Genomic DNA, 72,089 nt, shown 5'->3' with positions numbered 1-72,089 from the left:
CAGATTCTTTTTCTTATGCCTTCTGATCTCTCTCTCTCTCTCTCTCTATGTCCACTACCCCCCCCCACCCCACCCCCCCTCCACACTCCTGATTGTAAATAATGTAAATAATTCAATGTGATTATCTTGTGTGATGACTGTATTATGATGATAGTATATATGATAGTATATATCTGTATCATGAATCAATTTAAGTGGACCCCGACTTAAACAAGTTGAAAAACTTATTCGGGTGTTACCATTTAGTGGTCAATTGTACGGAATATGTACTTCACTGTGCAACCTACTAATAAAAGTCTCAATCAATCAATCAATGCTGGCACGGCCACTCTACCAACCGAGCTATACCGCCCCATATTGACCTTTTTAAGGCTCCAATTACTATATAATCTCTAATATTCCACTTCAAAATTTTATTGGGTGAAATATTGCATATTTCGTGTTTTTTCCATAAAAAAAAACAGGGTTTTCTTTGACAAAAAGAGCATACAACTGAAATCTTTAATAATGTTATATTGACAGCTAGACCTAATGTTGATCTAGAGCAGGGGTCACCAACCTTTTTGAAACCAAGAGCTACTTTTTTGGTACTGATTAATGCGAAGGGCTACCAGTTTGATACACACTTAAATAAATTGCCAGAAATAGCCAATTTTCTCAATTTACCTTGACGGATGCATATATCCACATTTATCCATAATTAAGAGTTACTTCTTTCTATATTTCTATAGTCATATTTTAAATAGCTAATGTTCCATCTTGTACTCTTTTCATTGTTTTGATCGTCTCATGACAAAGTGCTTGCACTGTGGACAGCCTTGAAGTAGGAGGCAGAGAAGAGGAGTCCTCCCTGCTTCCCTTCTCGGGCCGACTTGAGATAACGGACACAATGGGCATCTGTGCGGCCGTGAGGGCGGGGGGGGTGTGAGATATTGAAGAGGAGAGTGCATTCCGGGATGTTGTCAGATCAACTTGGGCTACGCATTCGTATGTGTTGTTCGAGGCTGGTCTCTATTCTCAAATATTTGACAATAAATTACAAAATACCTATCCTGTGCTTGGTGGTACATTTGAGTTCAGTTTATATGTCATCTAAGGAACTTGGGACTGACCAGCGTTTTACATCCCACTTGGAGGAACATCTGGTCAAACGCAACAATTTGGGGGCTTCGTCCGAGATGACACGCTGACAATTGGACCTTCTCTTGCTATCTTCTGGACAGACTCACATGGCCAAAACATAATTCAAGGTAAGCAGAACCTTTCTTTTTAGATAAAATCTGCATTATGAGTCTGTCCTGAGGTCTGTAAGTCAAACACAGAATTGTACCCCAGACACAGAGTGGTGGTTTTGATAGATTGATTACATTTTGATTGATTGATTACATTTTGATAGATTGGTTGCATTTTGCCATAGCCACCATTGCATAAAAGTTGTAAATACCACTCACGTCATTGTGTCAAGATTACCGTGACGGGCTGCTTCACTGACGAGTAAGCAAATAATCGGGTGTGGCTCACCCTGGATAGTTGGTCGCCGCCTAAAAGAGTAACGGGTTAGAGTTAGAGGCTCTAGCTGCGTATTGTACGATAAATTGCACGGGTTACAGTTAGAGGCTCTAGCTGCGTATTGTACGATAAATTGCACAGGTTAGAGTTAGAGGCTCTAGCTGCGTATTGTATGATAAAAGTACGGGGTTAAAGGCCGCCGTATGGTTTGAGGGTTAAAGGCCCTCAGGGGTTTGAGGCCCCTGAGAAAAAAAATGGACACAATGGCCAAGGAGTGTGACAGACAAGAATGTGATGGCGGCTGGGGAAAATGTGATTAATCATTACTGTGTAATGATCAATTGAATGGACGGTTGTCGACAATGGAACTAGCAGGTAGAGGGGAAAAAAAAGAAAAGGAGAACGTTCCTTGAAAGGGTTAAGAGGGAGTTTATAATACTTGAAAAGTCGTGAACTCAAACGTCTGGTAAAATAAAATTAAAAAAAAAAAAAAAAAAGCAACTGGAAGTTTTATAGTAAAGTAAAACGCAGAGAGTGTGCTGCTGAGTGTGAGTGTGTGTGTGCGGGAGTGCTTACGCGTGCTCGTGTGTGTGTGTGCGGGAGTGCTTATGCGTGCTCGTGTGTGTGTGTGCTGCTGAGTGTGTGTGTGTGTGTGCGCTGGTGAAAATGGAACACTCAGGGAGAGAATTTAAGAGTTTGGCGTATGATCAAAGTAAACGGGGATTACGTGGAAAAACGAAATGCAGCAAAAGAACCGATGATTAATGACAGAATTGACTGATTGGTTTTTTTGTCTGCCGCGCATGCGCAAGACAATTCAAACGACCCGCCCAGGCTTTGACTAGGCCACCGCCCCCTACTCCAGTGACAAGAGAAGGAGGTATTTGTGACAATATAAAATATAAGCATATTTAGTGGAGTTTCAGTTATTTGTGATATTGCTAAGGGGTCCCTTACCCTAACAACACCCCCCAGTGGACCACAGAGGCTAAAGAGACTATCATTGACCTCAAACATGACTTGTCCTCCGCTACTTGGCTATTAGTTGACCTTTTTCTTAGATGTTTCTGAAAGTGATAGTATGACTAATACAGTCCTTTTTTCAGAAACAAAAGGGGGTGAGTGAGGGTGGATACAGATTCCTTGGAACAAAATCGACAATAAATCCGACTCTGACACATTCCATAGTTTTAACGTTTTTCCCGTGGGTAAGAAGTTATAACTAATTTTAATTTGAAAATAACGATTTTACACATCAATAATAGTTTAGTAAATCAAATTTAGAATATGGAGGAGGTGAGGGTGAACCATGTATAGTCTTTGATTTCACTGATATGATCAATACGGTACAAGGGAAAACGTACGTACTGACTTGTGTTGACAATCACAGTGGTTGGCCGGAAGCAACAACAACCTCAAAAGAGGATGCAATATCAGTAATTAAATGACTTGTGAATGACCTAGTACCCCGACATGGTTTCCCCAAAAAGATTAGGTCAGACAACGGCAACCATTAAATTAAAAAAAATACTCACTTAGCCTTGGTCGAAAAGGCTTTCGGACTAGAACACAGGTTTGGGGTACCATCCTGAGTCCCAAGGTAAGGTTGAAAGGATGGACCAGAACATTAAAAACTAATTGGCTAAAATCTGTGCACAGACCAAATTTAATTGGATTGACATGTTGCAATTAGCGTTAATGATCATTCGAAGGTCCGTGAATAAAACTGTTTTACCGCCCTTTGAGTTTTTCACCCTATGAGCTGCATACAGGTCAGCCATTCACAGGACCAGCAGCCCCCCATGGAAGGAGGACTCAGCGTAAAACCAAAATGGTATTTTACACAAAAAATGCAGAATTTGTGTGCCAGTTCTTCTGTACAGGTACGAGGATGACAGCCCGCCACTCCAGATTCCCTTCCGCCCGCTGAGAGGGTCAAGATCTAGGTCATCAAACGCAAGTGGACGGAGCCCGGGTGGACTGGTCCCTTCAAGGTCGTGGAACGGACGTCCCACGCCCTTCGATTGGCTGGTTAAAGGGACACCTGGTACCACCTCTCCCTCTACACTCCTGCTGAAGAACCTGACAGATTACCAGCGGATGTCATTGCTGACATCGCCACTACATCTGCCCCACTCGACCCCCTAGCAGCGCCTTTTGAGCCTGAGGCATCTGAAGAAGAACGGGAGCAGAAAACGACTAATTTTTAGTGTGTGTGTTAACGAGGTAACACACATAAGGGGTGATTGTGCTAGTAACCTCTCCCCCTCTAGGTCATAGAAGAGCGAGGCTTTAATTACACACACATAATCCTACAGCCCAGAAGACGACGCTGAGAGAGAGATTTTCTACCTATATTACTCTTTTCAACTTCTATATTGTATATCCTTATTTGAGACCAGCCTTTATACTCGAAGTTATCCAATTTCTCTTGCTTGTTTTCAGCATAACTACATGTGTCGTTACATTAAGTGAAAAGTTTGATGTTTATCCCCGTTTTGTTACCTAAATTACTCTGATTTTGATAGACGAAAGGTAGGATGTTACACCCGACTAGTATTCCCTGACAGACTGCTGCTTGGGCTTGTTCTACTGTCTTTGTGTCTCAGTTCTTCCTTCCTGACGACAGTGACTGACAAGTGTCTAAGAACATACAGCGGACTTTAAATAGACTGGGTCAAAGGGGATAGCAAGACTTATTTTTTGACCTGTGCAGTGTGATTAATTACGGGGGACACAATAGCTATTACCATGGTAATAACCTCTATATTTGTTACGACTCAACCCTGAACCATTGGTGTCGGATGCAGACAACATACTATGGTAAGTGGTGCCCATCGTCCCTTTTATGTTGTTTTGGGGGTTGACCTGACTGATACAGACTCTAAAGGAATTATTAAAATTAATGTCCTTGAGAGGGCGTTAACTACCTCTACACCCTCTGTAGCACCTAAAGTACCACCCCACCTTGGTGGTGTTTCAAAGGCTCTCACATCTGTGCGTGCTAATGACATCACCACCGAAGGCCTGGTAACTTTGACCTTAGGAGCGGGTACAAGTAAACCTGTGGCTCAGGTGGATGCCAAAACCTGGGTGACTGTGTTGCTTGTTCCGCTGGACGTCCCCTTTCCCCACACTTATCCCGCCCCCTTTAAGTTGACTGACATAAATGGCTTGGTTCAGAAGGCCTTAGAAGGCCTCCAAGCCCTGTCTAAGGAACGTATTGAAGTTTCCGGTGTCTCTGACCCATTTAAAGATTGGCTCTAGACCACCTTTGGCAGGTGGACTGACATAATTAAGTCTGCCCTAGTCTCCTTTAAAGTTTTCTTGGCCATTATAGCCTCATGCGGTTGCTTTATCGCCCATGCACCCGCATCTTTGTTAGAGCTGTCAAAGGTCAACCCCACCCTGTTTCTAGGTTTGCTATGTCTCTGAAGGGGGTCTAGCAAAGTGGTGACTTTAAGACTTTCGAGATTTGCTAGTTTCCTTCCCTGACAATGACGACATTGACATAAACTCCCTCCATTTATCTCCCATGTAGCTATGCTTTTATTTTATTGCTAGCTTGCTCAAAAATTTAAAAAAAAAACAGCACCTACTTTAATGTGGGGCGTGCTTTAGAAGTGTTGTACTAGAGGTAAAGATCTTTTTAGAAGATCTTGAAGGGGGAATTGACGGATGCATACATCCACATTTATCCATAATTAAGAGTTACTTCTTTCTATATTTCTATAGTCATATTTTAAATAGCTAATGTTCCATCTTGTACTCTTTTCATTGTTTTGATCGTCTCATGACAAAGTGCTTGCACTGTGGACGGCCTTGAAGTAGGAGGCAGAGAAGAGGAGTCCTCCCTGCTTCCCTTCTCGGGCCGACTTGAGATAACGGACACAATGGGCATCTGTGCGGCCGTGAGGGCGGGGGGGGGGGGGGGGGGTTTGAAGAGGAGAGCGCATTCCGGGATGTTGTCAGATCAACTTGGGCTACGCATTCGTATGTGTTGTTCGAGGCTGGTCTCTATTCTCAAATATTTGACAATAAATTACAAAATACCTATCCTGTGCTTGGTGGTACATTTGAGTTCAGTTTATATGTCATCTAAGGAACTTGGGACTGACCAGCGTTTTACATCCCACTTGGAGGAACATCTGGTCAAACGCAACAACCTTTAACTCTATGTTATTATTAATAATTAATTATATTTACACTTAATTGAACGGTTTAAAAGAGGAGAAAACACGAAAAAAATGACAATTAAATTTTGAAACATAGTTTATCTTCAATTTCGACTCTTAAAATTCAAAATTCAACCGAAAAAAAGAAGAGAAAAACTAGCTAATTCGAATCCTTTTGAAAAAAATTAAAAAATAATTTATGGAACATCATTAATAATTTTTCCTGATTAAGATTAATTTTAGAATTTTGATGACATGTTTTAAATAGGTTAAAATCTAATCTGCACTTTGTTAGAATATATAACAAATTGGACCAAGCTATATTTCTAACAAAGACAAATCATTATTTCTTCTAGATTTTCCAGAACAAATTTTTTTAAAGAAATTCAAAAGACTTTGCAATAAGATTTAAATTTGATTCTACAGATTTTCTAGATTTGCCAGAATAATTTTTTTGAATTTTAATCATAATAAGTTTGAAGAAATATTTCACAAATATTCTTCGTCGAAAAAACAGAAGCTAAAATGAAGAATTAAATTAACATTTATTTATTATTCTTTACAATAAAAAAAATAAATTTACTTGAACATTGATTTAAATTGTCAGGAAAGAAGAGGAAGGAATTCAAAAGGTAAAAAGGTATATGTGTTTAAAAATCCTAAAATCATTTTTAAGGTTGTATTTTTTCTCTAAAATTGTCTTTCTGAAAGTTATAAGAAGCAAAGTAAAAAAAATAATGAATTTATTTAAACAAGTGAAGACCAAGTCTTTAAAATATTTTCTTGGATTTTCAAATTCTATTTGAGTTTTGTCTCTCTTAGAATTAAAAAATGTCGGGCAAAGCGAGACCAGATTGCTAGTAAATAAATACAATTTAAAAAATAGAGGCAGCTCACTGGTAAGTGCTGCTATTTGAGCTATTTTTAGAACAGGCCAGCGGGCTACTCATCTGGTCCTTACGGGCTACCTGGTGCCCGTGGGCACCGCGTTGGTGACCCCTAATCTAGAGATTCAAAACTTGAATAACCAAATAGAAATAATGATACTGAATAATGACACATTTTTAATATTCTTTTGACCAAAATCCTTTGGGGTCCCCGGGATCAAGCCTGAGTGGAGGCCTAAATGTATATTTTTTATACATATATTGTATTGGTTTTTAAAATATATCAAAATGGTCCCCGCTTGCTTTGATTTTTCAGTGTGCGGCCCTCAGTGGAAAAAGTTTGGACACCCCTGAACTAGGATAACACGGTCAAAAAAAAACAAAAAACCTAAAAGAGCAATGGTTATTAATATTTGTGTTAATGGTCAACCACTCGGCAAACATTACTGTACAAGGTCTCTGGTGTTTTGTTGTAATTCCATGCACTGGAGAGGCTCTGTTGTGTGGGTTTGTAGAGAAGTAGGGCAGACGTCAGGTTGGAGTGTGATGGAAATAGGTCGCACATTACCGCAAAACACAACACAGGAATTATTTATTTTTTTCCCCTGAAAGCTGACATTTAATTACTGTAAAGTCCCACATCGCTTTTATTTAAAAAACTGCATGGCAAGTCCCTGCAGGCTCCGCCTGAATTTGCGGCATCTTGGGATGTGTTGAGGCTTCGATTTTTGTCAATAACATTGAATCTTGTGAAGTGAAGTGCATTGTATTTACCGTATTTTTCGGACTATAAGTCGCAGTTTTTTTTCATAGTTTGGCCCGGGGGGTGCGACTTATACTCAGGAGCGACTTATGTGTGAAATTATTAACACATTACCGTAAAATATGAAGTTAGAAAAATATTGAAAATGTGATTATTTTGTTAAAAAACTTATTATTTTTTTAATAAGAATCAATATTTAAAAAGACATGCAATCATAAGGAGCTTCACCGACCTGTAACCTTTTTTGAAAAAGTTTCATTATACACTATATTGCCAAAAGTATTTGGCCACCCATCCAAATGATGAGAACCAGGTGCCCTAATCCAGTGGTTCTTAACCTGGGTTCGATCGAACCCTAGGGGTTCGGTGAGTCGGCCTCAGGGGTTCGGCGGAGGTCAAAACACACCCGACTCATCGTGTAAATACAAACTTCTCCCTATCGGCGTGTTACGGATATGGCTACATTTAACGGATTTGCAGGTGTGTAATTTGTTGTGAGTTTATGCACTGTGTTGGTTTTGTTGTTTGAACAAGGTGATGTTCATGCACGGTTCATTTTGTGCACCAGTAAAAAAAACATGGTAACACTTTAGTATGGGGAACATATTCACCATTAATTAGTTTCTTATGAACATGCAAATTAGTAACATATTGGCTCTTAACTAGTCATTATTAAGTACTTATTAATGCCTTATTCGGCATGGCCTTATTATAACCCTAACCCTCTAACCCTGACCCGAACCCTAACCAAATAAGTCTAAATTAAGTCTTTGTTATTTAGAATATGTTCCCCATACTAAAGTGTTACCAAAAACATATAACTTTGTCTTGAATTTGAAAAAAAACAACATTTTATTTGTCACTAAAGAAGGGTTCGGTGAATGCGCATATGAAACTGGTGGGGTTCGATACCTCCAACAAGGTTAAGAACCGTTGCCCTAATCACTTGGTGTATAAAACCAAGCACTTAGGCATGGAGACTGTTTCTACAGACATTTGTGAAGGAATGGGCCACTCTTAGTGATTTCCAGCTTGGAACTGTCATAGTGTGCAACAAGTCCAGTCGTGAAATTTCCTCACTTCCAAATATTCCAAAGTCAACTTTATCATAAGAGAGTGAAGAGTTTGGGAACAACAGCAAGTCAGCCACCAAGTGCTAGGCCCTGTAAACTGACAGAGAGGGGTCAACGGATGCTGAAGCGCATAGTGCAAAGACTTTCTGCACAGTCAGTTGCTACAGAGCTCCAAACTTCATGTGACCTTCCAATTAGCCCACGTACAGTACGCAGAAAGCTTCATGGAATGGGTGTCCATGGCCGAGCAGCTGGATCTAAGCCATGCATCACCAAGTCCAATGCAGAGCGTGGGATGCAGTGGTGTAAAGCACGTCGCCACTGGACTCTAGAGCAGTGGAGACGCCTTCTCTGGACTGATTAATCACGCTTTTCCATCTGGCAATCTGACGGACGATTCTGGGTTTGGAGGTTGCCGGGAGAACGCTACATTTCGGACTGCATTGTGCCGAGTGTCAAATTTCGTGGAGGAGGAATTATGGTGTGGGGTTGTTTTTCAGGAGTTGGGCTTTTTTGGACAATTCCATGGGATGGCACTTCAAGTTCATATGTGAGTAAAGGCAGGTGGCCAAATACTTTTGGCAATATAGTGTATTTATATTACCAAATAATACATTGCGAGAATCGGTTTGCATGGAGAATCACGTTGACTCGAGAATCAATTCCTGAATCGAATCGGGACCCTGGGAATGGGAATCGAAGCGGATCGTTAGCCGCCCAAAGATCCACACATTGATGGTCAAATGGTGCCGTGTCCGAGGTGTTGGTTGACCACACCTTCTTTGTATGAACAGGTAACAGAACAGTTGCCTGACAGAGCTGTCTGATGGCCATCTATTATTGGAGCTTGCCATGTATGTCAGGTATTTGTATGACCTACATGTGGCGTGTGCAGTGCTGCCACATTACATTTGCCAAGCGGTTTGTTGCTAGGCAGGGTTCTTTGACTTTAAGCATAAGTGCCCCATTTACACCCACTAGACTGTTTGAGCTATAAACTAGGTGCTTATTTTGCCGTGTCTACGGTCAGAACACTAACAGGGGAAAACTAAGACAGATGCACGCGTACTCCTCTACCTCAACCGTGGATGGTTACGTGGAAGGCGTCGTACGTCGTTATAGGGTCAGTGATCAGGTCAATGCACACGCCAGTGCAAATATGAGTGAGGAGACTCCGTCTGGCGTGCTCACTTCTGTACACACCGTACGTCAGCTGAAACACTTTGCGAGTTGTAATCAAACACATGAAGTGCGGTTAATTAAAACAGTAAAAAAAAACATCCCTGAAGGACATTCTGACAATAAAATGTAATTTGTGTCAAAGTATTGGGGTCTTTTTTTTTTAGTTAATTCAAATGCAAGCAAGTAATTAACTATGATTAACCTAGATTATTCAAATATCACAAGTGTGAATAATCTGATTAAAAAAAATAAACATTTGACCATCATTGATCTAAATAAAAGCATAAAAAAGTAATAAGATTAGACTAAGAAGTGTGGGGTTTATTTGATAGTATTAATAGATCATTGGCCAAGTTGCGCATTTGAATATTTATTTTTTGTGCAGCTATTTGTTTAAAAAAAAATATATATATATATATATATATATATATATATATATATATATATATATATATATATATATATATATATATATATATATATATATATATATATATATAGATTCACAAACACATTATATATATAATATATATATTTACACACACATTATATATATAAATATATATATATATATATATATATATATATATATATATATATATATATATATATATATATATATATATATATATATATACACTACCGTTCAAAAGTTTGGGGTCACCCAAACAATTTTGTGGAATAGCCTTCATTTCTAAGAACAAGAATAGACTGTCGAGTTTCAGATGAAAGTTCTCTTTTTCTGGCCATTTTGAGCGTTTAATTGACCCCACAAATGTGATGCTCCAGAAACTCAATCTGCTCAAAGGAAGGTCAGTTGTGTAGCTTCTGTAACGAGCTAAACTGTTTTCAGATGTGTGAACATGATTGCACAAGGGTTTTCTAATCATCAATTAGCCTTCTGAGCCAATGAGCAAACACATTGTACCATTAGAACACTGGAGTGATACCTTCTGGAAATGGGCCTCTATACACCTATGTAGATATTGCACCAAAAACCAGACATGTGCAGCTAGAATAGTCATTTACCACATTAGCAATGTAAAGAGTGTATTTCTTTAAAGTTAAGACTAGTTTAAAGTTATCTTCATTGAAAAGTACAGTGCTTTTCCTTCAAAAATAAGGACATTTCAATGTGACCCCAAACTTTTGAATGGTAGTGTATATATATACACATATATGTATATATATTTGCCAATTGTTATTAGCCAAAATAGCTGACTGAAGATAAGCTATAAAAAAAACAACCTAGCATGCTAAGAAGTATTATGTGTCAAGTACCAAAATATATGACTGAGGTGTACACCTGCAACATTTGCCAAAAAAAATCAGGCCTGCTGACGTCAGTGTGCTCACATGTTAATGTTAGCATGCGTCAAGTGTCAAAATAGCGAACTCTCGGGATGGAAGAGTATGAACATTTCATATCACAGTTATCATTGTGATCACATTATTGTTGAATGTGCTCAAAATATATTCACTTGTAGCCAAGTTTTATTTAAAAAATAAAAAATAAAATACAATAAATGAATAGCCACACAATATACTTGCTTGGCAGAAATAAATATGTTCTATAATAATATATTATTACTATATTATTTTTATTTGAATGTTTAAAATATATTTATCTTCTTCCGTGTTAATTTGAAAAAGTTTCAGTATTTTTTAATTCACTTCCTGTTGTCATATTCCTTCCATGTATGGATGGATTGCTCTGTGCTAAGTGACACAGCCTGTAGGTTGCCATTATAGAAAGTCATGTGTTTATATAAGATTATATTGTAGAATGTTGTTTTTTTTTAATGAGGAATGAGGTCAATGTCTCTTTAATTTGTGATAGCAAAAATAACTTGTTTCTCCGGGAAATAAGCAGCGTCACCTGTCCTTGAGTTCATCAAAGTGCAGTTAGCGCTTACGGTTTTACGATATTTTTTACTTAAAGTGGTAATAGTAACCCATTTATCATTATATTGCTTAACGTTACATTCCTAACTGACTATGATGTGTTTACCAGCGCAATTAGCTAGAAGAAAGAAAAAAAAATAGCATGCTAACAATTAGCATTTTTCAAGTACAAAACCCAAAACCTGTGAAGTTGGCACGTTGTGTAAATGGTAAATAAAAACAGAATACAATGATTTGCAAATCCTTTTCAACTTATATTCAATTGAATACACTACAAAGACAAGATATTTAACGTTCGGACTGGAAAACTTTGTTATTTTTTGCAAATATTAGCTCATTTGGAATTTGATGCCTGCAACATGTTCCAAAAAAGCTGACACAATTGGCAAAAAAAACTGACAAAGTTGAGGAATGCTCGTCAAACACTTACTTGGAACATCCCACGGGTGAACAGGCTAATTGGGAACAGGTGGGTGCCATGATTGGGTATAAAAGCAGCTTCCATGAAATGCTCAGTCATTCACAAACAAGGATGGGGCGAGGGTCACCACTTTGTGAACAAATGCGCGAGCAAATGGTCGAACAGTTTAAGAACAACATTTCTCAACGAGCTGTTGCAAGGAATTTAGGGATTTCACCATCTACGGTCCGTAATATCATCAAAAGGTTCCGAGAATCTGGAGAAATCCCTGCACGTAAGCGATTATATTACGGACCTTGGATCCCTCAGGCGGTACTGCATCAGAAAGAGACATCAGCGTGTAAAGGATATCACCACATGGGCTCAGGAACACTTCAGAAAACCACTGTCTGTAAATACAGTTTGGCGCTACATCTGTAAGTGCAAGTTAAAACTCTACTTTGCAAAGCCAAAGCCATTTATCAACAACACCCAGACACGCCGCCGGCTTCGCTGGGCCCGAGCTCATCTAAGATGGACTGATGCAAAGTGGAAAAGTTTTATGTGGTCTGACGAGTCCACATTTCAAATTGTTTTTGGAAACTGTCCTCCGTGGTGTCCTCCGGAACAAAGAGGAAAAGAACCATCAAGATTGTTATTGGCGCAAAGTTGAAAAGCCAGCATCTGTGATGGTATGGGGGTGTATTAGTGCCCAAGGCATGGGTAACTTACACATCTGTGAAGGCACCATTAATGCTGAAAGGTACATACAGGTTTTGGAGCAACATATGTTGCCATCCAAGCAACGTTATCATGGACGCCCCTGCTTATTTCAGCAAGACAATGCCAAGCCACGTGTTACAACAGCATGGCTTCGTAGTAAAAGAGTGCGGGTACTAGACTGGCCTGCCTGTAGTCCAGACCTGTCTCCCATTGAAAATGTGTGGCGCATTATGAAGCCTAAAATACCACAACGGAGACCCCCGGACTGTTGAACAATTTAAGCTGTACATCAAGCAAGAATGGGAAAGAATTCCACCTGAGAAGCTTAAAATGTGTCTCCTCAGTTCCCAAACAAGTGTTGTTAAAAGGAAAGGCCATGTAACACAGTGGTGAACATGCCCTTTCCCAACTACTTTGGCATGTGTTGCAGCCATGAAATTCTAAGTTAATTATTATTTGCAAAAAAAAAATTAAAGTTGATCTTGTCTTTGTAGTGCATTCATTTGAATATGGGTTGAAAAGGATTTGCAAATCATTGTATTCCGTTTAAATTTACATCCAACACAATTTCCCAACTCATATGGAAACGGGGTTTGTATACTGCAGCCTCATTGCACTCCATCTTTTTATGACAGAGTAAACACTTTTTACCACTCCTGTATTGTCTCAATTCCTAGAACCAGGTTGACATTTAAAAGGTCACATTGCCTTTTTTTGGAGCAGGTACTTTCAACTGCTTTCTGCTCGGAGAAAAATAACATTCACGGTTGTTATTTTCAAGCAAACAAAAGCCATCATATGGTGTCATATTAGTCCTGCCAGCTGGAGCCAAATCCAGCGATGCCTTTATTCCAAGTGGTCAAATCCCACAGCAACAAAGCAGAGGCACATGGAAAATCTGGCATGTTTTACTGATACAACATTAAAAAAACGAGAAAAAAAACAGGAAGCTTGTCTTATTTTAGGGACTAAATTGACTTAAAAGGGAAAATGGCTCATTTATACAACTCACTGTGGATTTTAACGCAATCTATCATGAACCCAAAAATGGGGCAAATAGTTAGTTTTATTTAAATAGGCTTAAACTGACTGAACACTGATTATATTTTAAGTATGAAATAGTTTATTTTATAAAATAACTAGGTTGTATTTTACGAGGAACTTCATTTCAGCACTTTGTGTCTTTATAATCGATATAAAGTAGTTAATAGTTGGTGAAAATGACCATTATCATCTTTTAAAGCCATGGAATACTTACAGAAGCGTTGTGAAAATGTCATTATGTTGTGTTTCCGTAAACTGACAGAACTTTGATCGGCCGCCATGTTTTAGAAGGTTTGGTAGGTGCCGTTTCGTTGGCCTTATTTTTATGTAGCCCTCAACTCTGTTTTATAGGCATGCCGTTCGAGTCAGGCGCGCCATTTCACCACCTTTTTAAATGATGTAGCCCTCAACTCTGTCTTATAGGCAAGCCGTTTGAGTCAGGCGCGCCATTTTGCCCTTTTTTTTTATTTGATGTAGCCCTCAACTCTGTCTTATAGGCGAGCCGTTCAAGTCAGGTGCGCCATTTCGCCACCTTTTTATGTTAAATAGCCCTCAACTCTGTCTTATAGGAAAGCCGTTCAAATCAGGCGCACCATTTCGCCACCTTTTTATGTTAAATAGCCCTCAACTCTGTCTTATAGGCAAGCCGTTCAAGTCAGGCGCGCCATTTCGCCACCTTTTTATGTTATGAAGCCCTCAACTCTGTCTTATAGGCATGCCGTTCGAGTCAGGCACACCATTTTGCCACCTTTTTAAATGATGTAGCCCTCAACCCTGTCTTATAGGCAAGCCGTTCGAGTCAGGCGCGCCATTTTGCCCTTTTTTTATTTGTGTTAGCCCTCAACTCTGTCTTATAGGCAAGCCGTTCAAGTCAGGCGTGCCATTTCGCCACCTTTTTATGTTAAATAGCCCTCAACTCTGTCTTATAGGCAAGCCATTGGGAGTCAGGCGCGCCATTTCGCCACCTTTTTATGTTATGTAGCCCTCAACTCTGTCTTATAGGCAAACCGTTCGAGTCAGGCGTGCCATTTCGCCACCTTTTTATGATAGGTAGCCCTCAACTCTGTCTTATAGGCAAACCGTTCGAGTCAGGCGTGCCATTTCGCCACCTTTTTATGATAGGTAGCCCTCAACTCTGTCTTATAGGCAAGCCGTTCGAGTCAGGCGTGCCATTTTGCCCTTTTTTTATTTGATGTAGCCCTCAACTCTGTCTTATAGGCAAGCCGCTCGAGTCAGGCGTGGCATGTGGCCACCTTTTTATGTTATGTAGCCCTCAACTCTGTCTTATAGGCAAGCCGTTCGAGTCAGGCGCGCCGTTTCGCCACCTTTTTATTTGATGTAGCCCTCAACTCTGTCTTATAGGCAAGCGGTTCGAGTCAGGCGCGCCATTTCGCGACCATTTACGATAAGCCTCAACTCTGTCTTGTAGGCAAGACAATCAAATGTATTCAAGTGATATTTGACAACACACACACATTAACCAAGTAGGTAAACATGATATATTTTTCAAAGTTGTGGATGAATAATTAAAATGAGCTATTTTAGTGATGTGTTTACACTGGGAAATGTATGTTAAAGGTAAACATATTTTGTGATAATTATCTAAAGGGCTTGACATTTAAAGATTTGTCCTCTGTGTGTAATTTGTTACGTGTTTAAGTCCTGGCGTGTAGCAGATTGGTTGCTTGGTTTTGATTGATTGATTGCAACTTGTATTAGTAGATTGCACAGTACAGTACATATTCCGTACAATTGACCACTAAAAGGTAACACCCGAATAAGTATTTCAACTTGTTTAAGTCGGGGTCCACGTAAATCCATTCATGGTTACAGTATAACACAATAGTACTGGTATTAGTCCTGTGTCAGCGATGGCGTAAATATATGGCGTTGATCAGGGCTATTCAAGTGGTGGCCCCGCGGCCAAATTCGGCCCCCGAGTTCAGTTCAAAACTTTGGGAAACAAACATTTTTTGCAGCGAATTCCTAAAACTGGACCACTGTAAACACATTGTCAGCTTCTTGCATTGACAGTAGAACATTGCTAATGAAGTGAATTATTTGACTCATGTTATGTTCAACATATGGTGAATGTGTATATTCAACTTGGGGAAAGCGAACCACCAGGTTTAAGTAAATAATGGTTGAGTCCATAATAAATTAAGGAGCTTTAGTTGGACATTCGCATGTGGACTGGGTAAACTCTTTCACAAGAGGCAATACATTCAGACTCTGGAATGCAAAAGTGATAGCTCTATCCTGGAGGAGAGACTCCATGTCTATCTTCACGTCAACATTTAAGTTACATCTTATAGAGCTTGTTTTCCGGTCTCCTTACATGGTCAGGTTGTACTCTCCTGAATGAACACACACCCAGACAGAGACAGACGGAATATAAGACGGTGGTTCGGCTCCTCCAATTTAGGAGTGCCTCATTATTTTTTACTTGGCCTCTTCCAGGTACTGCAGTCCTGTATAAGGACGCTCGCTTGTAATAAAGCAACTTTTTGTTGAGCAAAGTCTCTTTTGATCCAGCCGCACTGCCCAGGAGAAGGTGACAAGACTTCTTTACCTCAACTTTTTTAGTTATACTAGGTCCTTCCTCTTCATTTGGGCTATTCAACTGCGAGCCCAGTTCAAAACCTTGTGAGACTCATGTCAGCAAATTCCTTCAAAACACGAGAGTGCTGTAATAGAGACGATCTTTGACTAGCTAGGGCTCCTGTAATTCTGACAAAATAAGACCAAAATCAATTGTCTACTGTAGAGGACATTGGTTCTCATGAATATACAAGATAAGAGTGAAGAACAAAAAATAAATAAACCTGTTTAGTAGCCTAGTGGTTAGAGTGTCCGCTTGAGATCGGTAGGTTGTGAGTTCAAACCGCATACCAAAGACTATAAAAATGGGACCCATTACCTCCCAGCATTAAGGGTTGGAATTGGGGGTTAAATCACCAAAACGATTCCCAAGTCCGGCCACAGATGCTGCTCACTGCTCCCCTCACCTCCCAGGGGGTGGAACAAGGGGATGGGTCAAACGCAGAGAGTAATTTCACCACACCTAGTGTGTGTGTGACCATACTTGCCAACCCTCCCGAATTTTCTGGGAGACTCACGAATTTCAGAGCCTCTCCCGAAAATCTCCCGGGACTAACCATTCTCCCGAATTTCTCCAGATTTCCAGCCAGACTTAAGGCACGCCCCCTCCAGGTCCGTGCGGACTTGAGTGAGGACAGCCTGTCGTCACGTCCGCTTTTTCTTCATATAAACAGCGTGCCGGCCCAGTCACGTCATAACATCTACGGCTTTTGGCGAGTGCACAACTGCACACACAAGTAGGACACGAAGCAGAAGAACGAAGAAGAGACAGTCATGGCGACGGCGAGTGACGGAGAATAGAACGAGGATGGACAATTCAACTCTAAACTCACTCCTTTCCTGCAAATTAAATTTCACAGATGCTGCCCATACCTATGCTCCTTCAAAGGCTGTGCTACTGGCTGCAAAGCATTGCACTTTCAAATACAACAATGAGTAAAGGAGTGTTATGTGTGTGTGTATATGTGTAAATAAATGAACACTAAAATTCAAGTATTTATTTTATTCAAGTATTTATTTTATTTATAAATATATATATATATATATATATATATAATCGCTAGAATTCACTGAAAGTCAAGTATTTATTTTATTTATATATATATATAAGAAATACTTGAATTTCAGTGAATTCTAGCTATAAATATATTCCTCCCAAAATCTCCCGAATTCGGAGGTCTCAAGGTTGGCAAGTATGTGTGTGACTATCAGTGGTACTTTAACTTTAAAGGCAGAAGTCCGGTCTGTAGCTTTCTACAATTGTGGGCCCCCAAGACAAATTTAATTGAATACCCTGGTGTAGACTCTGTATTTTTTGTTTATTCCAGGACCCGTAACACAAATATAAACAATTCAAATGGGTTTTAATAGTTTTAAAGCAACTTTTTGCAGTTGACACCACACAATTACACAAGTGTTCTCATCGATGCATTCAGAGACATGGCTGGTATGTTAAGCGTTAGTGCAGAGAGGAGACTAACAAACTGGAATTGGGCATTGGTTACGACTTACTTCGCACTCCCAAACTGCAGGGTAACCTAACATTGGAATTACTTGCAAGGCGTATGCACAGACGCTAACGAGCCACATCTAGCTGAGACCTAGTTTCAAAACACTTGTCACATGATTTACATGTTTTCATTGGTACATCTTAGCTGTAAATTAAAAAAAATAAACAGGTCCCTTTTACTGCTTTACATATAAGATTGCAGTATACAAAAAACATGACGCCCACATTAACCCTGAAAACATAGTCAAGTGTTTTGTTAGGATTTAGCCGAGAAAATGTAAATCTGCAATTAGTTGATTAAAGTGGATGATTAATGCACATCACAGATTGAGGCCAGAAGCTGCCTCGCATCATCCATGACTTGCTGTTTCTAAATGGGAGGGAAACTGATTTGGGTTTTTTTCTCTCTCCTTGGTCCGCGCCGATGATGCTGATGACGCTAGTCAGACGAAGGCGCGAGCGCAGCTGGTGGCGCTCTGCCTCCGCTGAGCCCTAGCCCTGCTTCTGCTTCTTGAGGTAACGAGCACGCTGGGACAGGCCCATTCCCATCACGTGTCTGCTGAGGAGGTTGGCAGGGAGCAGAGCAGTACTCACCCAGCCCTGCAGAGGGGAAATTACACGGTCAGCTGGTGGCATTTACAAATAACAGATTAGTATTCATTAGGCGTTTGCAACCTACGAGAGGAACGACAGAAGCAAAAGGTGTTTTGTTTTTTCTGTCGAGAAACCTGGCTCATTATCAGACTTAACCAACGCAGGCCCTTTGTAAACGCTTCAAAAAGTTGGTGTTTAAAATTGCACTTGCAGATCAACTGAATTAAAGGCCTACAGAAATGAAATTTGTTTATTCAAACGGGGATAGCAGATCCATTCTATGTGTCATACTTGATCATTTCGCAATATTGCCATATTTTTGCTGAAAGGATTTAGTAGAGAACATCGACGATAAAGTTCGCAACTTTTGGTCGCTGATAAAAAAAAGCCTTGCCTGTACCGGAAGTAGCGTGACGTCGCAGGTTGAAGGGCTCCTCACATTTTCCTATTGTTTACACCAGCAGCGAGAGCGATTCGGACCGAGAAAGCGACGATTACCCCATTAATTTGAGCGAAGATGAAAGATTTGTGGATGAGGAACGTGAGAGTGAAGGACCTATCTTTTTTCGCTCTGACCGTAACTTAGGTACAAGGGCTCATTGGATTCCACACTTTCTCCTTTTTCTATTGTGGATCACGGATTTGTATTTTAAACCACCTCGGATACTACCGGGTATATCCTCTTGAAAATGAGAGTCGAGAACGCGAAATGGACATTCAGTGACTTATCTCCACGACAATACATCGGCGAAGCTCTTTAGCTGCGGAGCTAACGTGATAGCATCGTGCTTAAATGCAGATAGAAACAAAAGAAATAAGCCCCTGACTGGAAGGATAGACAGAAGATCAACAATACTACTATCAGGAGACACCGAACCAAACACTGCACCTGTAACTACACGGTTAATGCTGTGCCGCCTGTCGAAGCCTAGCAATGCTGTTGCTAACGACGCCATTGAAGCTAACTTAGCTACGGGACCTCATCAGAGCTATGATAAAAATATTAGCGCTCCACCTACGCCAGCCCTCATCTGCTCATCAACACCCGTGCTCACCTGCGTTCCAACGATCGACGGCGCGACGAAGGACTTCACCCAATCATCGATGCGGTCGGCGGCTAGCGTCGGATAGCGCGTCTGCTATCCAGCTCAAAGTCCTCCTGGTTGTGTTGCTGCAGCCAGCCGCTAATACACCGATCCCACCGACAGCTTTCTTCTTTGCAGTCTCCATTGTTCATTAAACAAATTGCTAAAGATTCACCAACACAGATGTCCAGAATACTGTGGAATTTTGCGATGAAAACAGAGCTGTTTGTATTGTGATACAATGTGTCCCAATACTTCCGTTTCAACCATTGACGTCACGCGCAAACGTCATCATACATAGACGTTTTCAACCGGAAGTTTAGCGGGAAATTTAAAATTGCACTTTATAAGTTAACCCGGCCGTATTGGCATGTGTTGCAATGTTAAGATTTCATCATTGATATATAAACTATCAGACTGCGTGGTCGGTAGTAGTGGGTTTCAGTAGGCCTTTAAGATTATTCCAAGTTGGATGCTCGCTAGTATAATGGCACCGGTGTAAACTAAATAATGCATATAGGTAATAAGTGCATGCAAATGAGCGGGAAGAAAGAGCACGTCTACTAGAAGTTTGGGATGTCACCATAGTTGGTACTTTTTGTCACAGCGCTAATCAATAATCAATAAACTCAATAAAATAAAACAAAGTAAGGGATGATTTGTACGTTGAGGTAACCACGCACAGTAGGCCAATAAAACGGAATCCGCAGTTGAATGAATCCCGGGGACCCCAACAAGTCATAAAAATGAGGTCCCACGGTAAATTTTTGGGATCCCACATTTTTTGTAGCCGTTTTGAAAACAAATGATATATCAGAATGCCTGCGTGATCGGGTTTACACAGCGGTTTTTACACACGCAATCGCAATGATTTAATTAATTTCATGCCAAATTGAAGAGGGAAGTTTGCCAAACATGTCAAATCACAGTATAACCTGCTATAAAGCCATGTTTTTTAGGGCAATCCCCAATAAGACGTCATATGGATGCGCACGCACACAGACACGCACAAAAAATACACACATAATGATGCTTTTTTTCGCCACACAACAAAGCGTTAATTGTGACAATCATTTGTACAAAAAAACGTAGGATTTAAATTATTAGGAAATGATCAGAGACAGAGCTTTTGCTAACAGACTGAACAACAACACATAACTGCTATTAACAAACTCTCCACATCAGACCCTGACGAAATTACTTTTAAAAAGTAATTATAGTTAACAATTTTTGAATTACTAACAGAATTACTCATTAATAAATGTAATCAATTTTTAGGGATGTGTATGTGTTGTTTACTGAGACCCATCATAGTGCAGTCTACATGTATCTCTAATGTTTGACTGCCATCTACTGGTCACACTTATCATTTCACCATGTACCAAATAAAATAGCTTTGAGGTGGGTATGCTCAACCAAAATTATTCCGTACATTAGGCGCACCGGGTTATAAGGCGCACTGTCGAGTTTTGAGGGAAAAAAAGGATTTCAAGTGCGCCTTATAGTCCGGAAAATACAGTACATGCCAACTCAATATTCAACTTTTAGCTAGACTTTTCAATCAGCGACTGATTAATAAAAAGTGAAACGTTATCAGGGGTCCATTGGTGACGCTACTTGTAATTTATGCATTTGAAAGGCACTCCACGTACCATGATGGCATGAGGCAGGTAGCCGTTGGTTTGGGTCTGGAGGCCCACGGTGTTGAGCTCTGCGGCGACGTAGCGCTCTGGACTTGGCTTGTCCAACGTGGCCCTTCGGATCTTACTCAGTTTCGTTGCAACAAAAAATGGCAGAACACTCTGGAGAAAGATGCGGGGGATACAATTCCAGTCAGTAGTGGACACACACTCGGTGAGAATGATTGTCATGTCATACCCTTAATGATGTAGTTGAACTGTTGATTATAAACATGATGATTTTTTTTTTTTAAAGATTTTTAAAAAGATGCTTGAATTTTCTGTAATTCATACAATTGTACATGCAAGTTCAAATATAGACATACACGACAACAGTCTTCTGGCAAGTTATTTGGCCACTCTTTCTGACTGTTCATTTAATTTGGTTGTAAAATGTTCTGCTGGGTTGAGGTCAGGGCTTTGGGAAAGGAATTTCAGAAGCTTAATTTTAGCTTTTTTTCCATTACAACACCTAAGGATCGTGTTTTAAGAGCCAATTGTGTCCAAGTTGTTAGCATTGCATTATTGTTAAAAATGATTGTATTAACAACAAATCAAAATGAAGGAATTACAATTACAATTCCAACTGATAATTTTGGTTTAAACTTCTCCGGAGCCAAAATGCTCCACAGTTAACATGTTAGCCCATTATGTAGCTATTAAACTCTACGGCCCTGTAACACCACATGGAATTTTTTTGCCCTCAAGTGACACAGATCTGCTTTATTTTGCCAGTCTAAACGCTCCGAAGTGCTTCAAATCTGATTTTTTTCGCAACAGATTCAGGCCCCATCAGGAGGTAGTTCAAATCCAATTGGAATCTGGTATTTTCAAATGTGACTTCATTTCTAAAACGCAATGTATGTGACTTTTTCGTCATCTTTAGGCGAGCTATGTCACTTGTGTGCGCCGGGAAAGACGCAGTTGCCAGCACAAATGGTCATTTCATCACAACACCCAGTTTTGGTGAGCAAAGTATATTTAGGACGACCAAAGTATTAGCACGTTAGCATTTTAACTCATTTTAAAGCTATAAAACTCAGTCGTTGTTACATAGTGCTATTCTACAGACATTTAAACAAATTTAATAGCTATAAAACTAAAATTCATGGATATTGTTATTAGCGCTGTCTTGCATGAATGATAAGTATTAAAATATTAAAATTTAAACTAATTTAATAGCTATAAAACTAAACTGTTACTTATTGTTATCATGCTTACATGGTAAGCGTCAACATGTTAACCAATTTTGTAACTATAAAACAAAGTCATTGATATTTTTACTTGACGCATTCTAACACACTTTTTAGCATCTAAACTAATTTTCTAACTATAAAACTAAAAGTCAGGGATATCATTGTTAGAGCTATCTTGCATCAATTATAATTATTAGCATATTAACATTTAAACTAATTGTATAGCTATGACTACGTCTCCCGGCTGGCCTGGGAACGCCTCGGGATCCCCCGGGAAGAGCTGGACGAAGTGGCTGGGGAGAGGGAAGTCTGGGCTTCCCTGCTTAGGCTGCTGCCCCCGCGACCCGACCTCGGATAAGTGGAAGAAGATGGATGGATGGATGGATGGATGGATGTATAGCTATAAAACTAAAAGCCATAAATATTTTTACTTAGTGTTATAATGCTTACAAGATAAGTGTTAACATGTTAGCCAATTTTGTAGCTATAAAACTTTAAGTCACTTATTGTTACTAGGAGCTATCGCGCATACACTTTTTAGCATTTAAACAAATTTTATAGCTATAAAACTAAAATTAATGGATATTGTTATTAGCGCTAAGTATTTGCATTTTAACTAATTGTATAGCTATTAAACTAAAAATGATGGATATTGTTAGTGTTATCATGCTTACATGCTAAGTTTTAATTTGGTAGCTATAAAACTATTGTAACTTGCCGCCATCTCGCATACACTTTATAGCATTTGAACTAATTTTTAGCTATAAAAGTAAAAGTCATGGAGATTGTGACTTAAATCTGTTTTGTATACATACTAAGTGTTAGCATGTTAGCTAATTTTGTTCCGATAAAACTAAAAGTCATGGATCGTGTTAGTAGTATTTTAGTCAATTTTAAAGCTATAAAACGAAAAATAATAAATATTGTTACAGTTCTTTCGATTTTTGGTGGAAAAGTACTTTGTTTCCAAATGTATTTACTAAATCCAAGTATTGAATATGGAGGAGAGATTTGTTTAATATAATTGTTACATGGCTCGAAGGAATTTCTCTGAATTGTAAATAATGTATTTCAAATTCAACATCCTGTGGGATGGAGCAGATTCCATTGAAATTCGTCAAATGAAGTAACATTCCAAATTTGCACAACCCAGATTGAAACTTGTGAAGAGGGTGAAACAACTTCTGACTGTATTGTTTAGTTTTTAGTAACACATTTCTAATCTTATGTCCTGCAATGGGGCTTCTCCTTTGGCTTGTCTAGAGCAGGTGTGTCTACCTGGATGATGATCCCCTTGCTCTTGTATTCAGCTTGCAGTCCTCGAGAGAAGAAGTCCACAAACGCCTAAAGAATACATGAGAAAAAAAAAAAACATGACAGAACATAATTCAGCATATTTTTTCAACATATTCCTACAATTGTTGAAGAATGTGCACAAAAAAAATGAATCACATCCGAATGACGATTCTTATTCATCCAGATTTTAAATCGATTTCCAAAAAAATAAAAAATAAATGGGTTACTAAGATTTTCAGGCCATCCCAATGCAAACACAAGGCACTTTTTTTCTTACAATTTGTGTTTTACCTGCTGCATGGCTTATCTGTGTACTTTTATCCATAGTTTTGTTTTTAGTAGTTACTAATCATTGTATTTTTCTTAAAGCACAGACCAGGAGGGGAAACCATAAATCATGATTTCATCATTGATATATAAACTATCAGACTGCGTGGTTGGTAGTAGTGGGTTTCAGTAGGCCTTTAATATAATGCCAATAAAACTTTTTATTGTATTCTAACCTAATCCTTGATTATGGCAGACTATATGTAAAATGGAAAACTGTAAATTGTTCTTTGAGTGCTATCAGAAAAGCCCAATGCGTTTAATGCCTTTTAATTTTTAACCATCTAAAATTGTTATTTGAATGCAATAGGAAACATATGTTTAATGTATTGTAAGATTTTCTGTTGAAATAAAGCCAACGTTTTTTGTAGTTCACTTTATTTTGAGAAGTATCAAAGTATCAATATACACTTTGGTACCGGTACCAAATTATTGGTATCGGGACAACCCTAATGCATACTTGCCAACCCTCCCGTTTTTAGCGGGAGAATCCCGGTATTCAGCGCCTCTCCCGACAACCTCCCGGCAGAGATTTTCTCCCGACAAACTCCCGGTATTCAGCCGGAGCTGGAGGCCACGCCCCCTCAAGCTCAATGCGGACCTGAGACTGAGTGGGGACAGCCTGTTCTCACGTCCGCTTTCCCACAATATAAACAGCTTGCCTGCCCAATGACATCATAACATCTAGGGCTTTTAGAGAGTAGAGTGCACAACTGCGCGCACAACAAGGAGACGAAAGCAGAAGAACGAGGAAATTACAGACATGGCGACGCCGTCGACGAGCAAGATGAAGAAATACGCTTGCAAGTTCCAAAACGAATGGAAACAAGAATTTCAGTTCATCCAGGACAGTTCGAAGGGGAAGGTGTATGTTGCCTGTAAATATGTAGAACAGACTTCTCCATTGAACACGGTGGCCGAAATGATATACTCATCATGAACGGAGAAGTTAAACAGGACAATACTGCCATCTAATGGATAGCCACTGGAACACTGAAATTCAAGTATTTCTTTTATGTAAATAAAATAAATATATATATACATATATATATAGCTAGAATTCACTGAAAGTCAAGTATTTCATACATATATACATATATATACATATATATTATATATATATATATATATATATATATATATATATATATATATATATATATATATATATATATATATATATGTGTGTTCAGGATCGTGTTTTAAGAGCCAATTGTGTCCAAGTTGTTAGCATTGCATTATTGTTAAAAATGATTGTATTAACAACAAATCAAAATGAAGGAAGTACAATTACAATTCCAACTGACAATTGAGGTCTCAAGGTTGGCAAGTATGCCCTAATGTGAGAGTCCAGTCCATTGGGAAGCCAACAGTCTTATTCCATGTAGACAAGGTTCTTGCTGAATTTATTCCACATACTGTGTTGGTATGCATAGAATAACTACATTACATAGAGACGGTAGTACTTTGCAGAGATCGTGTTGTGTTCTTAGTAAAGTGTTCCTGTGTTGCCAAAAGCTGATGTTCCTGCCTTATTGAAAGAAGCAATAAACATAACACACAAATTGTCTCACACAAAAGTGCGTTATTTCACCGCAAGGACTTGTCGGTGACGTCATTGCTGATGTCTGGCTCAGCCAAACCTGCTCTGCATGCAGCTGGTGAGTGAGAACAATACACTTGGTGGAATTTAGGGTTAAGACTCCATCTATCAACATCATGCATCAGCAAATTTTGATATCGGTGGTCACTATACAGAGTACAAAAAAAAACTATTCCAGGATGCAATATAAGCGTTCGCGTGAAACAGGCAGTTAGGAAAAAAGCTAAGAAAATTATTTCCAACTCACAACACCCACTCTTCCCTGAATATAGAACCCTGCCATCAGGGAGAAGACTCCGGGTCCCACTATGCAAATCGAACCGCCTTAAATTATCATTTGTCCCAGCCTCCATTAAGCTGACCAACAAGGTGCAATAGAATGTTAATACATAGGTTAGCACTTTTTTAGCACATAGCACTTTAGAACTAAGCACTTTAGCACAAAGCACTTTATCTATGAGCACTAGTGCAATGTACACTGGCACTTTATCTTTATCTCCATACTGTAGATTTTATGCCTACATCAAAGTGCCATCTATGTCTATCAAGCTCCATGTTCTGATGTTTAAATGTTAGTTGTCTGGTTGTAGTTGTGTCTGCGCTTGTGTTTTTGTTCTGTTGTTTTTGTGTATGTTAAGAAAGCAATGATGCACTGTGCCCAAGACAAATTTCCCCGCGGGGACAATAAAGTTGAACCTTGAACCTTGAAGGTAGCCGCTATAGACAAGGTTTATAATAGGCATATGTCGATAACACATTTTGCTGGACGAAATATTGTACGACAAACTGTTGCCGATAAACAGAATTATTGTCAGCATTATTTTAAGACTAATTTAAGTATGAATAGTAATATGTAATCATAATTGTATAATAATAAAAATGCAAATAATCCTTTCAAACTCAATAAATGTATTTCTCATAGGAATATTTTACCATTGTAATTGGAAGGTTATCTGAAATAAATAAAATAAAATAGAATAGAATATCTGTCAGCACGGTGGAACAGGGGTTAGTGCATGTGCCTCACAATACAAAGGTCCTGAGAAGTCCTGAGTTCAAGTTTGGGATTTTTCTGTGTGGAGTTTGCATGTTCTCCCCGTGACTGCGTGGGTTCCCTCCGGGTACTCCGGCTTCCACCCACCGCCAAAAAAAACATGCATAGGTTGATTGGCAACACTAAATTGGCCCTAGTGTGTGAATGTTGTTTGTCTATCTGTGTTGGCCCTGTGATGAGGTGGCGACTTGTCCAGGGTGTACCCCGCCTTCCGCCCGATTGTAGCTGAGATAGGCTCCAGCACCCCCCGCGACCCCAAAAGGGACAAGCGGTAGAAAATGGATGGATCTCTGTCAGCAAAAATCACACTTAACAGGGAACTACACTTTTTTGGAATGTTGCCTGTTATTCACAATCCCTATGTAAGACAAGAACACATAGGTCTTTCTTTTTTTATGCATTTTAATTCGCAATAGACGGCAACTACTAGGTGGCTAACAATGCAACTAACGGGAGTACTCTATTGCACCCATAAAGCCTTCTAAAAACATTGAAAACTGCTAATAGTACTCTTTTTACATCTCGTGACCTGAATATTAACTAAGTATTAGCAATATTGTTGTTAGAAGCACTAATGTTAAGGAACTACTTTTAATGGCGCCATGATCACAGAGCGCTAACTAGCATGCAGCTACAGAATTTACATACATAGCTAGGCCTTGTAAATGATAAATATAATAAATGGGTTGTACTTGTATAGCGCTTTTCTACCTTCAAGGTACTCAAAGCGCTTTGACAGTATTTCCACATTTACCCATTCACACACACATTCACACACTGATGGCGGGAGCTGCCATGCAAGGCGCTAACCAGCAGCCATCAGAGGCAAAGGGTGAAGTGTCTTGCCCAAGGACACAACGGTTGTGTCTAGGAAGGTAGGTGGGAATCTCGCTAGAAAGATGTCCAGGCATCGACAACTTGTCTCTGGCCCCCTGCCTGCGAGAGGCAATGATGAGAGATATAGCAGATTAGTCTCGCTTAACAAGTAGCTGGCTAGTTTTTGTAGACAACAGGGACTAATGTTTACTGATAATTGGCCCTCTTTCTGAGGCAAACCGGGCCTGTTGATTAGAAACGGCCTTCACCCTAACCAGGAAGGCGCCATCATCCTGTCTAGGAACATAGATTTTGTTTGAGTCACACTTGACTAACTACACTAGAGCAAGCCCAGTCACAGGCAATTACAGAGTCTGTTTGTCCGGGTGAGGAGTCAATTAAGCTGGAACTAACCAGCGCCATGCTGGAAAATTATTGCACACATAGCATTTAGAATAATACACAACTCACATAATGTTTTTTTCTGCAGTGACTGTGCCAGAGGTGGACATGGGATCTGAACCGAGGATGTCGTTGTGGCTTGTGCAGCCTTTTGAGACACTCATGATTTAGGACTATATAAGTAAACATTGATTGATTGACATATTGCTGCTGCATCACCTCTGAGTTGGTGAAAGTTAATTCTAAATGATAAATCATGCCCCTCATTTGTATAGTAGAAGGCTGTGGCCATGCAACTTAGACCCGGCGAGAAGGACACGAAAATCAGCTCGTTTAAATCACCTTTTTTTTGTTTTGTTTACCAGCCAGGATAAACATCCCGTCAGCATCCCAGAGAGAGCAGACGTTGTACAGTAAGTGATTGTGTTATTATGTTGGTAGTTTGTAATTCTTGTTTCGTAATTAGCAATACTGCGACTTGCTAGAGCTGCTTATCACTCAGTTTCTAAAACCTGTAGCTCATCCTCCTTATGTTCCTGGCTCAAAAATATAAGGTTCAGGATCATCATTTGTCCCAAAGTAGTCGTTTTTGGCTCTCATGAAATGTGTAATGATTAGTAGTATTGTTGTTGATGAAGGGAAAAGCAAACGTTGTGATAATCCTTAAAATGAGCAAAATTTGTAAATATTACATGTTATGAGTGTGCCTGTTACTACAGCACATACAGTATATACTTACAGCATGTTCATAAAACATTGTTGAAAGTTTTTGGATGCTTTTTAAAGCGATTTGTAGGCAGAAAAGAAAGACTCCTCATAGCTCTATTTTTATCTGACTTTTGCTAACGTTTATTTAGCGTGCATAAAAAAAAAAAAGTGCAGTTTTTCTTTAAATATCGAACATCTTGAGGTGCCATTTTTCCCCGGTTGGAAAACTGGGAAGGGGGCTTGTTTTTTTTGCCTGTGTCAGCCACCGTAAATTTGGCAAACTTTCTACTTTCATACTCGTTCGCCTGTGTTGACAGGCTAATCTTGCTCATTCGGTTTGAGGCCAAAATATTCCCAAAACAGCGCAATAATTTTTTTTCCTCTTAATTTGTTCTTACCTCGCGGTACTTCTCACCTGCGACAAGTAACACTCTAAAACTGCCCTTGTGTGCTGCAACAGCTAGCAGTCCTACCTCCTATCACAGAGACAAAGATGTTGTATAACTGACAACAAGGTTCACTTCATTCACTTAATTCTGCTATTGAATGAACACACAGGTGCTAAGAGCGATGAACAAAATGAACCCTCTTAGGAAGCAATGTTGGCAATGTATTAATGCCGGCAGAGTTATTGAGTTCATCTTCATTTATCGCTCGATTAATTGATTCATTATCAGCCCAGGCCTAGATTTGTGGCAGCTGTCGGCGAGTGGTCATCATAAACTGATGGCTGCAAACACAGGTCTGACCGTCAATTAGGGCTGCACAATAATAAAAAAAAATTAAAAAAACCAAATTGTGATTGTTATCTTCCCTAGACCGCGTGCAGCAGGGATAGCAAGCGATAGAAAATGGACGTATGGATGGATTTTTATCTCCAAAATTGCGATTGGTTTGCGTTTTTTATATTTTATACATATAAATGCAAAAAACTGTGAAAACGATTGAAGGAAGGCATCTTACTTTTAGACTGTCAATCAACATATTCTTCTCTCGAGGCGCCACACCATGAATTGATTTACGTGGACCCAGACTTAAACAAGTTGAAAAACTTATTCGGGTGTTACCATTTATTGGTCAATTGTACGGAATATGTATTGTACTGTGCAATCTACTAATAAAAGTTGCAATCAATCAATCAAAACACTTTAGAACAATATGCAATAATTTACTTTAAAAATGTTTACTTTATGCAGACCGACTCAGACCTTTTGTCTACATCATGCTCTTAAACTCAATAACTGATAAAAACTATACAATGTTTGTAATGTTATGTATTCATAATCCATAATAATAGAGCAAGTAACTATTTAAAATAATAACTTTTATTTCTCATTATTGTTTACCATTGTTCTGTAAATGGAAGATAAATAACGTTGTTATCCTAAATAAATAAACAAAATAATGAAATGGACTCATTTCTGTAAGCAAAAATTTACTTAAATTAATATTGTACATCTTAAAATAACTGATAAAAACTATACAATGTTCATAATGTTATGTATTCATAATCCATAATAGGGCAAGTAAATATTTAAAATAATATTAACTTTTGTTTCTCATTATTGTTCACCATTGTTTTGTAATTGGAAGATATATAAATTTGTTATCCTAAATAAACAAAAAAAATTAAATTGACTCATTTCTGTAAGCAAAAATTTAACTTAAATTAATATTGAACATCTTAAAAGTGCACTTTTTTTCCCAGTTTTGTTGCCATCACGTTATCACCGCATTCTCGCTCGTTCTCCATTGAAGCTGAAATATTACCACAACAAGACATTTGGCTTTGCAATCATGTTTTCCTACGAATGTTTGTTACTTCATGAAACTTCTCACTAGTGAGTTGCGAGGCTCTCAGTTCAAGCTTCCTTTGTGTGTAAAGCTGGCGGTCTCGCTCTCCGCCATCCGAGGCAAAGATTGGGCCGACTGCAAAGAGGACTCACTGCGTTCAGTTAATTCTACTGTAAATAAACCCGCTGAGGTGCTCAGACAATGCACAGAGTGAGATCCCTTTCTCCCTGTTCGAAGCGAGAGACAAAGAAGCGCTAAACTCAACAGTTCTAATTGGTGAACATGTCACTCAAATGCCGGTGTAGTGCAGTTACGTTATTGTACTAATCAAAACCTCGATGTCGATTCATTTTGCAGCCCTACTGTCAATTGAACAAAAATGTTTGTGTGTATGCAGGGTCAACAGCTGTGAACTCCAACCAAGATTAATTGGAATTGACCCAGGTTGTGTATTTGATAGCATTGATTTTGCATGTGGCAAATCGTTAAGCCTTGGCACCGGTCTGCGCCGCCCTTTTATTTGAGAAATATTTATGTCCCTACAGACATAACCTCTTTGACGATGATGCAGTGGTCTGACATGTCCTCATTAATCACAATGTGGTATTATGATACATGTATGATCAACATTTGGATTTGAAGGCAATCTTTTCACCTTGGATGCAGAATAGACCGTAAGCAGAGGAACAGGATACATTCCACTGGCAGAAGAGATGTTGAGGATGGCGCCCTTCCTCCTAAAAAACCACACAACAGGCAACTCAACGTTAGCTCATGTTGTTTAATCTTTAACCACCTAAAACAAAACAATACATGAAGCCTACACAGGGTGAGGGACTTTCGGACAAAAGGGAGTCAAAACTCACCTTTCAGCCATTTGAGGCAGAACAAGGCGTGTCATCTGGGAACAAACAAACACATTAAAATGAGTAGGCTCTGGACATATTTGTGTCCATTTGCAATTGTGTGGGCTGTGTGCGGTAAGAGAAAAAATTATAGCTGAGAGCAGTTTGAAGATTCACTGAATGACATACAGTACATTTGGAGAGAACATATTGAGAGTGGGCAGATTGTTGCTCAGGGAACAACCAAACATGGAGTAGAGGAACAGGAAGTGACTTGGTGATTTGAGTGTTTGTTTGTGTTTACTATTAAGTCTGATTTACTTAATGCACACACCGTCAGTTATTACAAAAATAAAAATCTTTGCACATATTAGCCAAATCGAACAGAGGAGAGGGAAGCAGAGAAGGCCCTAGGGCCTTGGATTTTACAAACGATAAATCCAATCCAAACAGAAATAATTGATTTATGGAATTCATTTTATTATCGCCGGCTGATAATTATCAACTGATAATGGCAAGCATCACATCAATGGTTCCGGTAATAAATAAATCAAGCGATAAAAGGAGACGGTAATAATAAAGGCTGGGTTTGTGTTTATCGTTTGTCTCTTTGTTGTGGTTTATGCTGCTGCCTGGCTCCTTCTACCCTACGGTATGGTTGCAAATTGGTGATGTCATCATGCTGCGCGTGAGGCCTGTTATGTACAAAGAAAAGTATCATGGCGCAGCAGTCACCAGTGTGGGCTTTCTTTTACATGTCGGAAGAAGACATTTGACTCTTAGTTAACAAAACGTGTTCTGCGGAGACGAGCATCAACACATTTAGTCTGATAGGTCACCTTATAAATTCACTAACATGAAGATTTATGGAAGCAGTACGAAGGTGCATGTGCTGTCAAGCCGAGACTTAATGCTAATAGCGGCGACCGCAGCAAAAGTAAAGCCAAAGGACAGATGTGGAAGTGTTTGATAAGAGGCAGCTGTTTGAAAGAAAATATAGTTGGATAAAGGAATTGGACAACAAAATGAGTAATTATTTATGTATAACTTTCATGGTTCATCTGGAGGCGCAAGAAAATTTGTCAGTTAATTTTTATGATTTCTTAGTGGAAAAAAATGCACTTTATCATTGTAAACCTGAATTCTTTATGTTCAACAATTGAATGTTACCTTTCTAAAAAGCATGCACAGATCACACTATTTATTATTTTAATACTGTCAGAGAAAACTATAATTTCATTGTTGTCAATCAACAAGAGATAAAACTTCACTTGTTTCGGTGTTGTTGCTACCGACAATGCAGAATCTTATTGGCCTCATTTATATACCGTATCTTGTGTTGAACACATTTTTTTTCTAATTTGATGAAACCATATTCACAATGTTTTGAGTTGCTTTGTTTTTGAGTTGCTTGTCTGTCATAATTGAAAAGTTGACATCAACAAATTCCAACAGTTGTTTACTCTACGCAATGATTCTAATTGTTTGCATGGGTGAGAATTATAGTATAAAGTGTATTTGTACTGTATTTATAGTTGAGTTTTAAAAAAAAACATAATTTGAAATTATCCTAGATTTGTATATTTTTTTTTACAGTGTATACAATTTGGGCAAAAGTGTGAGCTGATTATATATATATATGTATATATATATACATATATATATATACACATGTATAGAGGTTATTGTTATCAATTGTAAAGGTCTGTAAATGATCAGTATCTGTTCAAATTTATATTATCGTGTATCACTATTTTATTTATTAGGGAATAATACAAAAACTTGAGCATGACTGCCATTGGTTATTGCTAATAAAAGTAAGTGGCTAGATTTACAACAGTTTCAAAGGATCTACGATCTATTTTCGATCATTACTCAGTTGCCCTTTTTAGTTAACGACTTCTAAGATTCCCACAAAACTTAGAGGTCGGAAGAATCTAGAAAATGTTGCTGGTGTGCGGGTTCAAAGTTTGGACTGGGGCATTTATTTTTATTTTTGGCATAAGCATTAATAAAACATGCCAAATTAAAATTTCAAAATAAAGGCACAATACACATTGTTGACATCCATCTCATAGTGGCTGTGACAAAAAAATGATGACACATTAAATATGTGTGTTAATAGTTAAGCATTGAGTTAGTTCCATTTGTTTCACTTTACTCACCTGACACACTGACGTTATGTTGACATTCACCATAGTGTCAATGAACTAAAACAAGGACAAAAGCATGTCATTAAATGTAAATACATGTACATTCTTGTCAATATGTTGATTTGAACTCATGCTCACCACACAATTTTACATTGGAAACAGAAAGTTATTATTCTGTATTAAGGGTGTAATGGTATGATAAATACCGCATCTATGAATGTTATCATTCATCCAGGTCATTGTAATCTCAGGGCATTCAATCGATCGTAACTGGACTGTTTGGTTTGTCTTAGAAGACATTTCGTCGCTCATCCAAGTAGGCTTCATCAGTTCATGCTCATTGACTTACATTGGTCAGATCTCGTCCCAGACTGAAATTGGTCAAATCTAGTCTAGTCTGTGGATCGGCTATTACCATGAATTGATTAACGTGGACCCCGACTTAAACAAGTTGAAAAACGTATTCGGGTGTTACCATTTAGTGGTCAATTGTACGGAATATGTACTGTACTGTGCAATCTACTAATATAAGTTTCAATCAATCAATCAAAAACCAGTCCGAAATTGTCGGAATCCCCAACATGGGCATTCCATTGTTGTAAACAAATGGCACAAATGGTATTCTGGTCACCTTCTGTGAAAAAAAATGTCCTCAAAGGAGTGCCGGCACGTTTCTCCCTGAGGTGCAGGTAGGTGCAGGTGGTCTGAAGAGTTTTCCTGTCTATGCTGTGCCATGTGTCGGCTTAGTGGCTGTTTTGTTTCCCCAGTATATGTATCAGTGAATTCATCATTACACTGGATAGCATACACCAGATTGTTTTTATGGATGTGGGTTGTCTGGTCTTTGGGATGCACTAGTCTCGGTCTCAGGGTGTTGCCTGGTGTGAAGTGTACTGGGATGTTTTGTTGGTTAAAAATTCTTCTGAGTTTCTCAGATAGACCTGATACATATTTTTTGCATCAGTCACATTTTTCCTCCTCATCCACTCCGTTCTTGTTATTTCTGAAACTGGATGCACTTTTCACAAACGACCACCTGTGGTAACCACAGGTTTTGAGGGCTTCCCTCAAATGCCTATGCTGTTTCTCATTGGCCTGTGGGCTTGTAGGAACATTATCAGCTCTGTGTGAGAATGCCCAGTTTGTGTTCCTGTGGGTTATGTTAGTCAAAAAGTAGGTATTGATCTGTATGTGTGGGTTTTCGGTAAACCCTGACATGGAGGACACTGTTTTCTCCAATGTGGACATGACATTTAAAAAAAGGCAACTTACTGTCTTTGACATCTTCACGTGTGAACTTGATGTTTTTGTCCAGTGAGTTAATGTGCTCGGTGAAGGCTTGCACTTCTAGGTTTCTGATTTTCACCCATGTGTCATCCACATATCTGTACCAATGACTTGGTGCTAGGGCTGGGCGATATGGACGAAAAAGTATATCTCGATATATTTTTTGGTGAAATTATACATATAAAGATACTCATTTTTGAGCGATATTCAGTGAAATTGAAGTGAATGACTGTCAGTGGCACTTTTATTAACCCAATTAGTCAAGATGGGTATTAACAGTGCAGAAAATAAACTGTGTAAGTAGTACAGAATTACATAACATAAATAAAATAGACTATTATTTCTTTGTAAAATAAATAACATAGCTGTGCAAATACCGTATTTTCCACACTATAAGGCGCACCTAAAAACCTCCAATTTTGTCAAAAGCTGACAGTGCGCCTTATAATCCGGTGCGCCTTGTATATGGACCAATATTGAGCCTCCAACAGGTAAAAGTTTCAATCAATCAATCAATCGCAACTACGGTAAGCAGCCGCCGACTTCATTTTCCCCTGTAGAAGAAGAACAAGTGCGCGATGCATGCTGGGATATATGACTGTGCGAGTCGTGCCGTTTCATTTCCATTTGTTTGTTTATGTAAAGACCCCAAAATGGCTCCTATTAAGAGACACGCTTACGACGCAGAGTTTAAACTTAAGACGATCAGTCACGCAGTAGAACACGGGAATAGAGCAGCAGCGACACTGACTCGATTAATGACGACTTCGACGAGAGGGCATGTTGGATGCCGTATTCGCCCAACTGTTTAATTCGGACACTGAAGAAGAACAATTTGAGGGATTCGTGGATGAGGAATAACTTCATAAAGTGAGCTTTACATGTGTATTTTGTGTATTGTGTTGTGTGACATTAACGTTTGAGCAACGTTGAGTTATTGATATATTGTTATTGCTCTGCACTATTTCGAGTGTTACTATATTGTGATTGCACTAACGTTTGATTTACCGTAACAGTTTCACTGTTTTTTACGTGTTTATTGAATCAGGGAAAAGTTCCCCTCCACTATGTGATATAAATGTTGCACTACATGTTATACCTTGCTGTTGTTAAAAGATAAACAAAACACCACGTCACTGACTTTACCTCGGGGAAAATAATAAAACAGCTGTTTATTCATTTTGGGAGTGAACAGAGTTGTCAGAACGCTGGTTTGTAATCTATTAATAAAGTTTGACTAACCTGACTGTTTTGTTGACATTCCCTTTAGCGCAGCTCCATCTAATGGATGCATAACGTAACCCCAGCCTATACTGTAGCGTCAATTCTATGCGCCTTATAATGCGGTGCACCTTATAATGCAGGTGCGCCTTATATATGAACACAGTTTTAAAATTGCCATTCATTGAAGGTGCGCCTTATAATCCGGTGCGCCTTATAGTGTGGAAAATACGGTAATACAAAAAGTATCAAACTCATATAAAAAAAATACATTTACAGGCAGGCACTTTGTGATTTCCCTACCTGGTTCGATGACCCGGCCTATCTTGCCTCTGATTGGCCTGTCCCTAACTAATCGTGACTCATCATAGTAAACAACCAACCAATCATGGATGTTCTTATAGTGCAAGCACGTCTTGGAAGGAGGAAGGGGAGGGGTTAAGTAGCCCATGGAGGGGGAGAACAAGAAACACAACAAATAAGCGGCGTTTGGTCATTTTAACGTGAAATAAATTATATCAATACTACAATATTTTCTCAATCCATATCTTGTTTAAATATATATCGATATATCTTACAAACTCGATATATCGCCCAGCCCTACTTGGTGCTGTTCCCTGAAAAAAGCTCAGAGCTTTCTTTTCCATGTCCTCTATGTAAAGGTTTGCTACTATTGGGGATACAAGTGATCTTATGGCACAACCATGTTTTAGTTGGTAAAACTTTCCATGAATTGAAAGTATGTAGTGTTAAGGCAAATTTGTTCTGGGTTTAGTGTGGCTCTATCCTGTTAGGTGTGATTACCTAGTGGAAGTTGCCTCACGGCAGTGTTTGTTTGCGGTATTTCGATATCAAAATCATCCCAATAATACTGTGACGTGTGACAGTATAACTTGGTCAGTGTAGTTTTGTGCTGGCACTTTTAAATTGACCTGTCTGGAAGTAAACTACATCCCCGAAAATTCCGTGTGGCGCAAGTGTGCGATGTCCGTGTGAGAGGTTGTAAAGGAAAGAGAAAGGATTGTTTTTTCTGACTTTTCCTGAGGTTTTAATTAAAATCTATCTATAACTTTTTAAGTAATGTTGCTAACAGACAGACAAAAACAAACCCTGGCGAAAACACAACTTCTTTGGTCTGCATACTGCAAGGCAAAGTCGCTGCCTTTGTCTGGAGTGTTAACCCACATTTTTTAAATAACATTTAAACAAATTGTGGTTTTAATGGATTTGTTATCCATGTTTTAAGTATCGAATACCGCAGGCAGCAGCGCGGACCAAAAAAAAAAGTTTGGTGACACTGCACTTGAACACAAGTAATATGAGAAGCTACTAAATAAACCACCACCCGCAAAATATATTTGATGCAGAGGAGGCCAAGCAATAATTTGTGAGGTATTTACATTATTAAATTTAAAATTGTCAGTTAACTTTATTGAGAATTGGCATTTTCCAAAGTGATAAAAGATGTCCACTACAGAAGACACGGTTTCTCTGAAGTTAAAAGTTCACTGGATGTTTATATATTGTTAGTTTAAAGACACTTAACTGAAAGAGGGTATATATATATATATATATATATATATATATATATATATATATATATATATACACACACATTTATGCTGCTTTAACATCTGCTGACTGAAGCCTTGCTTTTGAAGAATCCTCCATCAAGTCTTTTATTGGGCGCCAAACAATCATCCATGCCACACCCACTTCAAGTCCACATTGATATATATATATATGTATATATATATACACATATATATATATATATATATATATATATATATATATATATATATATACATATATATATATATATACACATATATACATATATATATATATATATATATATATATATATATATATATATATATATATATATATATATATATATATATATATATATATATACACATATATATATACATATATATATATATATATATATATATACACATACATACATACATAAACTTGTTTATTGTAAATAATATGATTAGAACATTTGAGCATTAAGTTTGTGTTCAATTACAACACGTGTGTTTATTCTAAACATTCTTGCCACTTCATTTTACACAAACATTTTTAAGACTTTTTTTTGGACATATACCACAATAATATCGTACTGTGGGCTTAATACCATGATATCATACTGTGACATTATCATCCCAGTGTTTCCCACACATTCATTTATTTGTGGCGGCCCGCCACGAAAGAATTAAGGCCGCCACAAATAGATTTTTCGGGGGTTTTTTTTGTTTTTTTTTTTTTTGTCCTGTCCAGCTTCTCAGGCAAATCATATAGTTGATGTAGATGCCCATATCGGCTGTTCAGATTTACTTTACAAAAGAGAAGTGTAGGATCAAGATTTTTGGAGCTCTTTGTTCAGTGGATCAGATGTTTGATGAAGCTTTGTGTCTATCTACCACCACTACTGTTCTGTTTATTTGTTACTGACTATGGCAGGACACCTCTGCCTCTGTTTCACTTTATGTTGCCGGTAAATAATATGGTTGTAGTAGTAGGCTAAAGTTAAATGATTTAGTATGCACTAATTAAAGGGGCAGAGCTTTAAGAGACATTTTAGCTTTTATATTTTTATAAGAACCAAAATTAATAAATATATTTCAGTGAATAACTTATTGTTCAAATCTGTATATAAATATGTACATAAAGTGTTGTAATTATATTGTAAAATGGATGGATGGATGGGTGGATGGATGTTAAAAACAAAACTGTTATTAATTAGTAAGTATACATTTTTTGTGACTTTTTAGAGAAAATCATATCATTGTAGTAAATTATGCAAATTAGTCGATGTCATGGTGACCACGCCCATAGGCACGCCCCCACCGCCACAGGTATCTTGGCAGTTTATGGGAAACACTGCATCCCTATTCTGTGTGCTACCAAAAAGCATCTGCCATGTGATGAATATGCCTTTATAACTATATCTATTATGTGTGCAGTGAATCTCTGTTTTGAACGCATCCTTTTGAACATGTATTTATCTGATGAAATGTGAACATGTGCAAGTTACTTCTTAGTGTGCAGAGCTTATAATATACCTGCATGAATCATTACAAAGCTACTAAAAAAAAATCAATCAATGAGACTTGAACTTACATTATCAAGATCAGGGACGTTGAGGAAGAATTCTGGGTATGAGTAGGATATCCCGACATTGTTCACTGTTGACATGAAAAATAAGAGACAAGTTATTCTTTGCTATAACCTAAAGAGGGCAGCAAAGGGCTACAAAACAAGTAGCACAAGTTTGCTTGGAAATATATTTATTATTTATGTTTTCATGTGTGCATATATTCAAAACCAGCAAAGGTGTAACTGAGCTCATACCTAATACTCCAATTTCCAGTCCTTCAAGTCCATCTGCAATCTTGGCGTAAATATCTGTTGCACTAAAGTCTGCTGCAATGGTTTTTGTCTTCACACCGCATTTGCTTTCTGTAGGAAAAATACAAATATCTATGAATATGCAGTTGTACATGTGAACATCAGAAACACAATAGCAGGAACCCTCAGGAACTTAACTGCTCATTAAGCGAGGATATTTTATTATTTGTCAGGGAGATCACAGGTGCATTTCGAAGAATCTGAATCTTTTTGAAAGCCAATTTATATCAGTAGTTCCATGCAAAACATAAAACATTATTTAGCTATAGATATACTATACATAGTACACAGACAGGAATACATATAAGAATGTATTTCAAAATGTCTCAATATTTTAATTAGGGATCATCCTATCCCGATCTGATTTTGAGTCCCGATCCTTTGACAATGGATTTTAGAACTGAACATGTCTTATAGCAAGTAAGTAACTTTTCTATAAAGCTTATCTTATTACATTTAGAATTTGCTACTATTGATGTAAATCAAAAACTACTGTAGACTCATATTTAAATCATTTAGGTTTTGCCCTCAAAGCCTTCCTGTATAAAAAAGACTTACACCCTGAGGTTGTAATAAATAACCAAAACCACCAAAACAATGATTTTGTAATAATAAGAACAGGAAAAAGAAAAGTAGATTTAATCACTTTAGGATTTTTTAAATTCTGATACTACACTAGTTATCGATAGTATCGACATCTTAACATTAATCAAATCAAAATTAAATAATTAAAGCTTTAGCTTCTTGTGCCATCCTGCTTGGTGTGTACTGTATGTGTGTAGTATGCTTAGCAATTCATTTTCCTCTATTCCTATAGTGATAGTGGTGCTTGGGAGAAACTTATTTTTTTCCCCACCGTGGTGGTGGTGAGGATTAGTATCTTAGGAGCGGCTTTGCACTGTGGATAGACGACGTTTTAGTTGCAGCTTGCTCTCATAACCGGTGTTCTGGCAAGACATGCACCCTCCTGGAATTCCTGCAAGTCCTTTTGTGTAACAAAGAATATAGAAATTGTGTTTCCCTGAGCATGCATCCCTTTTGAAGAAATAATATAATGCGAGTACAATATTTAGCAATGTAAACAATGGGACACAGCTGTGGTACAGATCAGCTGAGCTCAGCATCTCAGCAGCCGATTAGGTAAAAAAGGCAAATATCGGCCTCTGGTCTGAGTTCATGATTGGGATATCTCTAATTTTAATGATTATATTCTACTGTAAAATATATTAAAAAAATGAATTTGATCTATTAAAAAATCTAACTGCAAAAACATCCTGAACCTTTGAGTGGTCTCTTGGTTTGAATTGAGCTTCTGAAATCAAAAACAATTTGCAACATATTCTAAAATTACTGATATACATTCAACTTTAACCAAAAAGCACAAATGTTTTTCTGCTTTATATTCCCTTCTATAAATAGTCAGTACTGTAATAAATACGTAATCTATGCAATTCATCATTGGCCTTAATTGGAGTGTAGCACCAAGGCTACATTTAAGACTCAGGATAAATTAGTTGCAGTTCTACTTCTGAAGTTAACACTTACTGACCACTTGATGAGGCAGACTTTATTACCTTTGAAACGTTGGGCATGTGTACTTACCAATCGCTTTAGATACTTCATCCAGCTTCTCTTGAGAGCGACTAATCAGCACTATGGCGAAGCCCCTGCGTGCCAGCTATAAAAAGGTACAATGGCAGAATAATTAGCTCAAGTCACAGTTTGGAAATAAAAACACTGCAAGTAGCCCTTGTACCTCTTCAGCATAAGCTTTGCCGATTCCATCCGTCGCTCCTGTCACAACTAAAAGACAAAATAAAAGAACTCAGGTGAATAAAATGACACCATTTATGCACATTTATTGTCAGATACCTGTCTATAAATGTATTAACATTGTGAATGAAAAAGTGTGAAAAGTGAGAAAGCAAAAATGTACATGTCATGGTGCATGTGATCTATCATATTGATGAATCAGATGCGCTACAAAGTATGATCAAATCGGCTCTGGTTTGTACGTACCGCATGAGGTGTTTTACGACTAGGGCTGGGCCTCATATATCACGACATAAGTGCTTTGTATCGGTCGATAGATAATTAGATATTTTTTAGGATCTATCGACAAAAAGGACCAAGAAAAAAATTAAATGTAAATATTGTTATTTAAAATGTAACCTTCCTCTGATTATCATCCCCTCAGCTATCAAGGCAGAAAGGAAAGGAAATGACAACACAACCATGTAAAACACTCAATGTAAACAGGAAAGGAAATGACAACACAACCATGTAAAACACTCAATGTAAACACATTTCTCAAATCACAAACACTTAATAACCATTAAAAATTAGGTGCAAAAAAGTAACAAAATATTGCACAGTATGAAAATGTAAACAGAAACCTGGGAAGAACTATTTATCGGGTGAGCGCGGCTAGGGTGGTGTGGTATTACTGATTACAAGCAACTTAGACTGACAACGGTCCGTTTGAAAAAAAAAACGAATAACTGCCATACTGTCGAGGTGACTTCTCCTGTTTCATCGACAATTTATTCGTCCTTTGCAGCACTCATTGTTAGTTTCTCTTCTCACTCCTTGCAAAGAATCAACCGTTAGACAACAAGATGGCGCAGACTAACATGACAGTTGATACTGTTATCTGATTGGCTGTTAGCGTGTCACTCCCACTAATCAGTGATCACTTCTTGCGTTGCTTGATTACCAGAGAGCGAGTGCCTTTGTTCATGAAACCAACCTTGCTTTGCAACTCCACCACAGAAAAAAATATATAGAACATTGATTTCCAGCGTGGAACTGTCATAGGATGCCACCTGTGCAACAAATCCAGTCGTGAAATTTCCTCGCTCCTAAATATTCCAAAGTCAACTGTCGGCTTTATTATAAGAAAATGGAAGAGTTTGGGTACAACAGCAACTCAGCCACAAAGTGGTAGGCCACGTAAACTGACAGAGAGGGGTCAGCGGATGCTGAAGCGCATAGTGCAAAGAGGTCGCAGACTTTCTGCACAGTCGTTACTACAGAGCTCCAAACTTCATGTGACCTTCCAATTAGCCCACGTACAGTACGCAGAGAGCTTCATGGAATGGGTTTCCTCGTCTGAGCAGCTGCATCTAAGCCATACATCACCAAGGTGTAAAGCACGTCGCCACTGGACTCTAGAGCAGTGGAAACACGTTCCCTGGAGTGATGAATCACGCTTTTCCATTTGGCAATCTGATGGACGAGTCTGGGTTTGGAGGTTGCCAGAAGAACGGTACATTTCGGACTGCATTGTGCCGAGTGTGAAATTTGGTGGAGGAAGAATTATGGTGTGGGGTTGTTTTTCCAGGAGTTGGGCTTAGCCCCTTAGTTCCAGTGAAAGGAACTTTGAATGCTCCAGGATACCAAAACATTTTGGACAATTTCATGCTCCCAACCTTGTGGGAACAGTTTGGAGAGGGCCCCTTCCTCTTCCAACATGACTGTGCACCAGTGCACAAAGCAAGGTCCATAAAGACATGGGTGACAGAGTCTGACGTAGATGAACTTGACTGGCCTGCACAGAGTCCTGACCTGAACCCGATAGAACACCTTTGGGATGACTTAGAACGGAAACTGAGAGCCAGGCCTTCTCGACCAACATCCGTGTGTGACCTCACGAATGCGCTTTTGGAAGAATGGTCGAAAATTCCTATAAACACACTCCGCAACCTTGTGGACAGCCTTCCCAGAAGAGTTGAAGCTGTAATAGCTGCAAAAGGTGGACCGACATCATATTGAACCCTACGGGTTAGGAATGGGATGACACTTCAAGTTCATATGTGAGTCAAGGTAGGTGGCCAAATACTTTTGGCAATATAGTGTATATTGATATCGTTTTATTGTCCAGCCCTGGTTATGATGCCATCTACTGTACAGATGTTGAACAATAAGCATCACAGACAGTCCCGCTAAAATGTGTTTGCGAGTGACGGCCAATACGCCAAGTCTGAAAAAATAAATAGTTCATGGGGCGATGCAAATGTAACTGTTTCAGGCCGCCCCATATACTGTAGGAGTGCAACGATTTGACGATGATAAAATTTGTCGACATAGTCGTGATGTCATTAATCGTGTTTTTCCGGAGGAACGCGAGTCAGCACCGCCACTCGCATCAACTTCGCGGGTGAAAACATGTGAAAAGTGAGAATATTTCCTCCTATTCTTGCGGAAAACATGGATCTCTTAGTTGCTCATTCTGCAAAGCAGATCTTGTTTTTATGACACTTTCTCTGATATAGAAGCAATTCAAGCGGGGGAATGTTGGACATATGGAGGATAAGATAGTTTGTAGCTTGTGTGAGACGAAGTTGTGTGAACAATTGATTTAACTATCATTTTAACCAAAGTCCGCCAGCTAAACTTTGTTTAAATTAATTCAAGTACTTTTTAAAGCAGCGTCAATTTGTTATGCAACGAAGAAAGGCACAATAAACGCGGGTAAATACGCCGGTATCGTATGATTAAACATACGATTAGATAGCTAAAATGTTAAAAATTAATCAATGAGACAGATTAATTATATGCACAGTGTCCATTACAGTACTAAAAATGCCAGGAGATAATCAATAATAATATTTCAGTGTGCAGCTTTTTAAACACATTCTCACAAAATGCTTGTTTCTTTTTGAGCAAGTTGTTGTTTTGTTTGTTGTTATAGCTTCAATCATAACTGTCCTGTTTTTTTACATAAAAAAAATACACTTTGTTTATTTTGCACTTTTCTTGTCCTTACTTTTAAATGGACAAACGTTTAAGAGTTATTTAAATGTTGTAAGAGCCTAATGAACCACATAGTTACAGTATAAATACATATTTATGAACTAATTAGTCATATTAGTTTTATAGGTAGTGGGTAGTGGCCAAGTGGACTTGGCAACTACTTCAGGGCGTGACGACCCTGCCTGACACGAGTCCCGGGCTCAGCTGGCTCCGGCTGACAGTACCCGGTATGGGCCCCTGTCCAGGGTTACGGATAACGGAGTGGAGCCCCGCAGGCGGTCTGGTGTTCGATACGACACTTTTCCGGCAGCTCCTGCAGCCAAACTGATGCCAAACGTATTGCTATGCTTTCCTTTGGACTACGTTAGTAAGGCCGAGAGGGGGATTCTGACGAATGGGCTACCCAGGATCTCCATACCTCTAGCCCAGGCTTGCGCCAAAAAACTGGAGAGGCTACTTCAGTGCCACTGTCAAAAGTAGCAGAAACAACACGGGAGATAGCAGTTACGAGTTGTAAGCTGTTTTCGATTGGCGTAGGATATCAGCGCTACGGGTTATCTCCGTCGGTGGGAGGGACCATTGCGTCCTACTGGTCAGTTACCGCCCACCTTAAGCTGGGCAGCCCCCGGTTAATAAGGTACTGACCCGCCACAGGCCGCCTGCTTCATCGGGTGCTTGGAGCTTAAAGGACTGACTTGACAAGCGGACTGTAAATACTGCACAGGAGGCACAGAACGCATACTTTCTCTTCGCTTGTCAAGTGCTTCAGGTCCAGTAAACATCCTGAGCATTTATGCTCCTACTCTTTGCAGCTCTGCAGAGGCAAAGGATCAGTTCTACAATCATCAGGACTCTATCATCACTGACATTCCTGCCACTGAGCACCTGTTCTTACTAGGAGACTTCAATGCTCGAGTGGGATCAGACCATGACTCCTGGCCCAAAGGCATAGGACACTTTGGCATAGGCAAACTAAACGAGAATGGACAGAGACTACTAGAACTTTGTTCTTACCACCACCTTTGTATTACCAACACATTCTTCTCGACAAAGCCACATCACAGGGTTTCCTGGAGGCATCCCAGATCAAAAAGTTGGCATCAACTAGATCTAATCATCACAAGAAAATCGTCAATGAACTGCGTTCAAATCACCCGCAGCTATCACAGCGCTGACTGTGACACGGACCATTCACTGATTGGCAGCAGGGTGCGTCTTCAGCCCAGACGGATTCACCGTACAAAGCAGAAAGGTCGCCCACGCCTAGATACTGCCAAAATGCATGCCCCCGACCTACGTGAATGCTTCGCAGAGTCCATCGAAAATGCACTCCAGGACTGTCCTGCTGGTAATGCTGATGAACGATGGAACTACATCCGCGATGCTGTTAACAGCACAGCCATGGCCATCTATGGTAAGAGAGAAAAGAAGAACCCAGACTGGTTTGTCGCTGGGCTTGCAGAGATGGAGCCCATCATCGAAGCCAAGAGAACAGCCCTAATGAGTTATAAGAACGATCCATCTGCAAAGACACTTGATGCTCTCAGGAAGACAAGAAACAATGCCAAATGCATTGCAAGGAAATGTGCTAACAGCTACTGGCTCGGCCTCTGCGAGAGTATCCAACTGGCTGCAGATAACGGTGATTCTCGTGGCATGTATGAAGGTATGAAGAGAGCTTTCGGACCAACCACCAAGAAGGTAGTGCCACTGAAATCCTCCACTGGAGAAGTCATCACAGACCGTGGGCTCCAGATGGAAAGATGGGTCGAGCACTATCAGGAACTCTACTCCCGGGATATTGCAGTCAATGACATTACAATCGAAAGCATCGAGAACCTACCTGTCATGTATGATCTCGACAAGCTCCCAACCTTAGCAGAGCTCAAGAAGGCAGTCAACTCCATTACCTGTGGCAAAGCTCCGGGGAACGATGGCATTCCCACTGAGATCATCAAGAACAGTAAGGACACTGTTCTTCTAGACCATCTTCATGAGCTTCTATGTCAATGCTGGGATGGAGGAACAATTCCTCAGGATATGCGTGACTCAAACATCATCGCACTGTACAAAAATAAAGGAGATCGCAGCGACTGCAACAATTACCGTGGAATATCCCTCCTAAGCACTGTCGGGAAGACCTTCGCTAGAGTGTTACTCAACAGACTGCAATTGCTCGCGGCTCGTGTATATCCAGAATCGCAATGTGGATTCAGGTCGGGGAGATCGACCATCGACATATTTTCTATCAGACAATTACAAGAGAAATGCCGTGAGCAGAGACAACCATTGTATATCGCCTTCATCGACCTTACAAAGGCCTTCAATTTAGTTAGCAGGAAGGCTCTCTTCAAGCTTTTGCACAAGATAGGCTGCCCACCAAAGCTGCTAAAGCTGATAACATCATTCCATGAAGATATGCAAGGAACTATCCAGTATGACGGCTCCGCATCAGCCCCATTCCCAATTGAGAATGGAGTGAAGCAAGGATGCGTGCTTGCTCCTACGCTCTTCGGAATCTTCTTCTCGTTGCTATTGTCAGAAGCATTCAAATCATCTGACGATGGTGTTTACCTGCACACAAGGAGCGACGGGAAACTGTTCAACCTCGCACGTCTCCGGGCAAAGACTAGTGTGCGTAAAGTCCTCATCAGACAGATGCTCTTCGCAGATGATGCTGCTCTGGCCTCACCATCAGAGGAAGCACTACAGAGGCTGATTAACAGCTTTTCTGATGCATGCAAAGACTTTGGCTTAACTATAAGCCTCAAGAAGACAAACATTATGGGACAAGATATGCGCAACATTCCAAGGATCTCCATTGGAAACCACACCCTGCAAGTTGTTGAGAACTTCACCTATCTTGGCTCAACCATATCCAGCAATCTCTCTCTCGATGCCGAGATCAACATCCGCATCGGCAAAGCATCTACAACGATGGCTAGACTCTCCAAGCGTGCTTGGGAGAACAGACTGCTAACCATCAACACGAAAAATAAGATCTATCAAGCCTGTGTTCTTAGCACTCTACTTTATGGCAGTGAGTCATGGACCTCGTATGCACGCCAAGAGCGCCGTTTGAACTCCTTCCATCTTCGGTGCCTAAGGCGGATTCTGGGAATTAAATGGCAGGATCGCATCCCGAATAAGGATATCCTCGAGAAAACCGGAATGAAGACAATCTTCGCTCTCCTTACACAACGACGTCTGAGATGGCTTGGCCATGTAAGTCGAATGGATGACACTCGCATTCCAAAAGACATCCTGTACGGAGAACTGGCCTCTGGAACAAGGGCTGTGGGAAGACCTGTCCTTCGATTTAATGATGTGTGTAAGCGTGATATGAAGGCCAGTGACAACAACCCATTAAACTGGGAAGCTTCTTCAGCTGAACGTGGGAAATGGAGGAAGTTAGTGGAGGAGGGCGTACATCAGAGTGACTTAAGAAGAGTAAGACAATGGGAGGAGAAGCGTGAACGTAGAAAGCGAACAGTCACACCCCCACTGAATCAACCAACAATACAATATGTGTGCAGGAACTGCAACAAAGCATGTCTGTCAAGAATTGGCTTATATAGTCACAACAGGCGTTGCACAGGAATTGACATTTGAGCGCAAAACTCTATTGTCTCTCGAGACAAACAGATGCCAAGAGTCATATTTGATGTTAGTATGCACATGCCTAAAAATATCTCAAGCTAGATAGGCTCCAGCGCCCCCCGCGACCCCGAAGGGAAATGGATGGATGGATGGATGACTTTAAAAATTGATGGCTAATTTAGAGCCACTGAATATGAGTACGCTTTATAATCCGACTTGTCGACTAATCGTTAAGACAGTAAATGAATGCATGGGAAATACTGAACTGTCTTTTTAATGGGCCCCTTACGTCCTTCAATTTTAAAAAGTCAGACAAAAATGAATTGTTCGAGCTGTCTGCGTGCCATTTCACGTTCATATTTATAATGTGAACACATACTATGATTATATGGTACAAAAAGATGAAACACAAAATAAAAATGACAGCATTTAAAGACAGGCGGTATTCGTAAAGAAAAAACGAAATGCCAGGGAAAGGAGTAGACTAAACTAGTAGACTATGATTAGAAGAGCGCAGAGCTAAAATTAGCGATTGAACAAGAGGAAAATGCAAACGAGTCTTTCGACTCTGTGACCCTGCTCATTAAAAACATTTTAATAATGAGCAATAGTAATCATGTGTTGCCTGTGTCGTCAATTCTACCTGCAAAGGTTCCAACAATAAGTGAGCTAGACACAAATAGCAAAACGACCTCTCGGGGGCGCTAGAGAGCTGTTCAGCACATAACAAAGCACTGACGTGAGGCCACAATATTGCAGACAATAGAATAGTTCCTTTTTTAAAGACCACAATTTGCATTATAGATTGGCAATTTAGATTATGACATGTAAAGAAACCCTTAGACCTAGCGTGAATATTTTTATTCACATGTACATTTCCCACTCCCAAGCCGGGTCAAACATAATTTCAAGTCTAGATGTTGCCGCAGACAAAATACGGCATTGTGTTATTCATGCAGCATCGCCTTTTAATCGTCACGTAGCCTCGGCTCTACCCAATCTCCCCGCCTGTGTGGTCTTTGAGAGTACAGATGGTGCTGAGGTGCCAAGCATCCTCCTGGGCTGCAGCACGACCAAACATAAGCGAGCGAGGGGGGGAGCGTGAGAGAGAGAAAATGACAAACATCAACACGGGGGATCCTAGGGGCAGCTAAAAATAGCACGGAGGAGAGGAGTGGGAGAGAGTCTGCAGGCACAACGAGGAGGGAAACATCAGATGGGTTATTTTAAGGTGTTCTGAGAATGAACTGTTCTGTGCAGCGATAAGAAGGGGGCGGGGGACATTTTCCAGCTGAATGCATGTTCCCTCTCCACTCAAATAAAACATGTCTTTTTTGGAGAGGACATCTTGCCCAAATTAACTAAAGGTTATGCTGGCAAATATTTCAGATTACTAACAAAAGAAAGGTGGGAATGACATTTTATTTTAGAAACATGTGCATCTAAAAAAAGGATATTGTGGATTTTACATCACCAAACATGCTGTCGAAGCAACATCACCACAAAGTATTGCAAAATAAAATAATTGGTCTTAGCTGCAAAGGGAATTGTAAATACTAAGAATGTGGCGATCAGTATTGACCAAAAAAAAGTATTTGGTCGCCATTGCAGTTTAATGCCAATCATAAACACCGACACCCTACGGCTTACACTATTTTAAGTCCCCCGGCTGACAAGTGGCTAGCAGCTAATTATATGTCTCCATACGCAGTGTGAAGAAATACTATTCACCTCCATTACTGCAAATAAACAGTTTTTCTCGGTGTCTTAAGTACCATTATCACTGCAGAACGAGGCTAAACATGTTATACATCAAACAAGCATCTAACCACTAAGATAGCTTTCAACGACACAAGAATTAAGTGCTCAGTAAACTTTAAGAAGTCTTGATGGAACAGCAGAAAGTAAAAGTTAGTTAAAGTACCAATGATTGTCACACACACACGAGGTGGTGAAAATTGTCCTCTGCATTTGACCCATCCCCTTGTTCACCCCCTGGGAGGTGAGGGGAGCAGTGGGCAGCAGCGGAGGCCGCGCCCGGGAATCATTTTTGGTGATTCCAATTCCAAACCTTTGATGCTGAGTGCCAAGCAGGGAGGTAATGTGTCCCATTTTTATAGTCTTTGGTATGACTCGGCCGGGGTTTGAACTCACAAACTTTCGATCTCAGGGCGGACACTCTAACCACTAGGCCACTGAGTAGGTAAGCAAGTATTACCAGGAAATTAACGAATAGATTGATAGGAGTCTAAAGCAGGGCTATTTAACTACATAACGAAGAGGGCCGCAGTTTCATGAGCCCAAGGGCTCAGGGGCCGGACATCGAAAAGTGGATGTTTCGTCAGAAAATGCCTCCGCAGGTTATAGTCCTTTGAGACTGCGTTTACTTAATTACAAAGTAAACATCGGCTTTCACACTGCACTGTCAATAAATTCATTATTCTGCCCTTGCTACTCGTTTCCAGCGTGTGCAGATAGTTAACAGCATGAAGTTTTGTCGTGGATTGATGTTCCTTCTTTTGAAATATTTTCCTTCCTTGGTTTTATTTCTTTATACGTTTTCCTTCATTTAGGCTTGTAAGACTGAAAATAAAAACATAAATAAACATGAATAAGTATAACATCTATTGTGTATTTTACATAAATAATGTTCATTGTATATTGTACATACATAAAAGAAAGTGTTACTACATTCACACATTAAACTACAGATGTTTACGCTCATAGAAACTAAACAACATCCACATCAAACATTGCACTCAATGCATGTGTCTTATCACAATTAAACCTAAAATGTAGCTGTATCACCCTCGAATGGTCAAATTTAGCGATCAACAAGCTTTGATCGCCAAAGTTGCTTTCAGACAAAACAAACACGACCATGTATACAAAAGACGTCACAAAGTCAGCAATTTCAATACAAAACAAACAAAGTATATTTATGCACAATATCTACTTACAAAGATTTTACCAAGTTCCGTCGTGAAGCTTACACATGTGGATTTTCTTGTCTACAACACCGAACACTTGATTGATTGATTGATTGAAACTTTTATTAGTAGATTGCACAGTGCAGTACATATTCCGTACAAATGACCACTAAATGGTAACACCCAAATAAGTTTTTCAACTTGTTTAAGTCGGGGTCCACTCGGAATATAATATTGATTCATGATACAGATATATACTATCATCATAATACAGTCATCACACAAGATAATCATCAGAGTATATACACTGAATATTTACATTATTTACAATCCGGGTTGTGGGATGTGGAGGAGGGGGGGGTTAGGTTAGTTAGCATCATCAGAGAAATGGACATCGGAACAGTGTAGGACTGACTTGGTAAGATATGTACAGCACGTAGTGGACATATAGAGAGAGATCAGAAAGCATAAGAATGAGTATCTACATTTGATTATTTACAATCCGGGGAGGTAAGATGTGGAAGGGAGGGTGTTAGTTTAGGGTTGAAGAAGGTCCGACAGGAAACAATGACTCGAGCACTTGCTCGGGGCATAAATATTCATACTTTGTTTTCGAGTCGTTGTTAAAAGTCTAATTTTCGCAATTTATTTAGATTTTTTTTTAGGGTTGAATAAGTAGTCTTCTTGCTTTAAAGTGACACATATGCCTCGCTGTTGCCCTCTGTGGGGTGGCAGGAGTACTGCATAAATGAGCAACCTTAGTTGGAATGGTTTCATAAAGCCTATTTGGGTGATGTTCTGCGGGTCAAATTAAAAGCTTTGGCGGGCCGGATGTGGCCCATGGGCCACGATTTCAATAGGGTTGGTCAAGAGAGAGAATAATTTAACAACTGCTGGTGGCTGAGTAGTCCTGAGTTCAATCCCGGGCTCGGGATCTTTCTGTGTGGAGTTTGCACGTTCTCCCCGTGACTGCGTGGGCTCTCTCCGGGTACTCCGGCTTCCTCCCACCTCCAAAGACATGCACCTGGGGATACGTTGAGTGGCAACACTAAATTGGCCCCAAAGGGGGGAATGTGAGTGTGAATGTTGTCTGTCTATCTGTGTTGGCCCTGCGATGAGGTGGCGACTTGTCCAGGGTGTATTCCGCCTTCCGCCCGAATGCAGCTGAGATAGGCTCCAGCACCCCCCGCGATCCCAAAAGGGACAGGCGGTAGAAAAATGGATGGTGTGTCAGCATTGTCACAGTCAGTGCACGACAAATAAGAAGGAGGCGGATCAATCCATAATTTGGTGGTGTCGACAGCAAGGGTAATATCAGTATATGATCAATACTAGAGTGATTTTTTATTTTTTTTTTTCCTCAAAATCTTTTGTTTTACTTTGTTAATGTTTACACATTCAAATAATTCATAGGACACAGGAGGACCTTGAGGGCAAAAATCAAAATGATTTAAATGAGCAGTATAAGTATTTTTTAAATTTTGTTAAGTTATTGTATACTATTAAATTTGTTTTGATCAAACAATTGTATGTAATAAAATAAAGAGCTAGTTTACATACTGTCTTGATATTGTTTAACTGTCAATAACCCTCTGTAGAGTTAAATTGAAAAAAGTTAATCCATGTAACCAGTATCGGTCAGTATTGGCATCCGCTGATCTCACTCATTGATGATCAGTATCAGCATACAATCCTGATCGGAACATCTCTAGTCAGTACTCTTGTACATTCTTTAAAACCTGCAGCAAAACAATTCAGGACAAATCATGTAGTTATTATCTTAAAACAATCAATGTGACAAAGATTTAGTAAAAAAACAAGCATTGTATTGTACTGCTCTTTTCCAAAGACAAACGCAGCACTGTGACTACACAGGCTCTGCGCCCATGCACAAATGACACCATCCCAAACAATGGCGAGGCCTGTCGCACAACATACCACAACTACAGCAGATATGTTGCGCTAACAAAACCAAATTAAGCAACACAAGTTTGACCAGCTAAAATGTTACTGTGTCAAAAGATGCTAAATGTTTACTTGTGTTGAGCAGCAGTCCTATTTCAAATTGTCTTTACAGAAATGGGAGGTGCGTATGTCCTGGTCCACAGGTGAAAGCACCTTGTGGACTCTTGTTATTGGGTGTGTCAGTGTGGCAAAGGTAACTCGCACTCCAGTGATAAATGATGACAGAAAATATGCATGTTTTAGTACAAGTCATGATATAGTCTTAGATCAAGGGTGTCCAAAGTGCAGCCCGCAATTACCGTATTTTTCGGACCAAAGGGCACACCGGATTATAAGGCGCAATGCCGATGAGCGGGTCTACTCAGGTCCTTTCTCATACAAAAGGCGCACCGGATTATAAGGCGCATTAAAGGGGTCATATTATGACTTTTTTCCAAATTTAAAACACTATCTTGTGGTCCACATAACATGTAATGGTGGTTCTTTGGTGAAAGTGTTGCATAGATTATGTTTTAGAGACCATTTTCAAGTAACTTTCGGAGCGTCTCATCAGGATGCGCCGCTTTGTGGGCGGTCTTATTTACGTGGCTCACCTTCGACAGCGTCATCTTTGTTGTAGCGGTGTAGCGTGCAAGGACGGGAGTGGAAGAAGTGTCAAACAATGGAGCTAACTTTTTTAATGATATTCAGACTTTACTTAAATCAATAACGGAGCAGCATCTCCTCATCCGTGGCTCAATAAAGCAACATCAACGCCTAATAACTAAAGTTCCGTGGGTGAATAATGTAAACCCATTACAGTTTTTAGCCCTTTGATAGCTAGTCTACTGACAGATATAAGTAAGAACTTAACGCTACTTTATATCACAAATGGCAACAGCGGAAGATGAATGCCACATAAGAAAGTAGAGAAAAAGAAGCTTATGACTATGGTGTCCGCAGGGACTACAATTGCGGACGCGTGGACATTTTCAGGACTTGTGCAAATCCCTAATACACATCAGCAGGTACCAGAAGGTAAGAAAAGTTGGTCTGGAATAATATTGCAAAACAAAACGGCAGGTAATATGTCTGCTAATAGGTGCCATTGTGCGGCCCATAATAATACTCGTATGTTTAATGCGCCAACAACCCATCAAGCGGTGCGGCTACGTAGCTTACTGAAGTCATACTAAAAACATTTTGACATATTTTTTATGTTCTATATTCTCAATGGAACATTTAAAGTTTTGGTGTTGTTTACTGCAGTCTACACGTATCTCTTATGTTTATACATAAGAGATACGTGGTCTACTGGTCACACTTATCATTACACCATGTAACAAATAAAATTGCTTTGAGGTAAGCACAACCAGAATTATGCCGTACATTCGGCGCACCGGGTTATAAGACGAACTGTAGATTTTTGAGAAAATGAAAGGATTTTAAGTGCGCCTTATAGTCCGAAAAATACGGTAGTTTTTTATAGACCCACGGCACATTTTAAAAATACAATTAAACAAAAAAAACTGCAAAATAAGTCAAAACTTGAGGATAAAGTCATAATGTTATAAAAAATTAATAAATAAAAAGTGATAATCCTACAAAAAAACGTCTTTTACAAGAATAAAGTAGTATGAGGACAAAATATTTAGAATTATATAGTTTACCTAGTAAATATATCTTTAAGCTGTCATATAATGAGAAACAAAACTAAGAATAAAGTTGAAACTTTTTAGGAAATGTTCATACCACAGCTATTGTGACCAAAATTATTACATTACTATCATCACAGTATTGTTGAATCTGCCTGTAACGTACTTATACACACTGAAATCTTTTGACCAAGTTTTAATTAAAAAATTAACAAAAAACTATAATAAATTGAAACATTATACAGGGAACATTAAATATTGTCCACGATTCTTAAGGGCCATATTTTTATTTGAGTGTCTAAATGTTTATTTTTTTCCATTTTAATTTGTACAAGTTTTAGAATGCTTTTTTTTAAAATAAATGACAAATTAAGTGTTTCTTTTGCTTTACGTCTGGTTTATGTGACACCACGCGAGTTCACATTATGTTGTCGAAAGCTTCATGTTTTTTTAATAACGTTATTTATACAAGTTTAGTTTGTGGTATGTCGTTTGTTAATGTTGATAGACGTTAAAGTGTTTTGTATTATTGTTAGCCTTTAAACAAGCTAGCGAGCTAGTGCTAGTTGTCCAAGAGTTTATCCAAGTGCCGTTTTTCCAATAATATTAATTTAAAATAGTAATACGAATCTTCAGAGGGTTTACCGCGGTTATCAATAATACTGTTTATCATTACATCCATATTTAATGATTACAACAATTTTGTCAAGATATTTTGGGAATAAAGTCATAATATTATGATAAAAAAAAGACTCACGTTATAAAGTTTACATGTTTGTACATTTAAAATAAAACAATTAAAAAAAACACAAAAATAACAAATTAAATAAAAAAAAGTAAAATACCCTTTTATAATATCACAGAACGTTATAATTATTAATAAATCTTGGCCTTGATAAGTTGACGTCACGTTAGTATCATTCAATATAACACAATGTCCATGGAGTTATACTGTCACAACCACTCTTATACACACAGAAAATAGTTAAAGCGGTGAACCAGAACCCCAAGGATCCGGTGCCTCATTTATGAATGGCTCAAGTCCTGTTACATAATGAGGCTGTCCGCTCAATCACATCCACTTGAGTCAGGCAAAGTTTGTGAATGAGAGAAGCGAACGAGGCTAACGGGCTCCTTTGCTTCACTGCGTATCCTGAATTGCCCTGCATGCGTAATCAGAAATGTTCAAAAAAAGATCTGATGCGTTTCTATTTTTAGCCGAGCACAAAAAGATGAAAGGAGACTTCAGCTCACACTCTCAAACGCATCGGCTTCTCCAGCAGACTAATGTGACTGCTCCAAATAGATGAGTGATTACATTAAACTCACTCTTATTGCTTCGCCAAGAGGTGGTGTTTTGATCACACTTTGGCGGTTTGTTAGCATGTTTGCGGTAGTACACAAAAGCACAGTGAGTAATGTCAACACCACTGGAGAGGGGTGCCACATGGCCCTGTGCATTTCAGTCTGATTCATGTTGTTGCTGTTACAGTCAGCTTGCATTGGGTCCAAAGGGGGGCTTTTGCCCACCCAACGGGAGTACCGTATTTTCTGGACCATAGGGCGCACTGCAGATGAGCGGGTCTATTCGAACTGTTAGCATGGGCGGGTCTTTACTTAAATCAACGACGGAGCAGCATCATCCGTGGCTCACTAGTGCAGCAACGCCAGAAATGTGTCCCGTGAAAAACCGTCTGACCGGAACGCTCTAATAAATAAAGTTCCGTGGGTGAAAAATGTAAACCCACTACTACTGGTAGTTTTTAGCGTTTCCATAGCGAGATATAAGTTAGAACTTTATGCTACTTTATATTAGAAATGGCATGAATGTCCCATAACAACAAAATAGTGAAAAGAAGTAGCTCATCGACTACGGTATCGGCACGGACTACAGTGGCGGACTTGCGCAAATTTTTGGGACTTACGCAGATCCCAAATACACATCAGCAGGTACCAGAAGGTAAGAAAAGTTGGTTTTGCATAATATTGTGAAACAAAACGCCAGATAATGTCTGTTAATGGGTGCCATTTTGCGGTCCTTATACACACGCTGTAGTAGTACTTGTATCTCTGACTACGGTAGCCGTAATGGGCCGACAATCCATCAAGCGGTGCGGCTTAAAAGTCATACTAAAACAGTTTGACAATTTTTGAGTGCTGTGTGCAATATTCTTTATTTTCAATGGAACATTTAAGGTTTTGTTGTTGTTAACTGGCGTCAAATTGCATTCTACACATATCTCTTATGTGTGACTACCATCTACTGATCACACTTATTACACCATGTACCAAATAAAATTGCTTCGAGGTCGGTAAGCACAACTAGAATTATTCCGTACATTAGGCGCACCGGGTTATAAGGCGGACCGTCAATTGAGAAAATGAAAGGATTTTAAGTGCGCTTTATAGTCCGAAAAATACAGTAGATTGAACTACAGTATGCGGGTGTTGAAATTGTGTTTTTGTGGTGTTTTGTTGTTTGTCTACACATGGCGCAATCGTATGTGTATGTATTTATCATTGCTCATACTCTTAGTGTCTTTTATGAAGGTTAACGTGTGTCTTTATTATGAAAGCTTTTTTTTGACACTGAATTAATGTAACTTGAATTTTTTGCTTTTGAACTTTGTGAACTGATTTTTTTTTTTTTTTTTACAGAAAATGATGCTACAATTTCTTTGAAAAAAAATGTGTTAGCAATATGCGTGTGTTCAAAAATTCAGTGTAAAAATTCAGTTGTGAAAATTTTAGTGTTGAAAAATTCAGTTTTGAAAAATCTAGGGTATATATATTCAGTGTATAAAAATTCAGTGTTTAAAAAAGTGTTTAAAATATGTCACGGTATAAACATTTCTGTTTCAGTTATGATTATTATCGTGGTATTTCTAAATGTGCTCAAAATTTTCAAAAAGTACTTAAACTGAAAACTTTTAACCAAGTCGAATTAGGAAAAAAATTAATCCAAAATGATTTTATTTGTAGAAGAAACATTGTAAAAAAAACAGTATAAATTGAATGTGCACATGAAAGCAACACAAGCATTATAAACAAAGGAATATGGCAGAAAAATCCCGGTAACATGAATAAATAAAATAAATGCAAAAATTGTGCAAGATAGCACTTTATGGACGCTAGTGTGCATGCGCCAGCGCTGCTGTGACTCCGTTTCCAGAAAGTGAGCATTGTTGCCTCAAACATTATTAAATGACAGTTTTTCTTTTATTAAAAACTTAAACGGTATTACTAACAGTCGAGAATTTTACCGTGGTTTAACATTATACCGTTTACCATTACATCCTGAGATTGAAAATTCAGTGTTTAAAAATTCAGTGCTGAAAAACTTTACTTCGAACTTGACAGCTCATTACCTGGTTCTGAGATAGAATCGATTGCTTTAGTCTTAATTGACTAGAGCAGTCAATTTTTCTACACTAAATTTTTCAGCACTGAATTTTTTTACACTGAATTTTTAAACTGAATTTTTTTTACAATGAATTTAACACATTTTGCTAACATATTTTTTTAATGAAAATGTCAGCATTATTTGATGTAAAAAAAAAAAAGTTTTTAAAATTCAAATGCAAAACATTTAGTTATATCAATTTAGTGTCAAAAAAAGCTTTCATAATAAAGACAAATTAACCTCCATAGTCTTAAATGTCCTTTGTGTTCTTTGATGTTTCCCTCTTTCTTTCATGTGTTTTTTACCTTATTTGGTGTGGACTTTTTGTATCTGCACTGCAACCACATAATTTCCCCATTGTGGGATAAATAAAGTATATCCTATCCTCAATACCTTTCCGTATGTGGATAATATTTTTTTCCACTCGTGTAAATTAGAAGGACGGGATTCTGGATTTGTTTGCGTTTATTGGTGGAACTTTGGACTCTTATTGCATGTGCTTCAACATCCAATTTTCCCCATGTCTGATGTTTGACAGCACCAGAGGTCACTCAAACCACCATACACGTACACTTGGCAGATGGGTAGCATTCAATCTGAGTTTATAATCTCCTCCCCCCGTCCCCGAGTCTATAATCCAATCACAAGGTTTACTACAGTTTACACTCAAAAAAAAAAAGGCTGGCAATACTCAGCCATTTTTTGTCTGCGTTTACTGTTGAAAAAAATGTAGCAGACACATTGTGCTTGAGTAACCCTAACTATGACAAGGGTGCATTATGTAAGAGGGACATTGCAAGCTCTTAATCTTTCAAGTAAATAGTATTTGATGGTAATACACAATGTCATATAACTCGCATCGAAATGCACAAAGGGCCTGATCTACTAAGATCCATATAACATGCGGGCAAACTTTAAAATTGCGTGTGATCTACTAAGTCTACTTGTAAATGGTCTGAATGTACATAGTACTTTACTATACAGTGAAAAGTGGTGTAGACAGTCTTATTTAAATTAGGTTTTTGCGTGTACTAATAATGAATTCGATTTATATAGCACTTTTCTATCAACTAGATCATACCTGGAAAAATTAAGGCCCAGGTTCTGCATGCGGCCCATTAAGCTTTGCAATCTGGCCTGCCGGACATTCCTAAATTTTTTTTTTTAACATTTTTAAGATGGAAACTGTAGCTGCAATTATGATGTGCAGTGATGTTTTTAAATGACCGTAAGTCTTGAACTACCGTAAGTATTTCAATGGTTGTAATCAGCGATTTTGCATGATATACTAGTTACTATGGAAATCTACGTCACAGCAGCTCAGACGAGGCACCAAACAGTGTGGGTGGGGGGCGTTTCCACAGAGTGTTTCCAGAGAGGCCAGCCTGAAATGCGAGTGTCAGGGACAGACGCGGAAGTAGATTTTTACAACAAAGTTCTAAAGTTTAGTGATATATATCGGATAGTAGGGTTGTTTATTTTTACCCTTCTCGTTAATTTTCGCTGTTTGTTGCATTTTTGTTGCGTTTCACTTGATTGTAAAATATGTCGATCGAGAGGGGGTGTGACGTTTAATATGTTGTCAATATTCAGTGTTTTATCGTTCATAGTTAATATTGTAAATCCCACATTCTTTATTTTCATGTACATTCTGGGTGTCTCATTCAGTAAAAACATTTAAAATTCCATGCCGTTTTTTAAGGCGGTCTGTCATAACGTTTTTAGCATTCAATTAGACATTATTGTGAGGTTTTGTATTAGTGTTCCTAAAAATCAGATATACAGGCCCCCAGACACATTTTTTTCTTTAAATTTGGCCCCCCCAGAGTCAAAATAATTGCCCAGCGCTCACATTCACACTTCGGTGCTGGTAAGCTACATTTGTAGCCACAGCTGCCCTGGGGTAGACTGACGGAAGCGTGGCTGCCAATTTGTGCCTAGGGTCCCTCCAACCACCGGCTATCATTCATTCGACAGTGTGAACGACACTGGGGGCTAGGGTGAAGTGTCTTGACCAAGGACACAACGGCAGCGGGGAGCGAACCCTCAAGTTTCTGGCACGGCTGCTCTACCCGCCACGCCACGCCGTCCCCACGACTACAAGTACTGACGGAGGCCATGGAAACACTCATTATCCACATTCATGTTATTTGCCCTCTAATGAGTGTGCAATGTTGTTGAACTAGCAACACACATCTAGCTCCCTGTGCGTTACAGAATCAACTTTAAACTCCTTTTATTTGTTTTTAAATGTCTAAACAACCTCGCGCCAACATATCTCTCCGACCTCCTTCAGCCTTACTGCCCCACCCGATCCCTAAGATCAGCTGCTACTGACGGTCCGTGACACAAGGCTGAAGCTTAGAGGTGACAGAGCTTTCGCCGCTGCTGCTCCCAAGCTCTGGAACGCCTTACCTCTGAGTGTTAGACAAACCTCCTCTCTTCCTGTTTTTAAATCTCTCTTAAAAACATACTTTTATTCCATGGCTTTTAACACAGTGATATCCATCCTGCAATGGCGCCCCATAATACACCTGCTGTGAACCTGTTTTTTATGTTTTATTTATTTTATTTTATTTTATTTTTAATTTTTTATCGTGTTCTGTTTGTGTTGTGTTGTGTTTGCTCGGTACTCGTATTATCTTTTAACCTGCCCATTGTACAGCACTTTGGCTACCCCTGTGGTAAATTTTAAATGTGCTTTATAAATAAAGTTGATTTGATAATAAGTACCACCTTTGCTCTGCAGCAAGGCAGTGGACCATCACAACACCGCAGCACATTCATGTGTTTTGGGATGATCCCAACAGAAGAAAATGCATGTTGATGTATTTTTCCATTTAGGATATACTGTATATTATAATAACATTAGGTGCGTGAATCTTTGGGAACCTCATGATTTGATCCGATTCCGATTACTGGAGTGATGTTTCGGTCGACACGATTCTCGATTCAAACCGATTATCGCAATGTATTATTTGGTATAATAATAACAATGAGCCTTTTTCAAAACAGGTAACAGGTTCGAAAAGCTCCTTCTGGTCGCATGGTGATGGCCTAAAAACGTATTTTTAAAAATAGATTGATAAAAAATACAAATACATTCAAAAACTTTTTTTTCAGACACAAATATATTCTTGAAAATAGTTAATGTATTTAGAATCAGGATGAAAAAGAATCGCGATTCGGATGTCTTTAGATTTTTTTGTGTGCAACCCTAAGTAACATATTTCCTAAATGAAAAATTAAACCACATTAAAAATATGACATCAAAAGGCATCAAATTAATTAGTTTTAATCAGCAACTAAAAATCATAATAACATTGATGATTTATTGATTCATTTCTAACAGTTCAAATATATTGACACACACGTAGGACGAAGGATTCTCTGTCCAATAGGGGTGCAACGGTTCAAAAAACTCACAGTTTGGATCGTTTCTCGGATCAGAATCACGGATCGGATCATTTTTCGGATCAGCAAAAAAAGAAAAAAGAGAAGACATAAACAGAGGTTTTGTCTTTTTGTTCATCAACATTTTTAAATTATTAAATTAAAATATATAAAATCAACTTAAAGTATCCAAGGCATAATATCTTCTTTTTAACATGTTTCATAGACATGAAAAATGTGGCAATAACATTTAATGAAAGCCATTATTACTGGAAAAACTAATTTATTTAGATTTAAATTTATAATTATTAAATAATATTATTTTTATTTACCTCATCACAGTCTTCAGTGCCCTGACTGCTCACAATCTCAGTGGTGAGGTCACTGTATGTCCTCTGGTTTAGGGCAGGGTCCATGTGAGACAGGCACTTGAACCTGGGATCCAGGGCAGTAGATCTGTGAAGGTAGTCCTGTAGAGTAGGGGGTGAAGTGTATCTGGGATTCAGGTCCTCTCTCATGGCAGTCTTGACATCTTGAATGATGGTGCTGTCTTCCACACTTCAGTGGCAGGATCATCGCCACACTTGGTGAAGTTTCAGTGCTCATCAGAGATGTAACAGTTTTGAGGAGTTTAAGCACCTGGAGGACCTCCTCTGCCACTCTCACATCATCATCAGGCAAGGTGATGATGTCTTTTACATTTTTCTTCAGGGTCTTGTGGGTCAATGCAGAGTATATAACTGCCTGCTGCTCCAACATATAAGTGGAGTTCCCTCTTGCTGGGACATCATGTATGAGCTTATGAGTAGTCATCTTAAGCATTTCTTGCTTTGTCTTAAGCACATGAGCAGCTGTTGTGCTTGGGTGGAAGTAGGAAACCACCTTCCCGATCCTCCCAAGGAGGCGCTCCATCCTATTGACTGAGATTCCCTTCTGTGATGCCAAATTCACTACATGTGCAAAGCACCCTACCTGTGGTCCCAGTCCTGCCTCATTCACTGCATTTATTTGATTTTTGGCATTATCAGTTGTGACTGGGATATTAGTATCTTTATCTTCCATTCCTCCACTGCTTGTGTCAGTACCTGCGCGAGGTGACTCTCGTAGAGGGGGCGTGTCTGCTCATCTCCCAGTCTGCTGTGATAAAGTGAGCGCTTATCGTCACATAGTTCCCCTGGACGTCCACCCGTCTGTCATGAGCGCAACAGATGATGCTCGGGATAGTTCATCCACAACTTTTTTCTTCTCCTGCTCATAAAGATCTGGCACAATCTTATCGCTGAAGTGGGTGCGCGACGGGATGTCGTAACGTGGCTCAAGCACTTTCAGCATGTGTTTAAAGTCCTCGTTTTACACGAGCGAATATGGCCTCATGTCTGCAGCTATAAACACACCGATAGCGTTTGTGATGGCTTTAGCCCGGTCTGATTGTGCAACAAGGGGCTGCTTAAATGGCGCAGCCTTCGCTTTCACTCCTGTCAGTGAAACACCGGGGTGATGTCGCTCCAAGTGCGTGGCCATGCTAGATTACACACAGTCACGGTTTTATCCGCTAACGTCTTTCCTTCATCATTGTATTTGACAGAGAAGCCAAAATGCTCCCATACATGGGATTTAAATGGCATGGGGCGTTCAAGCTCCTCCGTTACTCCGCTCTCCATGACCACGCTGTTTGTGGACTGAACATGCGCAAACTTTTTTTTTTTTTCATAAATCAAACCGCGGATCACGTGTGTGCCGATCCGAAGGTACTGATCCGAACGGATCACGGATCAATGTTGATACGTTGCACCACTACTGTCCGTCTTTTTTCGTCTCCTTTCTAAACGCTTTCAAAATGCTTTTGTAATAAAGATACAAATTAATCTACATAGTAGTACATGTTATAGTATTGCTTTTATACAGTATTTTTATTTTTTTTTTATTTGTTTTGCGCTTTAACCCTTGTTGTTACTCAGCCAGCGTTTGTGGGTCTGATTGTGAGGCATTAAAAGCCACAAAAGGCAACGGGTCCATCAGACCCACAAATGCTGGCTGAGTAACAACAATATGAACGTTGCACGGAAAATGTATCTGCCAGTTTCTGCATCACACAGGGATTCTTCTTTTGTGTTTCTGCACCTGCGGTTCCCACACAAGGTTGCAACATTGTTTGTCAACACGATATGCTCTCATTTTCTCGCACATTTGACCCTCTGATGTTCTGTGTACCTACACTATGTCCTCCTCCTGGCCTGGTGTGTGTGCATGTGTGTGTGTGTGACTGTGTGGTACACAGGACATCTTATATGTAATAGAAATGTGTAGGAAGGAGGGGGAGGGGGGGTATGGTGTGTGGTCATTAAATATGTATTATGATATATGTTCTTCACAGAAAATGAGCCAAAGTCAGTGAGTCTCAGTTTGAAAAATTAATTAATTGTATATTTTTTCTTTTAATAAAAAATGAAAACGGGTCCCACAGACCCGAACACCACACAAGGGTTAAAAGTAGAGATGTCTGATAATGGCTTTTTTGCTGATATCCGATATTCCAATACTGTCCAACTCTTAATTACCGATTCCGATATCAACCGATACCAATATATACAGTCGTGGAATTAACACATTATTATGCCTAATTTTGTTGTGATGCCCCGCTGGATGCATTAAACAATGTAACAAGGTTTTCCAAAATAAATCAACTCAAGTTATGGAAAAAAAATGCCAACATGGCACTGCCATATTTATTATTGAAGTCACAAAGTGCTTTTTTGTTTTTTAACATGCCTCGTTGAATCTTAGTAAAACTAAAATAATGCTATTTGGTAACAGTAGAAGAGAAAGTCAAACACAAATACAAATAGACGGAATAGAAATTGAAAGAGTAAACGAAACCAAATTTCTAGGTATAATGATTGATGATAAATTGAACTGGAAATCTCACGTAAAAAATATACAACATAAAGTTGCAAGAAACACGTCAATAATGAATAAAGCAAAACATGTTCTAGACCAAAAATCCCTTCATATTCTCTACTGCTCACTAGTGTTACCATATCTGAGCTACTGTGTAGAAATATGGGGAAATAATTACAAAAGTACACTTCATTCATTAACGGTGTTACAAAAAAGATCAGTTAGAATAATACATAATGTTGGATATAGAGAACATACTAACCCTTTATTTATTGAATCAAAGATACTGAAATTCCACGACATAGTGAATTTGCAAACAGCTAAAATTATGCACAAAGCAAACTATAACCGGCTACCCAAGAATATACAACAATTCTTCTCAAAAAAAGAGGAGAAATATAATCTTAGAGAAAAACGTAACTTAAAACATTTGTTTGCACGTACAACACTTAAGACCTTCAGTATATCAGTATGTGGAATTAAATTATGTAATGGATTAAGCAAAGCAATGAAACAATGTACTAATATGATCCACTTCAAGAAACTCTTCAAACTTAAAGTGTTTACAAAGTACAAAGAAGAAGAACCATGACAAACATTCTCAATTTATTTCATCCATTCATTCAATCATTCTTAAAGTAATCTTACTTATCTCATCATATGAAATGTGACTTACTTCACCAATTATTATTATTAAATTCTTACTATTATTTATTTATTTATTTTTATTGTGATTACTTATGGAGTTTATTGTGAATAAATTAAGAACAGGAAGTGAACAAAAAGTTTTAGCAACTGTTATGTAAAGAAAAGGGGTAGGATTAAATAAGCTCTGCTTCTTCCTACTCCTTTTCGAACATGTTGAAAAGAGAAACTGGAAATTGTGATGTATCATGTTGTATGCTTGCATGTTCGAAATAAACTCAAACTCAACTCAAACTCAACTCAACTCAACTCAACTCAAAACAGCAGCTTGGAATTTGGGACATGCTCTGCTTGAGAGAGCATGAGGAGGTTAAGGTGGGCAGGGTTGGGTTGAGGTGGGGGGGTAGGAGGTAGCGGTGGGTGTATATTGTAACGTCCTGGAAGAGTTAGTGCTGCAAGGGGTTCTGGGTATTTGTTCTGTTGTGTTTATGTTGTGTTACGGTGCGGATGTTCTCCCGAAATGTGTGGGTTCACAGTGTGGCGCATATTTGTAACAGTGTTAAAGTTGTTTATACGGCAACCCTCGTGTGACCTGTATGGCTGTTGACCAAGTATGCCTTGCATTCGCATGTGTGTGTGAAAAGCTGTAGATATTATGTGACTGGGCCGGCACGCAAAGGCAGTGACTTTAAAGTTTATTGGCGCTCTGTACTTCTCCCTACGTCCGTGTACACAGCAGCGTTTTAAAAAGTCATAAATTTTACTTTTTGAAACCGATACCGATAATTATGAAACCGATACCGATAATTTCCGATATTACATTTTAAAGCATTTATCGACCGATAATATCGGCAGTCCGAAATTATCGGACATCTCTAGTTAAAAGACATGTTATTTGTTAAAATTGTGCTATTTTTGGGGGGTAAGGGGGCAAGCACCATATGAATATATTTCAAAATAATTTCAATGGAAGACGTTTGATTTGAGATACGAGTGTTGATGTCACAGAACCAATTAAGCTCGTAAATGGAGGTACTACTTTGTTGTGCAGTTCTATCAGGTGAAATGTCGAAGTTCTTCTCGGATCTTATATGTTTTGCCCAAACATTTATATCATAACCAAATAATAATAAATTAAATAAATAACGACACTCACCTGCCCACTTGCCCAGTTTGGTGGGTGACACTAGCCGCCCGTTGCCCAGCACCCACACCTTGATCCCGGCTAGTAGCCGGTACACGGAGCACACTGACAGCCAGGCTGCTGTCAGAGCGCCAAGCCAGAAGAGTGGCGTCTCCACGGCCCGAAGCACTACTTCTCCACCGGACGACATGGCCGCCACGTACACAGTTTAATTAGTGTATTCTGACAATGACACAACTTCTATCTTAAACCTGAACAAAGTACAGACACAGGCGCCTGGATTTAGGCCGTCACTTCCGCGTCGATTGTCGTCACATTCCACAGAGCTTGGCTGTGATTGGCTCAATTTTCTTCTTCTGTCATTTAAAAAAAAAAAAACATTACAGGTTAGGCAATCTAAACATGACTGCCACCCAGTGTTCATGGTGGTCACTACATCCGATCAGTGTCGTGTTGCTGATGAGAAATTGTATTTCTAATTCATTGAAAATGTTGTTTATCATGTAATACATTATGTTTATTACACTCTAATCCCAGACTTTATTTATCTCACGTTGGGGAAAGTCAAGTAGAAATACACTTTTTTTCTTTTTTTTTTTGCATTACGTTCAAAATTTAGTAACTATTATTCATCATAAATATATTTTGGCCAAGATTATTAAATTATGACTACAAAGAAATTTAATTTCCCATTAAAGTGTAACCATTTTTAAATTTTAAATTGCTAAAAACCTGTAATTCTGCATTTTTTTTCCACTGCATAATTTTAAAGGACTTTTGTTATAATAACTATTTAGAATTCTATGAGTTTCAAACGGAATTTTAAAGTTTAGTTTGGATTCAAATAATGAATATTCTGATCAATACTGGCGAATACTCTAAAGAATCATTTAAAAAATGCTTCTCACATAAAATAACAAAATATAACCATTTTGAAAAGTTAAAACAACTGAAAACCTGTATTTCATAATTTCTTTGCAATTTTTAAGAAGATATTTTATAATAATAATTATTTGAAATTATGTCAGCTACAAACTGAATTTTGAAGTTTAATTTGGATTCAAGTAATAAATATTCTGATCAATACTGGCAAATACTATTAATATAAACAATGTATTGTGTGTTTTTTTTAAATATATTCTCATACTGTTATTAGTCCCAATGAGTACAATTGTATTGGTTATTCATCATAATTATATTCCGGCTAAAAGTAGTACATTGTGATTACAAAGAAATGTAATCTCCCATAAAAGTCTAACCATTTTTAAAAGTAAAAATTGCTAAAAACCTGTAATTCTGCATTTTTTTCCCTGCATGATTTTAAAGTATTTTTGTTGTAATAGTTATTTAAAATTCTATAAGTTTTAAAGTTTAGTTTGGATTCAAATAATAAATATTCTGATCAATACTGGCGAATACTATAAAGAATAATTTTTAAAAAATGCTTCTCACATAAAAGAACAAAATATAACCATTTTGAAAAGTTAAAATAGCTGAAAACCTGTATTTCATAATTTATTTGCTTTTTTTAAGAACATCTTTTATAATAATAATTATTTGAAATTATGTCAGCTACAAATTGAATTTTGAAGTTTAATTTGGATTTGAATAATAAATATTCTGATCAATACTGGCAAATACTATCAATATAAACAATGTATTATGTTATGTTTTTTTATACTCTCATACTGTTATTAGTCCAAATAATTACAATTTTATTGGTTATTCATCATAATTATATTCTGGCTAAAAGTAGTAAATTGTGATTCCAAAGAAATGTAATCTCGCATAAAAGTCTAACCATTTTTAAAAGTTTAAATTGCTAAAAACCTGTAATTCTGCATTTTTTTCCATTTCACGATTTTAAAGTATTGTGTTATAATAATTATTTAAAATTCTATAAGTTTCAAACGGAATTTTAAAGTTTAGTTTGGATTCAAATAATAAATATTCTGATCAATACTGGCGAATACCATAAAGAATTATTAAAAAAATGCTTCTCACATAAAAAAACAAAATATAACCATTTTGAAAAGTTAAAATAGCTGAAAACCTGTATTTCATAATTTCTTTGCATTTTTTAAGAACATATTTTATAATAATAATTATTTGAAATACTGTCAACTGAATTTTGAAGTTTAATTTGGATTCAAGTAATAAATATTCTGTACAATACTGGCAAATACTATTCATATAAACAATGTATTATGTTTTTGTTTTTTTATACTCTCAAACTGTTATTTGTCCAAATGAGTACAATTGTATTGGTTATTCATCATAATTATATTCTGGCTAAAAGTAATAAATTGTGATTACAAAGAAATGTAATCTCCCATAAAAGTCTAACCATTTTTAAAACTTTAAATTGCTAAAAACCTGTAATTCTAGATTTTTTTCTTCACCTGCATGATTTTAAAGTACGTTTGTTATAATAATTATTTATTCTATGAGTTTCAAATGGAATTTTAAATTTTAGTTTGGAGTCAAATAATGAATATTCTGATCAATACTGGCGAATACCATAAAGAATCATTTAAAAAATGCTTCTCACATAAAAGAACAAAATCTAACCATTTGGAAAAGTAAAAATAGCTGAAAACCTGTATTTCATTATTTATTTGCATTTTTTTAAGAAGATCTTTTGTAATAATAATTTTTGGAATTATTTCGGTTACAAACTGAATTTTGAATTTTAGTTTGGATTAAAGTATGAAATATTCTCATCAATACTGGCAAATACTATTAATATAAACAATGTATTATATATTTTTTTATATATTCTCATACTGTTATTAGTCCAAATGAGTACAATTTTATTGGTTATTCATCATAATTATATTCTGGCTAAAAGTAATAAATTGCGATTACAAAGAAATGTAATCTCCCATAAAAGTCTAACCATTTTTAAAAGTAAAAATTGCTAAAAACCTGTAATTCTGCATTTGTTTCCCCTCTGCATGATTTTAAAGTAATTTTGTTATAATAACTATTTTAAATTCTATGAGTTTCAAACAGTATTTTAAAGTTTAGTTTGAATTCAAATAATAAATGTTCTGATCAATACTGGCAATTACTATGAGTATAAAGAATTATTTAAAAAATGCGTCTCACATAAAAGAACAAAAAATAAACATTTTAAAAAGTTAAAATAGCTAAAAACCTGTAATTCTGATTTTTTTCCCCTGTATTTTTGTTATAATAATGATTTAAAATTTTATAAGTTCCAAACGGAATTTTGAAGTTTAATTTGCATTCAAATAATAAATATTCTGATCAATACTGCCGAATACTATAAAGAATAATTAAAAAAAAAAAAAGTTTTTCACATAAAAGAACAAAAAATAACCATTCTGAAAAGTAAAAATAGCTGAAAACCTGTAGTTCATAATTTATTTGCATTTTTTAAGAAGATATTTTGTAATAATAATCATTAGAAATTATTTCTGTTACAAACTGAATTTTGAAGTTTAATTTGGATTTAAGTAATACATATTCTGATCAATACTGGCAAATACTATTAATATAAACAATGTATTATTTTTTTTTATATATATATTCTCATACTGTTATTAGTCCAAATGAGTACAATTTTATTGGTTATTCATCATAATTATATTCTGGCTAAAAGTAATAAATTGCGATTACAAAGAAATGTAATCTCCCATAAAAGTCTAACCATTTTTAAAAGTAAAAATTGCTAAAAACCTGTAATTCTGCATTTTTTTCCCCTCTGCATGATTTTAAAGTAATTTTGTTATAATAACTATTTTAAATTCTATGAGTTTCAAACAGTATTTTAAAGTTTAGTTTGAATTCAAATAATAAATGTTCTGATCAATACTGGCAATTACTATGAGTATAAAGAATTATTTAAAAATGCGTCTCACATAAAAGAACAAAAAATAAACATTTTGAAAAGTTAAAATAGCTGAAAACGTGTATTTGATAATTTCTTTGCATTTTTTAAGAACATCTTTTATAATGATAATCATTTGTAATTATTTCAGTTACAAACTGAAGTTTGAAGTTTGATTTGGATTCAAGTAATAAATATTCTGATCAATACTGGCAAATACTATTAATATAAACAATGTATTGTGTTGTTGTTGTTTTTTATATTCTCATACTGTTATTAGTCTAAATGAGTACAAATGTATTTGTTATTCATCATAATTACATTCTGGTTAGAGGCCTACTGAAATGAAATTCTCTTATTTAAACGGGGATAGCAGATCCATTCTATGTGTCATACTTGATCATTTCGCGATATAGCCATATTTTTGCTGAAAGGATTTAGTAGAGAACATCGACGATAAAGTTTTGGTCGCTGATAAAAAAGCCTTGCCTGTACCGGAAGTAGCGTGATGTCACAGGTTGAAGGGCTCATCACATTTGCACATTACTTACACCAGCAGCGAGAGCGATTCGGACCGAGAAAGCGACGATTACCCCATTAATTTGAGCCAGGATGAAAGATTCGTAGATGAGGAACGTGAGAGTGAAGGATTAGAGTGCAGTGCAGGACGTATCTTTTTTCGCTCTGACCGTAACTTAGGTACAAGGGCTCATTGGATTCCACACTCTCTCCTTTTTCTATTGTGGATCACGGATTTGTATTTTAAACCACCTCGAATACTATATCCTCTTGAAAATGAGAGTCGAGAACGCGAAATGGACATTCACAGTGACTTTTATCTCCACGACAATGCATCGGCAAAGCACTTTAGCTACGGAGCTAACGTGATAGTATAGTGCTTAAATGCAGGTAGAAACAAAAGAAATAAGCCCCTGACTGGAAGGATAGACAGAAGATCAACAATACTACCAAACTCTGGACCTTTAACCACACGGTTAATGCTGTACCGCCTGGCGAAGCTTAGCAATGCTGTTGCTAACGACGCCATTGAAGCTAACTTAGCTACGGGACCTCGACAGAGCTATGACAAAAACATTAGCTCTCCACCTACGCCAGCTCTCATCTGCTCAGCACGACCCGTGCTCACCTGCGTTCCAGCGATCGACGGAGCAACGAAGGACTTCACCACGATGATCGGTGCGGTTGGCAGCCCGGAGACGGAGGAAGTCAAGGTGAGGACAGCGGCGCGGCCGAGGGCGTTGTAGCTTTCGACGACACCCCGGCCGCCATCAGAGTCGGCAAGAAACATATATTTCCCCAAAGTTACGTACGTGACATGCACATAACGCCACGCACGTACGGGCAAGCGATCAAATGTTTGGAAGCCAAAGCTGTACTCACGGTAGCGCGTCTGCTATCCAACTCAAAGTCCTCCTGGTTGTGTTGCTGCAGCCAGCCGCTAATACACCGATCCCACCTACAGCTTTCTTCTTTGCAGTCTCCATTGTTAATTGAACAAATTGCAAAAGATTCACCAACACAGATGTCCAGAATACTGTGGAATTTTGCGATGAAAACACAGCTGTTTGTATTGGGATACAATGGTGTCCCAATACTTCCGCTTCAACCCTTGACGTCACGCACAAACGTCGTCATACATAGACGTTTTCAGCCGGAAGTTTCCCGGGAATTTAAAATTGCACTTTATAAGTTAACCCGGCTGTATTGGCATGTGTTGCAATGTTAAGATTTCATCATTGATATATAAACTATCAAACTGCGTGGTCGGTAGTAGTGGGTTTCAGTAGGCCTTTAAAAGTAGTAAATTGTGATTACAAAGTATCATTTAAAAATGTATTTCCTATAAAAAAAACAAAGTCTAACCATTTAAAAAAAAAATTAAAAAGCTGAAAACCTGTAGTTCTGTTTTTTTTGTGTTTTTTTGCATGTTTTTAAAATAAATTCTAATAGTAATTATTTTAAATCCTTTTTTGAAGTTTAATTTGGATCCAAATGATAAATATTCTTATCAACACTGAAAAATACTAGGAATATAAGGAATGTATTGTGTCTATTTCAAATGTTTGCATACTACAATTAGTACAATCTTATTGTTTACTTTATGTATTTGAATACATTGGTCACTTTTGACACGATTCATAAATTTACTGAAAAAAATACATCCATAAAAATCTGTTTTTTTACCTTATCATTTAATTTCTCACAATATATTTTGAACAAATATGGTAACACAATTTCTTGTCGTCATCCACCTGTGTTGCTTGAATGATGAGGCTAGTGTTTATCTTAATGAAAGGGATTATTAATAAAGCCATGTCTTGCAGGCATGAGATTATTGTGTGGAAAAATAATTTGCAGTATTATCAGTTGTAGTGTGACCGACCCTAATATAACAGACAATGTATTCATTATGTCAATGAAATTAGCAGAAAATTATATGGGATGTGTTACACAATGCTTCAGTAGATTATGTATTTTGATGATCCGACACTAATATTGTTGTTGATGTATAACATGGTGATATATTGCAGGTGTAATTTCAGAAATTCTGTTTTTTGGATTTGCTATAAATGCATGTAGAAAAATACAA

At 38.2% G+C, this 72,089-nt stretch overlaps 1 protein-coding gene across 1 annotated transcript; it reads right to left on the bottom strand.

Moving 5' to 3' along the window:
- Window positions 1–17,550: 17,550 nt before the first annotated feature.
- On the bottom strand, window positions 17,551–65,946 carry LOC133664588 (very-long-chain 3-oxoacyl-CoA reductase-B-like). The gene is made up of 11 exons (XM_062069341.1): window positions 65,635–65,946; window positions 41,012–41,058; window positions 40,858–40,933; window positions 39,199–39,306; window positions 38,968–39,032; window positions 33,337–33,381; window positions 31,193–31,227; window positions 30,982–31,063; window positions 23,605–23,670; window positions 21,104–21,253; window positions 17,551–18,372 (listed from the first exon to the last, which is right to left on the bottom strand). Exons 1-11 carry the CDS (start codon window positions 65,810–65,812, stop codon window positions 18,265–18,267), a joined length of 960 nt encoding a protein of 319 aa, XP_061925325.1. The 5' UTR covers window positions 65,813–65,946; the 3' UTR covers window positions 17,551–18,264.
- Window positions 65,947–72,089: the final 6,143 nt, after the last annotated feature.

Source organism: Entelurus aequoreus, linkage group LG02 (genome assembly GCF_033978785.1).
Source record: "Entelurus aequoreus isolate RoL-2023_Sb linkage group LG02, RoL_Eaeq_v1.1, whole genome shotgun sequence".
Classification (NCBI taxonomy): domain Eukaryota; kingdom Metazoa; phylum Chordata; class Actinopteri; order Syngnathiformes; family Syngnathidae; genus Entelurus; species Entelurus aequoreus.
This window is presented reverse-complemented; position numbering and strand designations above follow the sequence as displayed.

Coding starts and splice junctions, on each gene's coding strand:
- LOC133664588 (XM_062069341.1), bottom strand. CDS start 65,812: ATGTCGTCCGGTGGAGAAGTAGTGCTTCGGGCCGTGGAGACGCCACTC. Junction 41,059..65,634: donor CAAACTGGGCAAGTGGGCAG/GTGAGTGTCGTT, acceptor TTTGTCTTTTAG/TTGTGACAGGAGCGACGGAT. Junction 31,228..33,336: donor ACATAACGTCAGTGTGTCAG/GTGAGTAAAGTG, acceptor GTTTGTTCCCAG/ATGACACGCCTTGTTCTGCC.